We start from the raw sequence: 72,089 nt of genomic DNA, 5'->3' as shown, positions 1-72,089 counted from the left end.
AAGAGACACCAACTGAAATACTCAGTGGAGAGACTATTTCAGATCCAGAATAATAGAGCTGACATTAATTCAACTATTTGAAAACAACTACACATTAACCTGATTTCGAAAGTTAACAACTAAAACACTTCTAAGAAATGTGGTGCCCCATGAAAAACTTCTAGAATGCTTAATTAAAATTATCTCTGTTTCCATACACTGTTATAAAATAAAAGGTGGGTGGGCTGGGTGATGGGTGAGAAAGAAGGCATACAGTTTAAAATGTACTACTTTATACTACGAACAAAATCTTGGAAAAATAACTGTAGCATACATTTCTCAATATCAATGTGTCCAGTTACAACCTTGATTTTTGTTTATGATCCCAGTCTCTGCAGTGCCAGTGAATTTAAATATCTTCACATTTCAATCTTTATTTTATTTCCTACTATATAATGCTTATCTCCAAAAGCTCAAAAGAACATCATTAAATTTAAACTTAAAAAATCTATACAGGAAAAAATCCTGTTACTCAGAAAAAAATAAAGAGAAATGAATATTTTTACAGAATTAGATAATAGTTTTTAACCTATTCAGATGTAGCAATTTTGGTTTTCTTGTTGTTCTGGCAAATTGAGGAATATTTTTGTGTTTTCCTTCACATTAATGGTTTTCCAAGTCTATAGACTTAGATAAATACTATAAATGCTCACAAGGAAAATATACTTTCTAATTATTTAATTTCCTTTAGTATTATTAGGAGTATAGTTACTAGTTTATTCATTTTAGTGTTTAAATAAAGATTCCAGTAGCTACTTTAACAAAAGTGCTATTATCATCCATTATATCATCTATGATGCCAAATTAAGATCTTAATCATTCCAAATAATTCATACTACATGAGAAAGAATCAAGAAAACTTTGAAAAAAAACAATTTAAAAAACATTCAACTCCATAAGTTACAAAATACACATTCATCAATATTATAGGAAGGTGAAAATAAGTGGTAAACATGTATTAGTTTATTTTAAAGAAAGTTTCTCTCACTTTAATTATGGTATCAAAGCTGGATAGACAATGTGCTATTTGGAAGAGTCAAATGAAATAAAGACAAGTCAACACCCAACTAATCAATCAAGTATAATAACCACCTGCTCTTAGGAATAACATATCAATCAGGAGCCATCTTCAGACAGTCTGTCTTCATAAAATTAAGGCAACAGTCACACTACAAGCAAGTGTACGTATGATGGCATTAGAGGGACTTACTTTGGCTGGATGCAGAAATGAGGGGACATTGGGGGCAGAAAAAGAAGAAATCTGTAAACAATTTATAGGATTCAAATGAAGTATTTTATCTTCACTCATCTGTTGTTTCTGAAAGATCAAAAACTACTGAGCACAAAATATCAATGAATCAGCAATCTTCTAGAGATGAAAAGTTCACTCTCATCAGAATTTGGGAATTTGTAGTAAACCTCAAGGTAAAGTTTAATTGCAGCACTCTCATGTCTTAGAAGAGTAAAGCTTAATCAGAACTAGGTAGTATTACACTTAAAAGCATCCTGAAACCAACCAATATGGCAAGCAGTTCTCCACAGACCATTGCAAGGAAGCAGAAGTTGCAGATTCCATCTATCAATCACCATTAGCCCTATGAATACACCCCCTGCACTCCTCCTCTATTTATTTTATTCTAGCACCTAGCAGTTCATTCACAGACACATGAGACACTTGGTGGAAAAGAATAGAAATAGGACATTTTCAATAATGACCAAATTGGCGCCGGGGGGTTGGGAAAAGAAAAGAATGACTACAAAAATAAAAATAAAAGGTGAAAAAATGTAGAAGATAAGCAGAAAGGAAAGGGGAAGACGGTTTCAAATGTGCCAAGTAAAAAGAATTATGGAAATATTGCCCAGTCACTAGAAAATAAGGGTTGGGTGGGGAAGAGCATCTATGCTTCAAGAATACATCAAACTATTTCTTACCATCATGGGTATCTACTAATGTCCATTATGGGGAAATCTCAAAATTATGCAAAATAATTTCCACTACTGAGGTTTTCTAAACAGATATTTGGTAACATTAATGCTATAGACTCTTCAAAAATCATGATTCAAGATAGAAGAAAGCTCAGGCAATGACCAAACATTCAGGGGTAATCTTCCACGTACAGTGTCTAAGCCAACTCAATGTTGCAGGGTTCTTTCCAGAGCTTGCCCACCTCACCACTTCCCTTTAATTCTTCCTCTTTCATTTTAATGACATATTTTCTATAAGTTTGCCTTAGGATAAGTTATAGAGCCAAGTAGTTATGATTCATTAAACTAAAAGAATAGTTTAATTAACTACTTATGATTTTGGCTTTTATTCGAGATACTCTTTAGATTTATGAAAGTGACACTCTCCGTGAACTACAATTAACAACTATCTTTTAATTTTAATTAAAAAATGAAAAGAAGTCAGTTGAAATCACAATTAGTTCAGCATTCAAAAAAAAAATCAGAGAGAGAGGAATACATCAAACTATTTCCCAACATCTTGAGGAAGGAAGACACCATCAATAATGTTATGGTAAGACTGTTCAAAAGGGATACAAAATGCTTGGCATGGGGGAAATACATTACACATTAATATTAAAATCGAAATACTAACACATTGTTACTGATGCATTGAGATAGAAATGTGCCCTTCCAGCTTTTCATACAAGTGTTTAACAAGTACCAAAGTCTTCATTAAAAATAATTAGTGAATCCTTCTGACATAATAAGCATCATATAGAAAATATAATTGAGACCCCCACATTAATAGCAAAATATCTTCAAATACTAAGGTCAGCACTCAGAATATGAGGTCTCATCAGTGTACAGATAGAATAAATATTAAAAAAAATGGACTGAATCTTTACCAAGTTTCTGCATACAGGAGTTTGACATTTATGATTAACAACTTCTAAAAGGAGGGTGAGGAGAAAAGTGTATGGTTTGACAATAAGATACACAGTAATCAAGACTCCTCAGAACTAGGAATGCAGGTATTTGGACAGCCTAATCTTCATTCTATGGAATCAAACATTCACATGCAGATGTGCCTAATAAAGAATAAAATACAAAGATTCACATCACATCCCCAAATTTTGTTAAATTGAGTTTATGGGAAAGAGAAGGAGTGCCTGCAATTACTGTGCAAGGCCAGAGGATGGTACTGTACGTCACACTAGCGTCCCATAGAACATGGGATCAGAGTTGCAGCCTCAAGGAAATTTAATAGATGTTCAATGTGATCTGAAAATAGTTTTCTACAAGGAGAATCTCAAAACCATTCCTACACCCCATTTAACTAGAGATATGTAGAGCAATGCAGCTACAGCCTTTACTTCTGTCAAATATGAAAATAGCCACTTCGAATCAAAAAAAGGTTTGCATGTGCTTTCCATTTTTTCTCCTGGAGAAAAGAAGAGCTGCTGCTTTAAAACTAGAGATAAGATATATTTAGATTTGTTGTTGAATTTTGAGAAGATCAACAATTCACTGCTTCGAGAAAATATGAGGAAATTAAAAAGCACACAGAGAATTCTGCTATCATTAGTGCAAGCAAACACATCTTAGGCTAATCTGTGGCATTAATGTATTACAGCTTTGGTTTGTTTTGTAAGACAAGATATAAAAGGATACAAGGGGAGTATATAGTTATGAGGAACTCTACTAATAATTTCCCATAAAAACTAGAAACAGGGCCAGGTGCAGTGGCACATGCACCTATAATTCTAGCAGCTCTGGAGGCTGAGGCAGGAGGATAAGGAGTTCAAAGCCAGCCTCAGCAAAAGCAAGGCACTAAGCAATTCAGGGAGATCCTGTCTCTATTTAAAAATGCAAAATACAGCTGGGGATATGGCTCAGTGGTCGAGTGCCCCCGAGTTCAATTCTTGGGACCAAAAAAACCAGAAATAGCATTCCATTTATGATATTATAAAAAGATTCCTATTTCATTTCCAGCAATGAGAAACATTATTTTATTTGATCAGTAAGAGTTTAAGAATGTAGTACTTAGAGGCCTATTGAATGTTTTGATTGAATGCAGTGTCTCACGAAGATCTTTTGAATCAGTAATAATTGAGGTTAATATAATAAAAAGGGGAAATCAAACTAAGAAACCTTCCTACAAAATAAAAGCCAGAGAGAATCTGGAAACCATAAGGCCAGGGACATAGATAAACCATATGGACAAGTAAAATCAGCCAAATCTATTAGGTTGAATATGATTGCTCACATTTCAATATTTGTATTTTTCAAGATCCTAAATTTGCTTTTGTCAGTCACCCAGATCCTTAATTCTCTCACTTTCAAATTATATTTATATTTTGTCCTCTCAGATGAAAAACCCAACCTATTTTCAAGCAGTATCAAGATGATTCCCCCGTTGTTATTCCTGCAATATTTCTAAGTACTATGGAATGTGAAGAATGCACAAGGCAATGAATCATGTTTAACTGCCACTGAAACCCCAGGAAGAGGGACTAAAATTACAAAATGCATCATTATAAACAAGATGTACAAAGTAATCACAAAGAAAAAAGATTAGCTTGGATGTATAACTAGTTTTGTAATGTATTCAGTAAATATTTGTCTAATGAATGATCCAGGTTGGTAATGATACACACTTTTAAATATAGTATTATCAGTACACTGTGTGTGTGTGTTTGCACATGCATGCTGCTATGGATTGGACACAAGGCCTCATGCCTGCTAGGCAAGCATTCTACCACTGAACTGCATCCCCAGCCTGTCAGCATTTTTTTTAAACACAACCAAATATCATTGGCAACTGAAAAAAAAATCATGCTACCCCATTTATCCTCTGTGGTCTCCTCTTTTAAACTCTCAAGAAATTCCTAAAGGCCCAACATGCTACTGAGTAAATTAAAATACAACTATACTCTTAAAGGGAGAACAAAAGGGAAGGTATATTTTGGACACTTTAATCTTTAAAGTAAAAATCACAAAGCAATTTCCCTTCTGGCCACATCATAAATTCAAAAACTAAAATACTCTATGTGATTCTATTATTTCTCCATTAAATTCTACTGTAACTTTGGAATGTGTTTTACACATTGAATATATATAGAGAGAATAGATGAGTTTCAACCTAAGAATTAAAAAACAGAACAACTTAAAGTCAAGTCATAATGCTACATCCATTCTTTCTTTAATTAATCTATACTTTCTTCAGAAAAAAAAATAACAAACATCACTGATATTTCCCACCTTTCACTGTCTCAGTTGTATGGGACAGAAAGAGAAAAGGGGAGAGAGATTGGTGGCTTTTACAGGACACAAAGTTTGGCGTACATCTATCCTGATTTCACTGACTCACTTCATTTCCATTCTTGAACAGCATGTTGAATTTCTTTCTACCAAGGAAACTCAGTGAGTGTACTCAAGTCATAATACCTACACTAGCATTTATATTGACATTTGCATTAACCCGGCAATAGTTGGGGGAAAAGGTAAGCTATGTTCTAATGAACGTATTCAAAAAGAAGTGAAATAGCTTAAATATTTTTTGTAAAGAACTACATCATTGTTCCCAAGTCAAAAATACCAGAACTATGAAAACAAACAAGCAAACATAACAGTACACATGGGTAATATCTTTCTCTACAAAATCATAAATCTGTTCAAAAGCTCCTGTACCCACAACTAAAACATACTCCCTTCTCTAGATGTATATCAGGTTTCATGGACATTGCAGGGGTGAAACATGAAACTTTTTTTTTTATTCTATGATCAAATCTTTTGCAATGGGTCTGGTCACCGACTGCAAATTAGCAACATCCCATTAAGAAGCAGGTTGGCCTGAATGAGCAATAATCTACAGAACAGGCACACCAAAGTACACAATGGTGTCCTAAGTAAATCAGTAAATCTTTCTAATTGATGTTTTACAAGAGAAGAAAAGTCTGCTCATCTATGTGAGGGGCAATAGATGGATGTCCAAAATAACTAGAGATGGCTGAATTTATTTAGATGTATACAATAAACTACTTATCAAATACTTTGTCCTATATTCTGTTTCAGGTGTCCAAAATGGATTTCCTAAATTCTAATTTAACAGTTAAATTAATATGTAACCCATGAGATATTTCCACTGCTGTCTGATGTCTTCAAAAACAAAGGGGCCAAAATCAGTCCCTGGTTATAATAATGATTCTAGAGGGTAGGTTCAGTCTACCAGTAACTGATCAGAGCTACAGAGTCCTAAGCAATGGAGATTACCTAGAAGAATCCTGGGCACCAGGCTTATGAAGCAAAAAGACTTTTGAGATGATGCTCTTATGTAGAGAGAAGAGAGAAGAAGTCTTAGTATCTAATACATTTGGTTCTGCAGAGGAGTCTTATATCTAATACATTTGGTTCATACAGAGGGACAAGCAGTTCCGTTTCTGCCCCCTAAACCCCCCAGCAACAAGGCTTGCCCTGTCTCACTGGGAACATTTCTTGACATAGATACTCAAAAATGAATGTGTAAAAAAAAACAAAATAACAACAAACTGCAATACTGTGTAACTTGCTACATAAAAATGACTTTCTCTTTATAATATTCAGTAAAACAGTTCATAGTAAGTGCCACAGAGTTGGTAGTATAAGAGAAGATTTACAAATGCACTTCAATAGAAAGTTCTGGAGATTTGTGCATAAATTCTCTAAATGTCCTATGACATTGTGGTTACTAAAGCAAAACATACATGCATAAGACCATAAAATTCCATAAGAAAAATGCTACATGCCCACATGTGACTATGCAAGATATAGTTCCACGCTAGCTGGTTCATTTGAGATTCATTCACTGCACTTTCTCTGAAATAAAAAGTTAGAAATATTTCCACTCAGATTATTTTTTATTGCTCTCAAATGTTTGTGTTATGTTAGTTATGACAAAAACATTTAATAGAAAAGAGATTCAAAGTCTTTGGACCATTCTTCAACAAATAACTTTTGGAACAAATGATCTATTAGATTATTGTACACATTAAAATAAAAATAAAACTATTGCTAGAAGCAATGTCCACAAGACCCCCATGGAAAAGGTAGGGAAGGACCCAGTCTCTTCTACACGTTAATGGTGTCTCCATGAAACACTCTTAGCTTCCCCTCTGCCAGGGAACCTCTTACCCCTGTGAAAAAGGGGAAAGCCCTAGGAGCTGAAGAAGCTCTGAAGCAGACAGGTCTGAATTCAGTTGGCTCCGTGCCTCGACCATCTCATTAGAGAATAAGAATCATTGCAATAATGATCCCACAGGACAATTGTGGTGAGTACATTCAAAGTTGCATGTAGAGTGTGTCTGCAGAGTGACAGGCATCGAATACACAGGAATAACTGTTGTCATTAACTTGGCCCACTTGGCAGTGATCCATCATGACCTACAGAAACAAATACACTTTTCCATCTCATGTGGAAATGCATGTGTGTTTCAGGAAACAACATTTATCTTCACTGTGCCTGAAGCACTGTTTTCCAATTTTCAACTTCTTTTTGTGCATACTGGCCTCACCTCATTCAATGATACACTGAGTTATAAATAGGTAACAATCCATAGCTTAATAACAGTCATGAAACCACAGCACATTCTTAGTTCTGAAGAAGGAGCCGGTGATATTTACATTAATAATTGTAACTAATGATGTCAACTCAGCTCTACTTCCAATTCTGATCTTTCAATCCTTCACACATTTGTTATTACTCCTCATTTTAGTGTAATGGAGAAACCAGACATTGCCAATGAGTGCCACATAATCGAAAGTGTTACTAACATTTATTACAACAGCTGTATGTTGTTAATAATGTTTATAGAAATAGTCTTGAATAATTATGATTCCCTTTATAAAAATTAGCTAGACAAAAAATTTACATTAATATCAATTAAGGAAGAGACCAGAACAAAGGATGGAATGCCTGCATGGATACGCAAGAACACATGTGACCAGTTATTGCCAGAGAAAAAAAGTGACAGAAAAGGAGACCAAAAGATAACCATCAAAAGGAGGAGGGAGAGAAGAAAGAGAGAGGGGCTATGCTGAGGCAGAAGAAGCTGACACACATGGAGAAAACTAGAGAATGAAGAGTGTGGTGGTGGACATTGGGGATGAAGGGGAAAGCTCTTATGGGTTGCTGACCCTCTTTTTAGTAAAATGGTAAGTCATTGGTAAGTCATTTTCAGAGGCTTTAAAGCAAGACACTTATTTGGTAAATCTGTACTATAACAAAATACGTCATTCTCACACAGGAGCTTCTGGAGGAGACCTCATACCTGAACCATAAAGAGATGGTCCAAGATGATTATTCATACACCAGAAAAAACAGAAAATTGGAGATCAGGAAATTACCATCAAAAAAAAAAATCTTGCCACGAAAATCTGGTCCAGAATAAAAGCAGAGAGCTATACCCTATAAAGTGGGTACAGGCTAAATATCTGAATCACCTAAAAAAGGCAGAATCAGTGAACATGAAAGAACAGGAGTCTGATAATAAGGAATTCACCAGCCAGAGAAATGTATGATCCTGGAACACTGGAGATGGAGCAGTTTTCCAAGAGTTCTAATGCCAAGGTTAGAAGTACTAGTTGGGAGCTTAAAAAACTAGAATGAAAAAGAGCATCAAACTACATACTATGGTCCAAATCCAGTTGCGTGCCTATTTTTGCAAATCCCTCATTTGTAGAATAGAGCCACACCAATTCTTTCACATGGTTCCCTAGGGTTGCTTTTACCAACAGCAGAGTTGAAGGGCTGTGACAAAGAACACATAGCCTACACAACCAAAAACATCCACTACCTGGCCTCTTGCAGGGGAAGTTTGCTGACCCCTTGTCAATACACCAGGGGTATTAACCCATAAACCTTACCAAAGGCACTGATGTCACTGAATGTACCTGGAACATACTGCATAAGTATTTAGATTATTTGAATTATCTGCTTGAGTTTAAATTCCTCATTTGTCCATTTACTAGGTGTGTGAATTTGAATAGCGCATTTGAACTTCACTGTCCCAGTCTACCTCACTCCAGAATGGAAATAAGACACATTTTTATTGCATGGGATTGACAAAGGATGGCATTAAAACATTATCTGGCAGGTAGCAAACACTGTATATGTGCTGGCCACTATTTTAATAGGTGCACAGTAGTTAGTAACCAATGAATGCTGGATAAATATTAAGAGATAATCTGACTAAGGTGCTAATTTGTTGAAAACATGATGGTAGTTAATGCAAAACACTTGTCAACAAAGTAACCTTTAAAAAGGGATACTGCTTAATTGAAATAAATAATCAGAAGTGACATTAAACATAAAGATTATGTTATTCCACCTCATTTAAGTGAATCCTTGGAAACAAAGTATCACAGGACTTCTTAAGATCTTACTTGTATTAAAACAAGCAGAATGATTAAAGATCTAATTCAATAGAAATGGGCCATCATATCTGGAATTAAATAGAATATGTCTCTGACTTCATATCACACAATATATAAAATGTCTTATACAACTGAAAAACCATTTTGTAGTCCCCCCAAATATTTCTGCACAACTGGGTCAGGTCTTTTCTGCCAACCTTATTTACAGACACTACAGCTTGTCCATTACTGTTTTGCTTGATGGACCTGAACCAAGTATGCAAATTGCTCATCAGATCTTTGACTCAATGTTCATTTAAATGTGCTCAAAGCATAAGTTCTGTGAAACACTAAACACAAAAAGGGACACCATGATGTCAATTTGGAGGCTCAGTAAAACTGTGACAAGCCTAACTACTGTACTACAGGATTCTTAAGTCTAACAACTAAGCTAATCATTAGTGGAACAGATGGTTCCCAGATCAGCCTAATAGAAATTCAGATTATGCTAAAGCCTACCATTTTCCCAGCTAAAGTGATCTGCTGGGTCTCTGCCTGAATGCATTTAAATGACAAAAATGCATGTGATAATCTACCTGTCCAGGAGTCACAACCAGCAAATCTATAAGAGCTACATCAGGAAAAATAACTAGGTAGCAAGGAGGACTGTGTGAAGACCTCCATAGAGCCTGTCATTAGACCTACCAAAGAGCTCATACTGTTCAGTTCTATTGAACATGTTCAAAAATAGAATGTTTCCTTCCCTGACAGTTCCTCTCCTGCCAGCTTTAACAAGTGTTTCGCCCTATGATTTTCCCCAGGCCAACTCATTCAGTTTGTTCCAAACCTCAGTAGCACACATAACCACACACAGAATGCAGACCAGACTCTCCACCAAACATCTTTCCCACAGCCAAAGCCCATGTTACACCCTCTCATCTTTTCTCCTCCCCAAATGATGCTGTAAACCAAAGAGCTTGCTCATATTTCAATTCATGAATATCACCTGCACTTCCTTTTAACCTATAAGGTGTGGTTGATGTTTCAGATATTTTATGACTTCAGTTTTATTAGAAATGAATCAGGGAATGTTGCCCATATGCTGGTGTAATCTTAAGCTTAGACAGCTACCCAAGATCTGAGAAAGAAGGCAAGAAATATAATTCTACATTAGAAAGAGGAAAGGTGTCACACTACAGACAAGTACCTGATGTTAACACAATCTGATCTTCCATCCATGATCTAATTAATGTGATCACCAATGCTTTGTGGCAAATTCAAGTTGAAAATGAGAACATGCTTTTAGAAACCAAGCTCCCAAAAACCCAGCCCATGACTGATTTATATAAATCTATTCCAGGTAAATGTGCATCTGTTATGTCTATTTGTTTTTTGTATTTTAAATTTATGTACTCAGAGACCCTGACCACTGAATTGTAGGTCCCTGGTAGCATAGTGACTCAAATTGAAAATGAATGACCTACAACAAGAAAGCAAAGCCTTTCAAATATAGAATCTCTATGATTTTCATTTCTCATACCTTCCTAGCTGAGAAAATCATTTACTGAAATATCAGGGCTGACTCAAAAAAAAAAAAAAAAAAAGCTAAGTGAATATAAGAGTAAGACCCATTCCCAGGTTTCAAAAACCTGATATTTACAGAAAAGTTACATACTAACTATACTTCTTTCCATCCATTTCTCTATTTCTCAAGTACTTTATTTCTATTTCATTCCTCCAGATGAAATCAAATCTACAAAATGCTGGCATAGGTAGGGATATATCCCAAGATGTCTAACCAAGAAAAATCATCAAAATTTCATGAGGTATACAAGGAAAAATACATTAAAAACCTCTAAAATTTTAATCACCCTTGAACATCTACCTTAGGCATTTAAACTAAAAGCCTCAACTATTACGAACTAAATGTTGCAAGAGTAAACTGAAAAATAAACCTTCAAACCAGGCTTGTGCCTGAAATGAATCTCAAGAAATGCTTACTTAACAGAAGTCTTAGGCATAGGTTTAATTTTTCAATTTTGTAAGACTTGGAATGCAACGGCTTGGATTTTTCTGATTTAGTTTAACAGCCCAGCTTCAATCCCTAGGTTTTTGTTATTCACAAGTCTTCACATTCACAGAAGTTATAAAACAAGTTGGGCACATGGGCAAAGGGGCAACAGGGACAGTAGCCCACAGCCATTAACCCTTGCCGCTAACTCTCCTGTGCACATGGCATGCTCTCCAGAACTCCCAGTGCTGGGACTTCTCTCTGATGGGAAAATCAACAACACAAGCTCAAGGTTTCCCTACTCTATTGCCTTTACTTGGAAGAAAAGCAACACAAAAGGGAACCCTACAAACACAAAACCTTACCTTCTGTTATGAGATTCAAAAGACCCTCAGTCCACCTGCCTTTGAAAGGTGTCAGTATACCTGCCTCGTACAACAGCTAAAGACTCCAGAAAGCCCAGAATTATCCTAGATGTAAAAAAGAACTTCATATTTCAATAACCTGAAGAAAGTTTATTTTAGACATGAGAATTAACTAACCATTTTAGTACACCTGATACTTGAGATACTTTGTGTTTTCTCCATGTATAAGCTTTCATTTTTTTGTGTGCATGTGTGTGCAAATCAAATAATCAGTTGGCGTATGTCAGGCATGAGACTTTTTCAAATATAATTCACTACCAAAAAAACAAATGAGGAACTCAGCTCAAAAATCAATATCATTTCACAATACCTACAAAATAGGATCTTATATCCCCAAAGACACACTTCTTTAGATATGATTTTTCAACATCTAAGATTTCCAACAGTTTGTAGCAATAATTATTTTGTCTCTAATATTTGCAATAAAAATCACTCTCCTAATACTAAAATAAAATCTGATACAATAAATTTATATCCAAAAAGGATGTAGCTAATCAGTTTATTTGATATTTACTGGCAATTTGAATCAGATTAAATTCAATCTTTCATTAATTATAATTACTGAGCAAGTATGTGGCCATCACTGCACGGGGTACTAGAGATAAAAGCCAAAAAGGACCTTGAGGCTATATGTCATACTAATAAATACTGTTAAATTATTTCCAAACCCTGAGGGCAATGTTAGTACAATTATAACATGAAATTATAAGCTGACTAACTTAAAGGGAGCTGTGTATAGAATACTAAGAGTTTCCCTTTTAATTTTATCAGACAAGTTCTTACACAGTATCATGTGTGGTCATTTATTCCCTCACACTATCTCTGACTATAGACATGAGCTTATTAGCATATTGGGTTTGCCCTGTAAGACACAGAACCTTAATTTGAGAATACTGAAGAGTTCTGCAGTGGCGAGAGATGATCAAGAACAATCACAGAGATATGCATAAGTGGATTAAGACTCAAATTCTTCCACCTATCTACTTTGGTCTAAAACTTACACTGACAATGCAGCAGAAGAAATCCTTTGGGGGTAAAAATAACCTTAAGAATTCATGAAAGAAGAACAAAAGTTCTAAATACCAAGTGATATTTAATATTATTTTCTAGCATAGAGTTAATCCCATAAACGTCAAAGGATATTGCAAATAAATAGTTAAGAAGGACTGATGTTTACATGAAATGTCCCAGAAGTATTAATTCTGTGAAACTATACCATTTGTAACTATATTTCTCAGCATCCATAGAGAGTCTAATAGATTGCAGGTCTTCTTTTTTAATCTTGCAAATCTGATCAGCTGCCCTTACCTTATCATGGGATGCTGAGACAAGTAAGGCATGCAGATACCTATCTGCTCTCACTGCTCCCACTGCTCCCAAAGCTATTTACATGTGAACAAATACATGTTGATTATTCAGGATTAATACACACATATTAGTACAAAGGAACAAGGAGGCTAAGGAGAGAAGTGAAGACACTGGGAAGAGGAAGAAATGAGTGATTTCAGTTTTTGTCCCTTGATTCAGAGGCAGTAGGGAAATATACAAGTGGAAATACATTAAATGTGGTTGAAATGCTGGTTGGCTTTGACTGAGATCAGAATAGGTATGTGTTTTGAGGCAAAGAGTAGGGTTGGAGCATCCCATACTCATGGTTGGAAGAATTGTCCACAGTACCCAAAGTGATCTACAAACTAAATGCAATTCCTGTCAAAATACCAATAGAAACTCTCACAGAAATAGAAAAAAGCTATATGGAACCACAAAAGATCTGTTCAAGCAATCTGAGAAAAACGAACAAAGCTGTATCATTAGAATCTCTGACTTCAAAACATACTACAAAGTGATAGTAACTAAAATAGCAGATAAAAACAGACACACAGACCGATGGGATGAATTCAATTCCTTGTATTTTCAGCCAACTGATTTTTAATAAAGGCAGCAAGAACATCCAAGGACAATCTCTTTTATAAATGGTTCTGGGAAAATTGAATATTCATCCGCAGAGGAAAGAAACTAGACCCTAATTCGTACTGTATATAAAAATCAACTTTAAATGGATCAGACTTAAATGTATGACCTGAAAGTATTAAATGACTAGAAGCAAATATAGGGGAAAGACTAGGACTTTGGTCTAGTTAAGATTTTTTTGAATATGAACCCTAAAGCAACAAGTAAAATTAGACAAATTACATTAAAGTAAAAAAACTTCTGTGCAGCAAAGGAAACTATCAGAAAAGACAATCTACATAATGGGAGAAAATTATGTGCAAACTATTCATCCAACAAGATATAAGGAATATATAAGGAACTTAAACAACTCAACAGCAAATACCAAATAATCCAATTTAATAATGGTGTATGGCCTGAACAGACACTGGCCAACAAGTATAGGAGAAAATGCTCAACATCACTAATCTTCAAAATAATATCAAAAAGACACAAAATAAATAAATAAAAGACAAATCTTGGCCAGGAAGCGGAGAAAGGAGAACCCTCATACACTTTTGGTAGGAATGTAAATTAGTGTGATCATTATGGAAAACAGGATGGAAGTGCCTCAGAAAACTAACAATAGAATGAGCATGTGATCCAGTAATGCCACTGTTGGGGATAAATGTTGAAGAGACATCTGCACTTTCACATTTACAACAGCCAAGCTATGGCATCAATCTAGTGTCTATGGATGAGTGAATGGATAAAGAAAATGTGTTCTCTATACTCAGTGCACCATTATCAGCTGTAAAAATAAAAAAAAATTCTGTCATTTGCAGCAACATGGATGGAATGAGGCACTGTTAAGTAAAATAAGTCAGGCATGGAAGACAAACACCATGTTCTTATGTGAAAATTCAAAAAGTTGAACTCTTAAGAAGTAGAGGATAGAACAGTGATTAGCAGAACCTGGGAAAGGTTTGGGAGGAGGGAGGGATGCAGAGAAGCAGGTGTGGGTTCTGAGGTGCAGATGGAGGTGTAACTTCGAATTCTGTTACATTGTAGGATAACTATGGTTGATAATACTAATTGAATATCTCAAAGGAGTTAGCAGGGAGAACTGCATCTTCCAAATACAAAGAAATGTTATGCCTGAAGTGACAGACATACCAGTTACCCTGACCTGAGCACTACACGTTGTATGCATGAATAGACATACTGTAATACCCCATAAATGTGTAATTCTTGTGAAAAAAATTATATGTAAAATATGTACTAATAAGATACATAAGTATGAGATAGCAAGTGATATTTCCCTCAACATATTGCCTTCTACCTACTCCATTCCTTCTGCTTAGAGGTTACCTTTAACAATTCCTTAGGATATTAAAACATTTAAAAATACAAGTGAGATTCTTCTGCCTGCATTTATACTATTTATTCTGTTGTTGACATTTTTCCACGAGGGCATATGATTTTTTTTTCAATAATTCCTTGTATAATATGCCATAATTTTATGTTTCCTCCCACCACGTATTAGTGGAGATCATAATTACTTCATGAACCTGTATTTTGGAAGAAGTGCATTGTTTAGTTGGAGGAACAGCATGAACAAAACCAGACAGGGGTCCTGCCCTTAGGAAGATAGCAATCTAATAGGAGTGCTAAGTGAAGTAAGATAACTCGGATTGTGATTATAGCTATGTGGCCAATCAATCCAAGATGAGATAGAGTGGGGCAGGGGGCTGGTTTGTGCTGAGGCTTGATGAATAAACGGTTTTAAGAAAAACCAGAGAAGTAGCATCCCATATTATCGTTTTCCATATGAACATTCAATACTCACTGATTGCTTGCTCTATACCACCAGCTGTTACAGTGTGAATATTTAAGGATAAAAAAATTTTGGTCCCTGTTTTTTTCGCGCCTACATTTTAGAGTAATTAAGCATAAAACCCCTCAATGGTAACTGGGACATAATAATTGCTCCATAAACTTAAAGTTTTGTTGTTAAGGAATCGTTTGCAATATGGCAGATGAATTTACTCTATTCTTTAAGGTTTACTATCTGTTTCTTTTTTTTCCATGTGAATATCTTCTATAATTGCCTGCCTACAGTCTGGGTCATCATCTCATGCTTTTCCGTGCCCTGATGATTTGTGGTTCTCGCAGGTGTTGTAGCTGCAGCACCCAATTGTGTTACACGTGCACATCTCTACACGATGCTTCTCTATACATATACCAAATATATGTAATTATTACATTATATTACATTATACATGGTATATCCTATGATTACTGAGGCTTCCTGGTACTCTTAACCATGCCAAGAATTAAAGTAGTCAGAACTGTCTTGGAAAATCCTCATGGACCCATGATTTTACTAGCTATGGGGGAAGGGGTTCCCATATCAATATATGTTATGTTGCAGCCTTTCAGTTATTCAAAATGATATGCAATTAGGTAAATCACATCATATTCTTTTAGAGGCAAAAATAGAAAGTACAGCATCAATCTGTGACCGCATTAGACAACTTGTGAGTGGAAAAGATTCCTGCTGTATGAAACCAATACCCAGATTCATTGCAGGTGTCACACCTAATTTTTTCAGCATTATTCCTATGCTCATTCAGCATTGTTTCTCACTGCACCCTAAGAGGAAGCATCTCTTGCAGTAGTTGAAGCTTTTTTATTGCCACAGTGCAATGTGGACTTGAAATAACTAGTAAATACTAAGTATCTCAAATATGATGAAGGGCCATGATATGAAAGAAAAACATGTGAAACATGGATAAGAGCTGCTATAGTTTGAGAGACTATATTGAAAAACAGTCACCTAGAGGAAAAGAGAAAAAAATAAAATGGAATGGAAGAATATACAGTAAAAATTTAACTATCACTAGTGATGATGGCTTGAGGGTATAGAGCACAAAAATGGTTTGTGAAATGAGTTTTGCTTCTTTGTTTCACCAACAAAATTCTCTACAGCACTTAGCCACAACTAACAACATCAAGAGGGGTATTGAGAAAACTAAATTAGGATAAAAAAACCCAGTGATATCATGACTCTTTGAAAATCTATAGGTCTTTAATTCCATCCAATCACTAATTTGAATCCAAAATCAAAAGTATTTCAGAATACCTGCTGATTTCAAATGTGGCTCTTAGACCTTTGGGCTCCCCAGAGCTAATGGTAAATACCTCTCTACAGATTTCTAGGTGAGAGTGGTAAACAGGAGTATGAATGCATTTGTACTGTTGATTCTGAACCCAATTAACTCTGAGAAGAAAGTATGTAAATGAAAGAACTTGAGTTATTATTTTTCTAAAGGAAAAAAATACTCAAAATACCATGTATGCAAATATAGGTATAAAAGCAATGTAAAAAGCACAAAACAAAAAAATACATTATGTTACAAAGATTGATGTAAATAACAAATGGAAGGAATGAAGACTAATCATGTTACTTCAAATGCATGCATAATACTCAACTACTTTTTAGGATCAAGAAATGAAGCCATTTGAATTACAAAATGTAAGCATGCTAAGTCTTCAGATATAGTTTTGGAATCTTCTAATCCATAACATATGCTAAGAAGAGTCCCTTGTTTTAAGCTTGGAATTTTGTAATGATTTCTCAAGATGACCCAATCTCAGAATTTCATTCTTTTGAAACAGAGTCATCAAATTTCTAGTAAAGGAAATTAAAAGAAGCAGTAGATAGTAGAACTTTTATCTGTTTTATACATACAAATGAGAAATCAGGGGGCTGGGATTTGGCTCAGTGTTAGAGTGCTAGCATGCATAAAAGCCTGGGTTCAATCTACAGAACCATTAAAAAAATGAATGAAAACTTATATACTATGAACACATCATAACACCACTTTGGATCATAACCATGCTTTATGTTGAAATCAAATGTCACTTATGTGTGGGGTTCTAGTTAAGAGATACTGAACTCCTCTACTGAAAACAGTGTTAAAAAAGGATTCCAGTGTATCCCACTCACTGCTGGCAAATGCTTCTCCATGAAGAAAAAACAGAATGTGATCTAAATAAATATTCTCCAGTGAAAATATTGAATGATAAAAGTTTCTACCAACTAAACTGAAGCAATGACTATATTACATTTCTTTACACAGAAAATTTTAACTTTAAATTAAGTGGTAACTGTTGGCTTGAGAAATCTCTTTTCCTACCTTCATATTATCTGGATGGAGTCCCCCAGGGTGCTTGTCCATGTACTGACATAAATCAGTGTGCTAGAAGGAAAAAGGGAAAATGTATTACTATCCCTCTGGCTGTAACATGATGAATCAATATTTTTCAACTTCAAAGTCACCATTATCTTCTGAACAAAGCAAATACAAGACAAGTGGGTGGATTTTTAGTGCATCCACTCTATGCTCCCCACCCCCATTTTTAACCACAATTGAATCATTATCTTTACCTCTAAGTTTCATGTTAAACATGTCTATGAATTAAAAGGAATATGTGTCCATAATTTGTCAAGCATTTAATTTCCTCCTCATTAAATATATATCACTAAAATTTGACTAAAATAATAAAAATAAAAGCCAACTAATCAAATTATAATTTTAATTAACTCATATTCTCCAATTACAAATGAAGGTTATTATTATTTATTTCATATGAGACAAAAACATTCTAAATCTATTACTCTAGTAAAATTTATCACTGTACTTATTTAAATTTTTCATGACTATATTCACAAAAAATAAAGTTTCCACATCTCCTAAATATATGTGAGCAAATAAACTCTATAAATTACAGAAATACATTTAAAATTATAAAGCAAAGATATTCCAATATATACTAACAAGAATAACCCCAGATAACATTTTATGGTGTTAACCTATTAAATATGGCAAGTTCAATTTGACAATAATAATATTTTTTTCTTAATTTCTTTTCTGTTTATATTGTAAACTACACACAATTTTTCAAAAAAGTATGTAGCATTGTAACTCAAATGTTTTCTTATCTGCTACTATAAATTGAAATATTTAATTATCCTGTAAAAGCCAATGGACAGAAGCATTTGTATCTTATTATTAGGCTTGACTTACTGAGGAATTATGAGTTTTTTAATACATTCAAGACCTTGCTGTAGCCACCAAAACAATTAAAATTTTGTTACGGAGTTGTTATTGAATGCTCTATGGTAAGTGTTCAGGATACAGAGGATGCAGAGCAGAATTTGTCCTTCATTCATTTATCCTGTTACTTCTTGAGCTCTTGCTATGTTTTCGGCATCAAACTTAGTCACCATGACATGATGGAATAAAACAGATGTACAGGGGAAAAGAATAGACACACCAGGAAATAGTAAAGTGAGCTATGTATTATGTTAAGAACAGTGCTGCATAATGTTCTATTTGGCTTTGCTCTACAATTGGTAAACTTCTTTCATCCTTTGCTGCTCATGTCTTACTTATATATAACTTCTTCTAGAGGCCTTTCTGAAATCTTTGGACTATATTATGTTCCCCCTGCTATATGTAAGGCAAAGCCAAATAAAGCAGGACAGAATAAGTGCTAGTAGACACATTCTGACACATAACTGCCTATATGTAGGACCACATCCAAAGTTTATGTGTTGAAGGCTTGCTTGATCTCTGCTGGCAGTGCTATTGGGAGGTGATGGAAATTTTAAGAGTTGGGGCCTACTGGAAGGGAGTAGTTGACTGGGGGCATGGCTCTGAAAGGTTTTTTCTATCCCCAGTCTCTTCCTTTCTATCTCTTTCTCTTTGCTTTCTGGCTGCCATAAGGTGTGCAACTCTGTTCCACTATGTGCTTTCCACTGATTCACTGAAGGTCCAAGGTGACAGGGCCAAATGACCATGGACTAAACTGTGAGCCAAATTATACCTTTTCTTGTTTAAATTGATCTTCTCAGGAATTGTGACAAATGATGGAAAGTTGATTAACACAAATGGGAAAATATTTCTGCTCCTCTAGACATGAGATGAACTGTAGTAGAGACCTTCTCCAGAAATTAGTTCTTTGGAACTTTGATAAAAAGTTTTCCAAATATTTTAAATTTTAAAACCCATATTTCTTTAGATTCAGGGTATGAAAATGTGTGTGTGTGTGTGTGTGTGTGTGTGTGCGCGCGTGTACTTGTACACACACATAACAGATATATACACATGGCTGTCACTAGCTGTGTAGCCCTGGTCTACATAACCTCTGTATATAAGTACTATCTTCATCTGTGGAATGATAATAATCCTAGTATACCTACCCCATATGGTTTAGGGGGAAAGTAATGAGCAAATATCTATAATACTTTGAGAACTTTTCCTGGTACCTAGTAGATACTATAGATGATGATGATGATGTTCTAGGATGTATTTAGGAGTACAAACAGGGAAAAATATTTAAAAGGATAGCAATTTAATAAAACAAATATTAAATCTATATAGAGAGATCCCAGGACTGTACTTCACCTTGATGTGCATGTTTCTCCCACCTGCATGCCTAGACATCTCACTCACCCTTCTCAGCTCCTGCACTCCTCTCAAAGCGCATCCAGCAAACAAAACAGAACCTCAGATTGCTCTGGGTGATTAGGAGCAAGAATCTGAGAAATTTCAGATAGAAGACGGGACAGGAAGCAGTACAAGGCCATACTTTGTACCCCAATATCCATGTGTCACAAATTTCTTCTTTACCTACATTAAAAAAACTGTCTCTTTCCGCTAATTTCTTTATTGGTTCTTTTTAGTTATACATGACAGTAGAATCCATTTTGACATAATTATACAAGCATGAAATTATTCTAATTCTGACACCAGTATCTTTACTTCCCTTTCCCCACCCGCTACTCCCTTCCCTCTATTGATCTTTCTGCCATTTACCATAGTTATTTTTAAAAATTAATTTCTAATGGATGTACACTATGGTGAGATTCACTGTGTGTATCCATATGTGTACATATGCCCTCCTTCTTTTGAAATGCACAGTACTCTTTGGCTTTGCATTAGATGTGACCAAATTACAACTTTCATTACATCTTTCTTCTTCTTTCTTTCTTTTTTTTTATACCAGGTATTAAACCCAAGTGTGCTCAACAACTGAGCCATATCTCCAGCCCTTTCCATTTTCTTTCTAATTTTAAGATAGGGTCTCCCTAATTTGCTGAGGCTGGCTTTGAGCTTGCAATCCTCCTATCTCTGTCTCCTGAGCCATGGGGATTACAGGCATGTGCCACCATGCCTGGCTAACATCTCTTCTTTCTTGACAACTTCTTTCTTTAGTCCTGTTAATTGTATTATGTGACCTTTATGATTTACAGTAGTCTAGAAATGTAAAACCTAACAAAGCATGCCAGAAGGCACTTCTTAGTCATTTCAGTGTTAAAATCATTGTAGGTATAAGAGTTCTGAACAGAAGGCCCCTATGACATAACAAACAGATCACTCTCTTGGAATACCTTGATAATATTGGATCCATCTGGCTTGATCTCTGACTATTTCTTGTTTCTAATATCAAAAGGAGCATGCACAGGTAGACTAGCTCCTTGATAATACCTATGAGTGTCTGCCATGGCTCTGAGCTAAAATTCCTCCTCCCTTACCGCACTGTGCCTCTCCTCATCCACCCACACCACTCCTCTCATTCACTCCATCACTGTCACTGTTCTTCAGCATAATATCACTAGAAGCAGTAGAAGTGCTTGTGTCTGACAGGTTTGTGTCTGACAACTACCTAGAAATAGCACATCAGTACTCCATAGAGTGGGTGGTTTTGAAGGAAGCTATCAAGGGTGGCTAGACTTACAAACCAAGCAGAAGACAGAGGGAGTGCAGCCAGTAGCTCTAAGTCTCAATCCCTGCATGAGCACATTGTTGATTACCCACTGCGTAGCATTTTTTTGGTTATTTACAAATGTGCAGAAATGTTTCTAAGGGGGAGGGAATTTGAGGAGAGGATCTGAAATCAAAATCCCTTGGAGGATAAATGTTTACTGTAAAATAATTTGTAAGATTTAGAATTTGTTTCCTCATATTGATTTTTTTTGTCTGGATCAATTTCGAAGGCAGAAGAAAAATCTCCCTTTAAAAAAGGCAGGACATAGAAATAACATGGAGAATTGAGAAGTCTTTTTACTCATAAGCATTTTCACACAGTATAGTCCTGGTTAATTTTAATCATAGGCAGGAATGAGAATGACAATGACTGAACAAAGATATGTTCGTGGCTATATAAAACAAAATGATATAAATTGTGATGTTAATAATATAAAGTCCATGGAAAGGATTAATAATGTGGTTTTTATATGCAATTTAGTTTTTGCTAGTTTGAAGAAGACTGTTATAGCTATACAATATTTCAAGTAAGTCTGAGTGAAATCACATTAAATATATGGAAAAGAAAGAGAAATCAAAGCATATCACTGTAAAAAATCAATAAAATATAAAAGAAGACAGTATAATAGAAAAACAGGGACAAAAGATGTATGGTAGGCAGCAAATCTTTAAAAAAATGCTAGCAATGTATTTCTGTGGTACAATAAAAATTAAATATTTGGTATTTGTACCTGGTTCTTGACACATTGCTCCTACAATCTTTGAAATCTCCCGTGGTCTAAGTGCCTTCTCTATGCTCATAAGGACTGGTGACTGAATGCTACCTCTACATGCCTACAAGATGGGAGCTGGTTGCCAGAAAGATCAAGAAATCATTAGAGGCATGGAAATTTTCTCTGCATTACTTGAAGTCTGAGAAGGCAAGAAAGGATAAAGGTTGAACTTAATCTCCAAAGGCTAATGTCTTACTCTATCTACCTATCTCACAAAACATCCATAATATAGGTTGAAGAATAGTTTGTAGAATTATGAAATTTCTTAATTCCTGTAAAGAACATAAGATACTAAGAAATTATATTTGTACATTAACTATGTTAGCATATTCAAATAATAGTCATGTAAGGTTGTTGTTTGAGGAAAATTCCAAGCATCACCTGGCAATCCGTGCCTAGTCCGATATAAATAATGTTTGAATTAATAACTAAATCTTATGTAATCACTCTAGCAAAGCAACTCTTTCCTCTTGTATATATGTGTGTGTGAGTGTGTGTGTGTATGTTTGCATATATATACATGTATATGTGTGTGCACAGGTATTCAATTTGCTACAAGAACATGTACCTGCTTACTAAAAAGACACTGCAAATGAAGATCAACATTGCAGCATTAACAACCATAAAACTTAATAAACTCACCTAAGTTGTGTGTTGCAAATACCAAATAATTACAAACAGCCACTAGGGACTGATATCAGAAGCATATGCACAGGCTCTGTGTTGCCTGAGCTAAATAACTACAGTGTATTTTAATGTAGTATGTGCTATATGAAATCCAAACAAAGAGATCCCATTATAAGAGACTGATTTGGGGTGAGGGAGGATGATATGATATTCATCTCTGTATAGCCTCTTAAAACTGATTTACTGCAATGGCTTGTAGAAGTAACAGATGTTTATTTGAATGAATATTCATTTGTTCACATCAAGTCTCAGTAGACAACTCTTTCCTTTTAAGAGGTCTAATTTTCCTCTTATGCAGCGTTTACTATTGTGGTTTCCAATTGTCTATTTAGAGGATATAACATTAAGAATATATGTAAAGTGGAGTCTTGAAGGATAATGATGTAAAATATGAAGCAGAGATAAATATGCTAATTAGAAACAACAAAAATTTCAGATATAAACATCTTAGTGACTTACCTTACATTTTCTGACAGCATGGTGATCATTTCTCATCAACCAATCATGAATTCTCTGTCAAATTACCTTATTATCACACTGTTAGAGCTATAAAAAATTTATTTAAGAAAGAGTATTATCAGGCTTGTGATGTGCATCAGTGGTACAGCATTCAAAAAAAAAAAGAAAAGAAAAGAAAAAGAAAAGAAAAAAAGAAATAACATTACCAAAAGTGAAGTGACTTCTTTAAATAACCATACAAACCAAATAAAGAATTTTCTTGTGAAGAATCTTTAGAAATTATACAATTCTATATAAATAGAAATTATTATCACTTGGAAGCCTGTCTGCATTTCTGCCACTTGCTATACAAAATATTGCTTTGTCCCATGCATACTTTTCAAGAAAACAGCAATATCAGAACTATAGATAGTCCGTTTGTTTCATAAGTTCATGTATTAGGGCCAGTTTATCATACCTATAGTTATTTTGGCTCTGCAAAAGATTATTTTGGCAGAAGTTTTATTAGGGTCTCAAATTGTCTTTTAAGAAACTTGGCTAGGTTTATTGCCTAAGATTGCAAGTTATAAATTTCAAACCTTATTACTGCATACTCCCAATCCCTTTCCCCAAGTCACTAGTACTATGAGATTTTCAGGTGCAATGATTCAACATAAATTTGTTACAGAATTCCATAAACAAATAGGATAATTTTAGGAGCAGAGTTATAATGAGATAATGGTTTGGCTTTATTTTTTTAGTGCATGAAATGCCTAATATATTTGGCAGCATAACTTAATCTCCATAATCTATGGAATTATTAGAAGAACAGACATAACATGTACACTAAAATATGAAGCTAATTCAAAAGCTATTTGAGTCAGCCTTCTTTCCCAAACTCTCAGTCATCTATCTATTCACGGGAAAAGGTACATTATTCTATGCACTACTACATTAACAAACCTAGCCTTAATAGCAACTGGGACAAAGTGCCTTAATTTTTATTATTTCCTTAGGATGAGGGGGCTTTTGTTGTAGCTCAGTGGTAAAGCATTTACCTACCATGTGTGAGGCACTAGGTTCAATTCTCAGCTCTACATATAGTTTCTAGGATGAATTATGAGCATTGGAATTGCAGAGCCAACATGTTGCTTACTGTACAGGTTTGAAACATATTAAGTTCACAAAAATCATACAGCATATTCATTGAGTGTCTACTCAAATATTGCTTCTCTTTAGCCTTCCTTACTCCCTGTGGCAAAAATGAAACAATTAAGTGCTATGCACTAGGTCAACAGCTGATCAAACAAGGAGCCAACAAAGTCCCTGCCTCTTGATGAGCTTATAGATTTATTAATAAGACAGACATTAATTAGATAACAATACACAAATATGTTGTGACAAACGAACTTACATGATCTTTCTCCTGCACATCTCTTGAACTTTATATCTAACTCCATTATGACATTACCCTTAAACTTAATTGGTATATTTTTTCTTCTGTTAGACTTAGTTGCTTAAGGGCAGGGACAAACATTTGTGACTATAGTGTCTAAGTGGATCAGAGTTTCTGCAGTCAGACAATCTTAACGTACATCCTGTCTCCACACTTATTATGTATCTTTGGATAACTTTTTGGCCTCTTGTGCCTCGGTTTCTTAATATATAAAATGAATGGGGATAGTTATAATATTAACCCTATAGTGCTGCAAAAGGATTAAGTCCTAGGACATGTACAGAACTGAGAATGGTGCTTGACATATGGTAAGTGCTTAAGAACTATTAGCTATAATCATCTTTCCAGATCTAGTATAAACATTTTGTAATGTCTACTGCCTAGCTTAATAGATAAATGCATTTAACTATATCAATAATTCGGAGTTCTTTAACATAGTCAACAAATTGATAAATGACTGGTCTGAAAAATTAGTATGTGCTTTTGCCATGACATGAAATTGAACGTTTGATTATAATATAATCATTATTTTGCCATACTTTTTAAACAGCTTGTCCCATATGAGAAAATCCAGCATACTCTCTGAAGCCAGCAGCTGATCATGGATGGGAAGAACAACAGGAAAGCTCATTTTGAATGTCACTAGAGAGTCATGTTATGAAAGAGTGAAACAACTAGTAAAATAGGAAAGAGAATTCTTATACTTTTTTATATTTGATTTAGACACAGGGTCTCACTGAGTTGTTTTGGGCCTCAATAAGCTGAGGCTGGCTTTGAACTTAAGTTCCTCCTGCCTCAGCCTCCTGAGCCACTGGGATTACAGGCGTCCACCACTATGCCTGGCTCTTGTAGTTACTCTGCAAAAAGAAATGCCCAAGTCACCTCCACTTGTGTGTTTAAGGCAGCACAACAGGATCCGCAGTGTGAACGGGAGCCAGCTGAAGGCCTACCTTTCCTTGGAAGTGTTGGATCTGAGTTCGAATAATATCATGGAAATTTGGAGCGCCTGCTTTCCCCCTGGACTGTACATAAGAGAGCTGTAAGTGCTTCTGTGGCTGGGGCTGTCCCTCTGCTTCTAGGTCAACTGGAGGCCTCTCCATTGCCCAGGTCTGTACCCAGTCTGCATATTTCACTTCTGCTTTGGTCAGCTTTTTCACTACTGTGTGACTAAAAAAACCCGACCAGAAAATTGTAGAGGAGGAAAAGTTTATTTGGGGGCTGACAGTTTCAGAGATCTCCATTCATAGACAGCAGGCTCCATTCCTCAGGGCTCAAGGGGAGGCAGGAGGTCATGGAGGAAGAGTGTGGTGGAGGGAAGCAGCTCACATGGTGATCAGGAAGCAGAGAGAGACTCCACTCTCCAGAGACAAATAGAGACCCAAAGCCATGCCCCCATGTCCCCTCCTCCAGCCACACCCACCTGCCTCCAGCCACCACCCAGTTAATCCCATCAGGGGGTTCATTCACTGGTTGGGTTAAGGCTCTCACAACCCAATCATTTCTCCTCTGGACCTTCTTGCACCATCTCACACGTGAGTTTTGGGGGATACCTCACATCCAAACCATAACAATTTTTCAGCTCTGGGGATGGTACAAGACAGGAGGGATTGGCCTCTGATGCCCACTGATGGAACATTTCCAGTCCCTTAGTATTCGTCTGTGTTACACCCAAGGTGGACACCTTTGGCAGGGAGAGGTAGACTTCCTGTCCAGGGAGCTCACCCCTCAGATAAAAGAGTTCAAGACTCTGAGGTCTGTCCTGACAACAAAGCCTGCTTTTACTCCCATTTACTGGGCTGCTTCCCAGCAGAGCTTGGAGAGAAGGCTCAGGGGAGCTTAGAGGCCCACTCTGCAGGGAGAGCGCTTTGCATACTCTCCAGGCTCTTTCTTCCTAGCATCCCACAGTGATCACTCAGCTCATGGGATCTGTCTGGGAAGGCGGCTCCTGGTTCTGTGGGTTCTCAGCACTGTGCTGATGTGTCTCTTACCTGTGTTCGGGCCCCATCTTACCTGCGATGTGGATGGTAGACAGGAGTAAAAATGATAAAACCTGCAGCACCCATGGCCTGTGGGTAGGAAAGTGTTGCTCTGGGGAAGAATCTGGAGACATTTCCAAATCTGAGTGAGTTTACATTCGCTTTGTCATCACTGTTTCGGAGTCATTTTGGAGCTCATTTGCGAGTCCTGTTTAGAGGTGGTCATGACCCATCTCTTCAGGGAAGATGAACCTTGGCCCCTAGAATTTCCAAGTTATTCTCAGGCTGCATCAAGGTGCCGAAATCAGGAACAGGAGGCCTTGGCCTTTGTTAACCTCAAGTGGAGCCTGTCCTGAGGTGTCCAGCTGCCGCCCAACACTCTCTTACTCATAACCAAGAAACCACCAACCGTGAAATGGAATTGTGCTGACCTTCTGTCCCTGCAAGAAAGCAGGAGGGACTTTCTCTTTTGGCAGCTTGTGGCTGCTCTATCTTCTTCCCAGAGGCTGTTATTCTCTAATCTGGAATGTAAAGAACAAACAGTTTGTAGAGAATCCTCATGTGCCCTGTGCTGGGGCTCTGCCTGATAAAGAACCCAGAGGAGCCTTGTTCCTTCCCCCCAGGGTAGAAGATTCTCTGGGCTTTCTCCTTTTCACTTAGGCGCTGTTTTTGTTGTTTTTGTTGTTGTTGTTGTTGTTTTTGTTTTTTTTGTTGTTGTTGTTGTTGTTTTGTTTTTAAAAAAAAAACACCAAAATTTTGTCTAGGAAAAGCAGTAAGAAGGGTGTTGAGGGGTAACTTCTCATAGGAATACTGATTTATTTTATTCCCTTTATTTTTTCCCTTTTCTTTTCCACTGCTTGCTATGCTTTCACCAGTGTGACACACCTGTCTGTGTTATACATTGCAGTCTGTCTGCTCAGTACGGTCAAAGGAGATGGCCCTGAAAAAGTATTGCTTGTCTTTTTTTGGCGGTGGCGGGGGTACCGGGGATTGAACCAGGGACGCTTAACCACTGAGCCCCATCCCCAGCCCTATTTTGTATTTTATTTAGAGATAGGGTCTCACTGAGTTGCTTAGGGCCTCACTTTTGCTGAGGCTGGCTTTGAACTCTCAATCCTCCTGCCTCAGCCTCCTGAGCTACTGGGATTACAGGCATGGTATGGCTTGCTCTCTAAAGAACTTGGCTCAAGTCTCTTTAACTAGAGGGTTTCTTTTGGGTATTTAAAATCATTTAAAGGAATTGGCTTGTACCTACTTATTATGTAAGTCCAAAAATGAGACCCACTTCAGGATTAAAGACTGTTTCCCCAAATCATGGAATGGAATCTGACCTGGCCTCTGAGCTGACTTTGTGCTTTGTGTAGGGCTTTTCTTGTGGGCCTTGGGTGGCGGGCCAGGTGTGGCCTGAGGTTGGCAGGTTTGCAGGAGGGCTGGGGGTGGAGGTGTCTGACGGTCATCTCCCGCCCTCTTGGGCCCACTAGCCACAGGTGCTGTGTGCTCTGGGCTGAGTGGAGGTTGACCTTGGACAGTCTTGCCACCTGCAGTGCTTCCCCATCTGGGAGTCAGGGCAGGCTCTGAAGCCTCGTGATAACAGACATCTCCTCAGGAAACCTGTCCCTCTGGGTGTGTCTTAGCGTGTTTTCCCAGCTCGCATCCAGATGGGTCTGGTGTCTGTAACAGAACAGGAAGGCCTCCTATAACTGTGACATTTTCTCTCCTGACTCGTTCCAGCAACCTGGCCAGCAATCACATTGCGTCCCTGGAGTCAGGAGCATTCGATGGCCTATCATGGTCGCTGCTCTTTGCCTGAGCAAAAACAGGATCACCCAGCTTCCTATAAAAGCATTCAAGTTACCCAGGCTGACACAACTGTGAGTACAGAAACCAGCACTTTAATTAAGGTTATAGCCCAATTTTTATGGGGGCCAAACTTCCCCAAGGACCTAGCACCAAATGCAACCCCTACTTCCCCCCCACACCTTGCCCCCAGTAAAGTTCTGCATGAACTGTAATCAATGCCCCTATGACAACACCTAGTAAAAGCAGATTGGAGCTGGGTCTGGGGTCGGTGGACCACCTCATCTTGCAGGGATGAGGTCCACTGAGTATGGACGTGCAGGTTTATGCTAGTGTCCTCCTCGATGACATGAGGAATCCTGCTGGTTAGCTGGCATGGCTAGTGCTTAGGCTGCATGCATTCTGTTTATTTATCTCAGAGGTTTTAGTGTTGTTTTTAAAGGTACCCGTAAAATAAGTACCTCAGGCTTGATGGCATCCTCGACATTTCTTGAATTTGGCAGGAAGTTAGCATGGCTAAAGGCGGTAAGCAGGAGATGGCAATTTTTATCTCCTAAATCTTACAAGGTGGTTGATTTATGATGGTCTCTCGCTTTTTTTTTTTTTTTTTTTTTTGGTACCGGGGATTGAACTCAGGGGCACTCAACCACTGAGCTACCTCCCCAGCTGTATTTTGTATTTTATTTAGAGACAGAGTCTCATTGAGTTGCTTAGGGCCTTGCTGAGTTGCTGAGGCTGGCTCTGAACTCACAATCCTCCCACGCCACTGGGATTATAACCCTGTGCTACCATGCTTGGCTCTTGATTGATTGATTGGTTGATTGATTTTTGACTTCTTTTTATTATTGGAAGAATAAATGTCAGGAAAACAAGCCAGTAGTGGAAATTTGGTTTAAATTGACGAGAACAGTTGTTGAGGCTCAGTGGGGTGTGGATCCTGGCTGTCTGCGAGAAGGTCTCCATGATGCTGAGGAGGTTGGGTCACGAGATGCTCCAGAAATAGTTGGGGGAAACCAGGGCTTTCCCATTAGCTCCATGTGTCTTTCCCTGCCACTCCAGGCCACCCAGAGTCCTTTCAGTCCCCCGAGGCTCTCTAGTACTAGAGCTAGCAGCTGAATGTGTGTGCTTCATGGGCGGGTCCCCCGCTGCTCTTGCCCCATATATGGAGATCCCGTCAGGTGCCCTGACTGCAAATGTTTTTGCATTAGATACCCGCTGGCTTGCTGGCTGGGAAACTCGGCAGGGGTGTGTGTGTGTGTGTGTGTGTGTGTGTGTGTGTGTGTGTAATGTGCACAGGGAGGCTCTGACCCTGGGGGCTTCTTCTCTTCAGGGACCTCAATTGGAATCAGATTCGGTTGATCCAGGGCCTCACGTTCCAGGGCCTGGACAGCTTGGAGGTGCTGAAGCTCCAGAAAAACAACATCAGCAAGCTGATGGATGGCGCTTTCTGGGGGCTGTCCAATATGCATGTGCTGTAAATGTGGGCGGGCCGTGGCAGGGCTCCAGCCCAAGGGTGAGGCCATGGCCTCTGCACCCTGCCTCTGTGGGGAGTGGGGCAGCCTGTGTGTGTCCATTCAGCTGAGCACTAGGTGGAGAGCAGGCCACCTTTCCTTTTTCTTTCTGTTTTTTTTTTTTTTTGTTTTGGTACCAGGATTGAACTTGGGGAGGCACTCGACCCCTGAGCCCCATCCCCAGCCGTATTTTGTATTTTATTTAGAGACAGGGTCTCACTGAGTTGCTCAGCACCTCACTTTTCCTGAGGCTGGCTTTTAACTTGAGATCCTTCTGTCTCAGCCTCCTGAGCTGCCTTGATGACAGTCCTGTGCCATCGCACCCAGAAGGCCACCTGTCCTTTGAGTCTTCCTGTGGTCCCAACTCAGTGTCTCTGCAGACTCAACTATATCTGTTCGTGTTTCCACAGCAGAATAGGAACATCTCTTGGAGGGGGTTTTTGAATCAGGTCAGGTGTTGCAGGAAGGAGCCCCATTCCTGGGCTTCCTCCCACCCCCACTTCCTCGCTGCAGAACAGATCCTTCCCCACATCCTCTCCATTCCCACACTCCACAGGAAGCTCCTTCTCTCCCCATTTTGGGTTTGACAGTCTTCCTTGATGTGTAGGTGGACCCAAAATATAGTTCATCACAGGAGATTTATTTATGTCTTGTCAGCTCATCAAGGCACTTGGTGCAGATGTGCAGCTTTTATCAAGGGAACATTCTCTTCGGCCAGATGTGTCCAATAGCGGAGCTGAGGCCTGCCAGAAACAAAGGCAACATCAAAAAAAAAAAGCAGAGGAATGTAATCTGATGTCCTTCAACATTTAATTTGTTTACTTTTCATTAGAGGTCATGCCTCTGCGTGAATGAATCACATAGTACCATCATCCATCCCCTCTCTCCCCCTCCCTCCCCATCCCCATTTTTCTCCCAGAAGACAGTTGGGTCTCAGCATTTCCTCTTGGTTTTCCTCTTTTCAGGTTTGCGGGTGGTTACTTCCAAGTTGGCACATCTTCACCAGTATCTTTACCCACTTCTTTCCTTCACTACTTGTCTTTATAACTGAAACCAAGCCCAGAAGCTTAGGTCCAGGCCCCACAGTGTACTGTGCAGAAGCATCTCTGCTTTGCATGACCTGGATGCTAGTGGCTTCTCCTCCTTGCCACTTCAGCTGGGATGGAGCTCTGTGGTGCATATTCCAGAACACTCTTCCTTCCTCAAGTCTGTCATTTAGAATCTGAAGTTCTAAGTTGATGATGGTCTGAGGATTAAGAGAATTTTCAGAAGAAAACAGTGTGAGGCTCTACCATTTCATTTTTATGTGGAACGAATTTATACAAATTAGGGCTGGTCATGGTGGTGTGTGCCTGTAATCCCAGTGGCTCAGGAGGCTGAGGCAGGAGGATTGCAAGTTTGAGGCCAGCCTCAGCAACTTATCAAGATCCTAAGCAGCTCAGCGAGACCCTGTCTCTAAATCAAATATAAAAAAGGGTGGGGGTGTGGCTCAGTGGTTAAGCACCCCTGAGTTCAATCCCTGGTACCAAAAAAAGAGCAAAATGTGCATCGGTAACTTCCATGAGAGAAACCAGGTGTCTAGGCAGAGCTGTCATTGGTGAGGATTCTGAGAAGTGAGGGAATGGCACATGAATTCTCTTCATTCAGTGGGGTCATATCCTGAGATGCCCACTGTGAGCTGAGGATGTCATAAGTTGAAAATACACTTAATTCCTAGTCCCCAGGGCATCCTAGCTTGTAGCACAACACATGATAGAGTGTCAGTTGTTTCCTCTGGGTACCACAGGGCTGAGGGGGAGCCATCTCTCTGCCATTCCCAGCATTGATAAAGGATTGTACCAGTTAGGAAAGATCTAGATTTGGAATTCAAAGCGGAGTTTCTGCAGAATGTGTGTTAGTCTCACACCTTCATAGAGTGTGGACATCACAAGTTGGAATACTGTAAGTCAGGGACCTACTGTGCATACTTAATGAGCTTGTTGGGAGCCAGATCCTCACACTGCCCACAACCCCGACGTACATTCTCTATTCCCTCTCCATACAGCACCATGAGGTGGATTCTTCTGGATATTTCCATTTTGCAGGTGCTCAGACTCATTAAGCCATCAAAACAGCAAAATCAAGATTTAAATCTTATAGTCATGGAGCTGGGAGTAGTGGCACACACCTGTAATTCCACTGTCTCAGGAGGCTGAGGCAGGAGGATCGTGAGTTCAAAGCCAGCCTCAGCAACTTAGCAAAGCCCTAAGCAACTCAGTGAGACCCTGTCTCTAAATAAAAAAATATAAGTAGGGCTGGGGCTGGGGCTCAGTGGTTAAGCACTCCTGGGTTCAATCCTGGGTACCAGAAAAACAAAAATCATACAGTCATTGGACCCCAGAGCTAATGCCATGTCTCCTGACACAGTGGATTTTTTCAGTTGGATGAGGATAAGGGCTGCCTCCCTTTTCCCCTTCTCTCTCTGTTTCTCTCCTGGCTTTGCCCTTGCTGAGAACTCCTCTGCCCACTCATCTGCCTGGTTCACTTTGACTTAGCTGAAAGTAACTTATGGCTAACATCCCCTGTCCTTCCGAACTTTCTGAGTACATCTTGGCCTGCAGACCCTCCAGTGGGGTCTGCCTGTCTTCTCTCCGCCATGTGTATGCACACCAGGGCGTCTCCATGCTTCCCATGTGCTCTTACACCCTCAGTGTGACCGCCGTGTCTGATCGGAGCGCTGACCAGGCACACTCCGGGTATTGGGTAAAGGTTGGACCCCTTTGACCCCGGGCACTGTCATTGCAGACACCTCGATATGCACACCAGGGAGTCTCCATGCTTCCCATGTGCTCTTACACCCTCAGTGTGACCGCCGTGTCTGATCGGAGCGCTGACCAGGCACACTCCGGGTATTGGGTAAAGGTTGGACCCCTTTGACCCCGGGCACTGTCATTGCAGACACCTCGAGCACAACAGCCTGGTGGAAGTGAACAGCGGCTCCCTCTTTGGCCTCATGGCCCTGCACCAGCTGCACCTTGGCCACAACTCCATCTCACACATCCACGGCAATGGCTGGAACTTCTGTCAGAAGCTGCGTGAGTTGTAAGTGCCCTCGGCTTTGGTCTATGGAGGCAGATCCTCCAGAGCCCAGAGAGCAGTGGACTAAGAAGGGGTGTAGGCCTCGGGGGCAAAGGCAGCTCAGAGGCAGGCAGGCCGGTGGCCCTGTTCTGGCAGAAAGAAGGATAGATGTCCAGGCCAGCCAGGCCCAAAGCAGGAATGTCAGGTCTTTGAGCTCCAGGCCCTTCCCACCGCCTATTTTTGAAATAACAGAGGTGTAGCCTGTCGGTCCCCATGAAGAGCCTCTGTCCCCAGGGATTTCTTGGGTGTGGAAAAAGCTCCTGAAGTCAAGGGCTCTGTCTGGGAAGGGCAACCTAAAGAACCCTTCTCACTGTAGCTTCTTGCAGAGTGATGGTACCTTAGGCCTCTGGGCCATGGTGTGGCACACCTGTAATGCCAGTGACCTGGGAGGCCAAGGCAGGAGTATCACAAGTTTGAGGCCAGCCTCAGCAAATTAGTGGGACCTATTTCAAAAAAAAAAGAAGCTGGCAATGTGGCTCAGTGGTAGAGCACCCCTGGGTTCAAGCCCCAGTACGAGAGAGAGAGAGAGAGAGAGAGAGAGAGAGAGGGAGGGAGGGAGGGAGAGAGAGAGAAACAGTGTGTTTGAACCACACTGGGATCATGAACAGAGCAATGGTGACCCACTGACTGGAAGAATCTGTGTGTCCTCAGCGCTTGCACCTCAGTCAGCTTCCCCAGGGACCTGGCTCTTCCCTTTACCTGTCGTGCCTGGTGGAGGAGGTGGATGTGCATAGATGCTCACAGTGTCCCCCCACCCTCCATTCCTTTGGAAGATCCCTGGCAGGACACCCAGGCTGGGCCTGAGGGCACCTGAGCTCACTGTTACCCAAGATGAGAGCCACAGTGGTGACCCCTGGAGAGGGAACCTGGGTCCCCTCTCTGTCCTGCATGCACAGCCGGAGCTGCATAGCCAAAGGTCGGAGTACATGGCCATGTTCCCGTGTCTGCACCCATTTCTAGATCTCTGCTTGTGTTGGGGGAACAGGTCCTCACTAGGTGGAAATTTTCAGTTTCATAATGCTCTAGTTTTGTCCGGTTGGGTTTTCTTATTTTTCAGGAGAGTTTGGGAGGGTTTTCTCCTTTCCCACTTTTCATATGCTTGGCCTAGAAAAATCGTCACTTAATGTGAGCAAGCGTTATGGGTGCCAGGCACACTCACAGGGACCTGGAACTTCATGCTGCGCTTGCAGCCTGAGTCCTTAGCCGGTCCCTCACGTTGTGTGTCCCTTGCATCTCGGGCCCACAAGCATTCCTCTGCTGACCTGGCGTTTCAGTCTCTGTGGGTCAGTGGTCAGAGCATGTGCCATGCAACAGCCTGCCTCTCCCTCCCGCTCACTGCCCTTGGACTTAGGGTGTTAGATTCGCCCTCCTGGTGCTTTAGGGTGCTGCTTCCTCCCTCTTGTGGTATCGGATGGCACTCTCTTTGCTCAGGTGAGGACCGCATGAGGGAACTCCAGGGACATGTGGTTCTCTGTTGTCCTAGTCCGGGAGCCCTGGGGAAGCAGGGCAGGTCGAGTCCCACAGTCCTGACCCTGTCTAGTTCCTAGGGTGAGGAGCCACCGTCCTGTGACTCAGCAGAGGGTGTGTGACCTCCTGGGAGAAGATGTGCTCCAGACCCTTGATGGGGCTTTGAGCTCCCTGCTCCCCTTTCTGGCTGTGGACCGCTGTCTGCTGTGCCCTTTAGAGGGACCGGGGGTCACTGCAGCATGCCTTGACCAGTCCAAGAAGCTTGCCCCATTCTCAGGTCACCTCAGAGGCAGGCTGAGGGTTGCTTTCCCGCCCCTCCCCTAAGCCAAATTCCTTAATTGCAGGTGAGGATATAATTTTGATCTCCTGCCAGGTCTTGTGACTGACAGACACCATGACTTATTTCTCCAGCAGGGAAAGAAGGCTGCCTGCTGCCCCCTTTAAAAACCCTTTAATCTTCACTGATACTATTTTTCTTCTTCCTGACCCAGCCCAAACTTCCCATTTTTCAACCAGAGGTGACCCGTATGCCAAGTGACTAGCGCCAGGGTTGTGTCAGAAATGCAAGGGTGTCTGGGAGGAAGGTTGGAGTCTCACATGCAGGCTAAATGGATGATTTGGGGCATGTCCTGTCCTGCTCACAGGGAGGGTAGGTGACACTCAGGCCAGAGCCTCCAGCCTGAGGCTGAGGCCCTGCAGTGGTTGTCCCAGGCAGGAATGCATGGCGCCCTTTGCTGTCCAGTGCGTGGAGTGGCAGCATCTGACCCACAAGGGGCCTATCCAGGGTGTTGGGCCTCTGCCAAGAAAGGTCTGAATCAGGACCAGCCTGGACACCAGCAGGGAGGTTTTGTATTGCATGACCTTGTGCCATCCCCACAGTTTAACCACACTGGGACCTGCACAGCCATCCCTGTTGTTAGGCCAGGTGGATTACCTAGCTGCACGTCCACTGTGATATACTCCCTGCTCATGGAGACCCCATGGGTTGTTGTAAGCAAGTCTGTGAAGCCTGATAATGACCTGTGCCCCTCCACCTCCCCAGGATTCTGTCCTTCAACAACCTCACGTGGCTGGACAAGGAGAGCCTGGCCAAGCTGGGCAGTTTGAGCATCCTGCGCCTCAGCCACAACTCCATCAGCCACATCACCGAAGGCGCCTTCAAGGGACTCAAGAACCTGCGCATCTTGTATGGCATTCACTGTGGGGGTGACCAAGCGATGGGGTCCTGGGCAGGAGAGCAGAAGAGGGCAGAGCCGGCCCCCGAAGGCCTCTCTGGGAGTTCTCTGAACTCCACTCCCAATGGCTTTGGGTCGGAATTGGACCCCAAGCTGATGTGTTATGTGTGCATAGCTGATATTGAATGTCTTGTTCCCCTGAAATGGTGCCTGAGGGTATGACAACTTTAAAGTGTGGTGTCACGAAGCAGAAGCTGCACATTGTGCCTGTCAGGACGCTGGGTCCTGCCGTTGAAGTGAGTGTCCCCAGGTCAGCAACCACTGCCACACTGCCCCTGCAACCATTTTTTTTCTTTCTTTCAGTACCAGTGATGGAACTCAGGGGCACTCGACCACTGAGCCACGTCCCCAGCCCTATTTTCTCTTTTATTTAGAGACAGGGTCTCACAGAGTTGCTTAGTGCCTCGCTTTTTGCTGAGGCTGGCTTTGAACTCATGATCCTCCTGCCTCAGCCTCCTGAGCTCTGGGGATTACAAGCATGCAACACTGGGCCCAGCTTCATTTTTTTAAACCCTCTATGTCTTTTCTCAAAGCCATCGTAGAAAACTAGTTCAAAAACTAGTTCAAAAACTCCTTTGTTACACTTGGTGTCCAGTGTGCCTCATTTCCAAAAGAGGTGGAGTTGGGGACTCTGTATCTTTCCTTGTCCTCATTAGGGAGTCATTCAACCAGGTGGAGGTGACAATGCCATGTCCCTCTAAGTGTCCCATTAGGTAAGTCACCAGAAGTCACCGCAGATGCTTTTCTGGGATTGTTGGCCTCAGACAGTTTCCAAACCATCAGCAGAAAGCCCCCAGAGCGGGGTGTGTGATTTTCAGCAGACAGTGATGGTGGGCTCTTGAGGCCCCTGTCCTAGGCATGAGTTCCCGGTGGACAGGGGCTTGCTGCAGGCAACTGGGACAGGAAGTTCCTCTGAAGTTGTACCTGGTGGAGCTGGTTTTAAAGTGGGGGCAGTGGAGTCACTGCCTGGGGGAGCAAAGCACCCCAGGCCAAGCTATTCAAACTGAAGTCCTACAAGGCCAGGATAAGGAGGCCAGGCATTGAGACTTAGCAGGCCGGAGGAAGAGGAAAAGGTTGGCAGCAGGAGTGGGCACACAGAGCCACCGCCCCAGGCCTGGGTTCATTCAGTCTGAAGATAATAGGCAGAAACTGTGGGAAGGAGAAGCCCCTCCAGCAGCCGACTTTGCTCAAGCAAGGTCACAGTGAATGGTTCACCTTCAGTCAGAGCTCCCTTCCCTCTAGCACCATCCATTCCAGGTCTTCCTGGGAGCCAAGAGCATCTCTTTCTGTTCCTGGCCCTTGTGCAAGGGCTCAGGAGAGGGAAGGGCAGGCATGAGGGCCTGGTGGAAAGTTGGAGATGGCAGAGTGCATGCAGAATAGGGCCTGGCTTCCAGGTGCGATGTCCCGCCTGGGCACTTTGACCTGCCCTTGGATTCTGGGAAGCAGGCTGAGTCACTGGCCTTGGGATTTGCTCTGCTGGAGGAGCCTGGCCTGTAGAGTTGGCCCCATCTCTCCCACCCTGGCGAGTGAGTCACAAGTCTGACTCAGCACCCAGATGTCCTCCCTGGCTCAATGTCTAGCTCCCTGCAGGCCATGTAAGGAGATGGGCTCTGGGCCCCAGACTCACCGGCCAGCATGCAGGGCACAAGGCCAGGGTTCCTTTCTTTACTGCTCGATTTTTTTCTTCTACGTGCCTTGTTCCAGATTCTTGGTTGGGTCAAAAAAAGGGACTCTGGTTGAGTTAGAGAAGATAGGAACCTCAAGGAACTTGTCAACCGATCCTCCATGCCACTGCCAGGTGTCTACTCTGTGCAGGCAGATTACAAACTGGGCTTTCCTAAATGTGCTCTGTACTGCTTCCCAGCCCCAGGCCTAGCCAGGGAAAGCTGCTTGTTTGGGGTGTGCATCATCTGCATTGGAAGGCCGTGGGAGCCTAGACACGCTGCAGGCTGTACAGAGCGGGGCCTGCTTCACAGAGCCGGACTCCTCATGACTGTACAGGACACTGGGCTCCCTAGAGTGCACCTGGGTGCCTTGAGCTGTGAAGTAGAAACCCAGTGTAAAGCAGTTCTCCTGTCCCCAAAGAGAGTGGGAGGGGGAAATCCTGGGAACTGAATTAGAACAAACTATATCCCATGCTTTAAAAATGATGCCATATTCTGTTGTCATGTAGAACTAATGAAAAAAAGTAGGTTGAGGGTTGTGACTGAGAGGTTCATGCTCTGTCTTCTCCCCAGGGACCTGGACCATAATGAGATCTCAGGCACATTAGAGGACACCAGTGGTGCCTTCACAGGCCTCGACAGCCTTATCAAGCTGTGAGTATTTCTGAGTACCTGGCTCTCTGAGCGCTGGCATGCACTGGAACCCCCTTGGACAGCTCCCTTGTCCTGTGTCTGAGTCCTGCAGCAGAAAGTGGGCTCTACCCTGGTGTGGTGGTGCACGCTGGTGCATGCCTATAATCCCAGTGGCTCAGGAGGCTGAGGCAGGAGGATCAGGAGTTCAAAGCCAGCCTCAGCAACTTAGCGAGTCCCTAAGCAACTCATTGAGACCCTGTCTCTAAATAAAGTATTAAATAGGGCTGGGGATGTGGCTGAGTGGTTAAGTGCCCCTGGGTTCAATCCCCTGATACCAAAAAAAAAAAAAAAAAAAGAAAATAATTTGATTCCTGTGATTTGGATTTGAAATAATCCAGCTGGATTAGAAAATGGTGAAAGAGTAGAGGTAGAGGAGATAATGAGATTGGCACAATCTGATGACACCTATGGGTGTGTGGCAGCCACCTGGGATTCACGATACTCTTTTGTCTGCTGTCATGGTATGCGAAGGTTTATGCATTAGACGGGAAAGAGAAAAGTGGATCTTGGTGCACAGCTCTAGGTTGACCACTGTGCTTGGTGTTGAGTGACCACTTAAGGAGGGAACCGTGCTGCTTGGATCCCCTCCTCTGCTGGGTTTCCTCCCAGTGTCACTGGGAGCTCTGTGGCATGGCTGTGCTGGAAGATGTGGCCACCACACTGTGTTGCCCCATCTGGATGGGCTGGCCCCAGTCTGCAGGGCTCCCCTGGGCAGTGTGCAGCATGCCAGCACAGAGGAGCCATGTGGAGTCCCAGAGAGGTGGCCTGGACCTGCCTTTGGAGAGCTTGAGAGGCTGGTCTTGCTGGATCTGCCTCGGAATGGGGAGGTGAGCTACTCCTGAGGTCCTTCCTAGCTTACCACTGGCCAGGCCTAAATGAAGTTATTTTCTCACTAAGAGCAGCAGAGCCCTCTGTGACCACCAGGTGGACGTTGCCCTTCCTTGTTCCAGGTTTTGAGCTCAGGTAGTCCCTCAAGCCCAGCCATTGATAGTTCTTCAATCTGGCTCTTTCTGGTGCTGCTGGAGTGTTCCTTTCCCCCAGGTTTGTGGGATTGTCATACTCTCCCACTCCAGAGATCCTGTTCCAAAATGGCTCTGGTGTCACCTGCTGGGGACCTGCACAGGTAGTATATGAGGAGAGAAGGGAGAATTTCTGGACCCCAGGAGAGGCAGTTCATTGGCAATGTTAGTGACATGGGGAGGACAGGCGATGTAGGGGTCTGCCCTGTGCCTGGGGCATTCTTTGGGAGGCTGGGTGGGAGCAGAGGTCCATGTAAAGGGGGTGTCGGGGGAGATGCAGAGCCTCTGGGTTCCCATGAGGTAGGAGGTCCTGTAGCTGGTGGGCAGGGCCTTCATAGTGGGATTCATGGGGAAAGGGGTTTGTGCATGTCATTGCTAGTCCCAGGGACATGAGTGCCACTGCACCGTCCCCCTGTGCCTTGCCACCGTGGCTTAGGCAAGCACTGATCCAGCCTTTGGGAGCCTATGACTGACTGGCCAGGAGACTCATGAGAGGCCAGCCATCCCTTCCGTGGGATCCCTGACTGTGGGACAAGAACATCCCTCCAGCAGAGAGCTCCAGTTCCCCTTTGCCCACCCAGTGGCTGTTTGTTAGAACCACTGCAGTGTCTAGCTGGAGTGCCACCAGCCCCCACACGCCGGCAGGAAGAAGGTGAAGGCCTGTTTTAGTCCACACACAGCACGATGTGCCCTGTGAAATTGAGAATTCATTTTATTGTTATTGTCACCATTAGGAATAACAGCCTGGCCTCACTGTAAAAGGGGTCAACGTGACTAATATGGAGTGGATGAAATAAAGCCTGGCATTTCCCTGGATCTGGTTTACAGGTCTAGATGATCAGTGCCATGCGTTTTTACTAGGACCTGGGGTGCACGGTTCCTCAGCCTGCGGGGGATCTGAGCAAGTGGAGAGGTTGGCAGTGCCCTCAGCCTTGCTTGGAGTTTGGTGCCCCCCCTGAGTCGTTATTTGCTGCTAGTTCTGTGTTTACAGAGCCTAAGCCCAGCCACCAGGTTTTCTGTGTTTGGTTTATTTGTTTAAAAACAGAAATTTTGATTGTGAGGCTGTAGAACTGCTTTTTTGGGGTGAGATTGCTGGCACGTCCATGCACACACTACCTCAGAGAGGAGGACACTCACAGGGGTCTGTGGCCTGTTTGCTCTCTGTCCTCCAAAGGACACAGAAAACAGAGCTGACTTTGTCTGAGGCTGAATGTGGAGTGACTGCTGGGCCCTTGGCATGGAGGCCCCCAGGGGAGGAGTCTGTTTCTGATGAAATGGGGGACAGGGATCCCTGTGGCATGGCTGCCCCAGACATTGGCCTGTGGGCTGGTGGTGTCTGGGGAGCAGGTGGAGCAGCCTTCCCTGTCCGAGCTCTGGGTCCTGGCTTGGCCTGTACTCTCGAGGACACCTGCTGCTCCTGCCCTGTTGCAGTTAGGTTGAAGCTCAGACAGCTGGCAATGGCCTGACCCTGCCATTTTTTTTATTTTGGGGAGCTCACCTTCCCTTTCTTGGCATCCCTGAGGAGGACTTGGTGCTCACTGGCTTCTCTGGGGGGAGGTAGAACTGGCCTTTGTATTCCACATTTCTTACCTGGTTCTTGGTAGGACCCATGTCTGATGGGTTGACATCATATAAAATCTGGGGTCTTGCTCAAAAACCACAGCACAGGGCATCTTCTGCAGGCTGAGATGCCAGGATGCATCTCAGGTGCAAAGAGTTGTGGAGCCACCCTGACAAGCCACCCATTTTCCTATCCCCTTCTTGCCTCTTTTGGGAACCATTATCCCTGGAACACAGTTCTCAGAAGTGGGCAGCAGCTTTCAGATCCATGGTTTTCATTACCTTCTCTGTTTCTCCTCACTGAGAGACTACCCAGCCTGTCTCTTGTGATGCTATTGCCTGCCTCACCCCTAACCCCCTTCAGGGGCCCTTGGAGACAGAGGGCCAGGAGGGACAAGTATGTGTCCAATGGGTATTAGTTATGTAGGACAATAGAGTGTACTTTGACATATCATACATATGTCAGATCATCATGGAGTCTAACTTCCCATTCTTGTGGTTGGTCATGATGTGGAGTTTCCCTGGTCATGTGTTCATATATGAACACAGGAAAGTTCTGTCCCATTCATTCCACTGTCTTTCCCATTCCCATCCTCTCCCTTCCCCTCATTTCTCTTTTACTAATGCAATGGATTTCTATTATTCCCCCAACCACCCTTGTTGTGGGCTAGCATTCACAAATCAGAGTGAATATTTGACCTTTGTTTTTTGGGATGAACTCATTTCACTTAACACAACAGTCTCTGGTTTTATCCTTTTACCTGCAAATGACATAATTTCATTCTTTAAGGCTGAGTAATATCCCATTGTCTATGTACACTGTATTTTCTTTATCCATTCATCTGTTTAAGGGCACCTAGGTTGGTTCCATAGCTTAGCTATTGTGAATGGGGCTGCTATAAACATTGATGTGACCATGTCACTGTAGTATGCTGATTTTACATCCTTTGGATATAGACTAAGGAGTGGGATACCTGGATCAAATGATGGTTCCATTCCAAGTTTTCTGAGGAATCTCCAGACTGCTTTCCAGAGTGGTTGCACCAATTTGCAGTCCCACCAGGAATGTATGAGTGTGCCTTTTTCCCACATCCTCACCAACACTTATTGTTAGTTGTATTCTTAATGATCGCTATTCTGACCGAAGTGAGATGGAGTCTGTAGGGGGCCGTTGTAGGCCCTAAAGTGCATGCACCTTCAGCCTGCCATTGCTCCTGAATTCTAATAGAGGGAAAAGTCTTTCCTCTCATAAGGGGCAGGACTGTGTGTGTCCACCCTGGGATCTTAGTGCAGGTCAGCGTCCCCTGCCTCTCACTAGACAGGCTGACTGTGCGTTCTTTCTCCCCCCTTTTCCCCCACCCTGTCTCTTCCTGGATGTTTGGAATCTGCAGGACTCTGTTTGGGAACAAGATCAAGTCCGTGGCTAAGAGAGCGTTCTCGGGGCTGGAAGGACTGGAGCACCTGTGAGTATCTTGCCAGACCTTGCCTGACCCCCAGGCCTGCCAAGGGTGGCCATGGCAAAGTCAGCTAGGATTGAATGGCATCTTTGTAAACTGAGAAACAGACTGTTTAGAAGCAGCAGCTGCTTCAATGCTGGCCCTTATCTTGCCTGTGCCAGAGCAATCACAAAACACATGGCCAGTCGATGTGATCCCCATGAATGCAGCTGGTGTGTGGACAATACCTTCCTCCCTCCAGTGCCCTGTGTCACTGCTTCCCCCTCTCCTCCCTGGGCCCTGGTCTCCTCATCACCCCCACAAGGCCAGCCATCAGAGTGACACATACCCCACCCCACTGGGAGCTTCTCTGCCTGGCCCTGGGAGTAAGGGGACCAGCCAGCCCTGAGACCTTCACATCCTTCTGGGGTAGCTCCTTCGATTGGGTGGGCTTGAGTCTTTTTTTTTCTTTGCACCAAGTTTGACCCCGGTTCTTCTGGGAGAGCCTGTGGCAGTTGACTTGCTGAGCAGGCCTGCACCCGCCTCTACGCTGCCCCTCAGACAGGTTGGGTCCCCGTGTCACCGCATGTGCTGTATCAACACGTGTGAGAGCCACCTCCTGTGGAGTTATCACCTCTGGGTCACATGAAACCAAGGTTGTCACGGAAAACCTCCGAGTCTCCTGGCTCAGACTCAGGGCTGGCTGGAAGGGCACCTGGGGTTTCTTGGCACAAGTCCTTGTGTTGTGTTTCAGGGACCTGGGAGAGAATGCCATCAGGTCTGTGCAGCTGGACACCTTTATCACAATGAGGAATCTTAAGAAACTGTAAGTACTGAGGCTTCCTGGGACCCTTGTGAATATGAGGAAGAACTTCCAGAGTAACAAACCCTTGTAAATTGCTTTATGCTCACGTTTTTAATAGCTATGATCGTTTATGGGTAGATGCAAGTTAAGCTGTTTAAAAAAAATACTATGGAGAAGCTGGCTTGGTGATGCACGCCTATCATCCCAGCAGCTCAGGAGGCTGAGGCGGAAGGATTGCAAGTCCAAAGCCAGCCTCAGCAACTTATTGCGGCTCTAAGCAACTCAGTGAGACCCTGTCTCTAAATAAAAAAAAAATAAAATAAAAGGGCTGGGGATGTGGCTCAGTGCTTAAGTGCTCTGGGTTCAGACATTGCAGGATTATCAGGCCATAAAATGCCACCCGTCCCATCCCTCCCACAGCCTGGATTAACTTTGAAAATGATAAGCTAAGGGAAAGTGGTCAGTGACAAAGGACCGCAGATTCTATGACCCAGTCACAGGGAAGTCCCAGGACAGGGAGATCTGTAGAGGTAAGACGTGCCCTAGGAGGTGCTCCAGCCTGGGGAGAGATGGAGAGAGAAGGGGAGTAGCTACAAAGTGCTTCTTCATGAGGTGACAAAAATATCTTAAAATTGACTGTGGTCATGATGACACCTACTCGTGAATGCACCACAGACCATTAAGTTGTGAACTTGAAATGGGCTAGCTGTAGTATAGGTGAATTGTTGCTCAGTAAAGCTCTGTGTGTGTGTGTGTGTGTGTGTGTGTGTGTGTGTGTGTTATAAATATAATTTTTACATGTCATAAAAATGTGTCTCTTTAAAACATGAACTTTGGATTTAGTGTCTTCAAAATTTGTGTCCTCACTGATTTATAACATTTTCATCACTTCTGAAAGAAACCACAATCCCACGCCTTAGCAGGCATTCCCTCTTCTCCTGGCCACCAGCCGTGGTGGTCACTAGTCCACGGGTGTGTGTGACCTGCCTGCTCTGGACAGTTAATATGAGTGCTGGTGGACGGCATGTGGCCTGAGGAACTCTTCTTTTCTCACTTTGCTGGGTCTTCTCCCCCAGTGGGGGGATTGGATCTGGGGCCTGAGCTCCCCGCACCCCTGAGCAGTTTTGTTTTATATTTTTAATATTTTTTTTAGGTATAATTGGGCACAACACCTTTATTTTATTTGTTTATTTTTATTGTGGTGCTGAGGATCAAACCCAGTGCCTCACACATGCTACGTGAGCACTCTACCACTGAGTCCCAGCCCCAGCCCCAACCCCAACCCCTGAGCATAGTTTTAAAGCATCAGTTCCTTTTCTGTGACTGAGTGACATCCTGCTGTATGGCTACAGGTTTTGTTTCATCCATGCATCAAATGGCGGATATTTGATTGTGCTTTGGGGATTTTATGATTAATGTTGATGTGAACATTCATGCACTAGTTATGTGAATTCTCTTGGGATTGCACCTGGGAATGGAATCTTTGGGTCCTGTGGTAGCGCTAGGTGTGACCGAAGAACTGTCAAACTGTTTTTTCAAAGTGGCTTCAGGATTTTACACACCTGCTGGCAATGTACAGGATTATGATTTCTCCTCATGCTTGCGGACACTTGCTATCTTTTTTATTTCAGATTTTGCTAGTGGGAACACAGTAGAATTTCATGGTAGTCTTAACATTTCCACAATGACTTATGATGTTGAATAATTTTCTAGATGTTCATTGGATTGTGCATAGCTTCTTTGGAAAAATAGCTACTCAAGTCATTTATTCATTTCTCTATTTTGTTATGAGTTATCAATTCTGAATATTAGCACATTCAGATCTATATTTGTTATGAGTTGTCAGTTCTGAATATTAGAATATTCAGAATATTAGACCTCATCGGGTATATGATTTGTAAATACAATTTCCTAGTCTGTGAATTGTGGTGGTGGTTTTTCAGTTTCTAGACAGTTGTGCAAAAATTTTTTTAGAAATATTTTTAGAGCCAGTTGCAGTGGTGCATGCCTATAATTCCAGCAGCTTGGGAGGCTTAGTCAGGAGGATTGCAAGTTCAAAGCCACCCTCAGCAATTGCGAGGCACTAAATAAACAAACAAGAAAAGAATTCCATTTACAATAATTTTATTCTGGGGGGGGCAGGTACCAGGGATTGAACCCAGGGGTGCTTAACCACTGAGCCACATCCCCAGCCCTATTTTGTATTTTATTTAGAGACAGGGTCTCATTGACTTGCTTAGTGCCTCACCATTGCTGAGGCTGGCTTTAGTCCTGCCTCAGCCTCCCAAGATGCTGGGATTACAGGTGCATGCCACTGAGCCCAGCTAAGTATAATATTAACTGTGGATTTTTCAAAGATGACCTTTATGAGGATAAATAAGTTCCTTTCTTAACCCTAATTTTTTGAATATTTTTATTATGAAAATGTATTGGATTCTGTCTTGTGTGTAATATATTTGTGTGTGTTTCTGAGATGACTGTATAGGATCCCCCCCCTTTGTTTTATTGATAATGGCCTAGTACATTGATTTTTGAATGGTAAACCTTGTTTTCCTGGGATCAACCTAACTTGATTATAATATGTGATTCTTTTTAGGTGCTGTACATTTCAGTTTGCTGGGATTTTTGCTGAAGTTTTTGCATCTATACTTATAAAAGACATTGTTCTCTAGGTTATTGTTGTTGATGTGTGTGTGTGTGTGTGTGTGTGTGTGTGTGTGAGATGTTTTTCTTAGGTGTTTGTTGTTAGAATAATAGTTGTATAAAATTAGTTGGAAGATATTCTATTTACCTCTACTTGTCCAAAAAAAGAAAGAGGAAAAAAAAAATGCTTTGGAAGTTTTGGATTGGTTCTCTCTCTAAATGTTTGGTAGAATTCTCTTGAGTCTGGGTTTTTCTTTATAGGAATTTCTTAATTCTACATTTAAAAATTCTTAAATTCTAAAGTGTCTCCTTAGTGTTGAGCCAAAATTTGTTTTTTCTTGAGTCAGTTTTAGGAATTTATCATTTCAGCCAGGTGGTCTGGTGAGCTGGATAGAGTTGTTAGAGTGTTCCCTATTTTCCTCTGGCTGGAAGAAGGTCAGTAGTAGGGTGCCCTTTTTTGTGCCTTCTGTTTTTCCCTCCTGCCTACTAGTTGAGCTAAAGGTTTTTCAATTTTGTTGATATTTTCAAAGAATCAATTTTTGCTTTGCAGTGATTTTCTCATTTTCCTGTCCTCCTCCTTTCATTTCTGCTCAAATCATGATTAATTTCTTTTTCCTGCTTGTGATGGTGTAGTTTATTCTTCTTTTTCTGGGTTAAAAAACTGGATTATTAGTCCTAAACTTCTTTAATACAGACTTTTCCAGCAATAAGTCCATGAGCACCATTTTAGGCGTAGCTTCCGAGACTTGAAAACTAAACACATCGTTTTCATTCAACTCAGAGCATTCTCCAGCATCCCTGTGACTTCTTCTCTGCTCTGCGGAAGTGCACTGCTTAATTTCCACAAGTTGCTTTCCAAATACTCTCTTCACTGTGGATTTAAACGTTGTTCCATTGTCATCAAAAAAGATACTTTGTGTGATTTCCATCTTTTTAAACTTATTGGACCTATGTTTTGACCTAAAATATAGTCTTATCTTAGAGATTGTTCCGTGTACATTTCAAAAGAATATTCTGCTGTTGTTTGGTGGAGATTTCCATGGGTGTATATTAGAACTAGTTGGTTAATACTGTTGTTCAAGTCTTCTTTATCCTTGTTCATCTGCCTAGTTTTTCTGCCTAGCTTTTCATTGGAAATAAGAGTATTATTGTTACATTGTCTGTTCTTCTCTTCAGTTCTGACAGGTGGTGCTCTACATTTTGTAAAGCTCTGTTAGGTGCACATATTTATAATTTTTATGTCTTCCTGATGGATTGACCCATTTGCATGATAAAATATTTTGTCTCATATTGGGTGACTGTTTAATTGTCTTAGGATCTAAACTGCCTCTTGTAGGTAGTGTATACTGGGTCATAGTTTTTTTATCCATTATGGTTCTCCTTGCATTTTGATCAGAGTGTTTAATTTATTTACTGTTTTGTTTTGTTGGAGGAGGGGGTACCAGGGATTGAACTCAGGGGAACTCAACCACTGAGCCACATCCCCAGCCCTAATTCGTATTTTATTTAGAGACAGGGTCTTACTGAGTTGCTTAGGGCCTCACTTTTGCTGAGGCTGGCTTTCAACTCATGATCCTCCTGCCTCAGCCTCTTGAGCCGCTGGGATTACAGGCATGCACCACCACAGGTAATTATTGTGGGTAGGGTCTGGTAGCAGTAAATTCTCTCAGTTTGGATATTTTTTAAAATCTGGGAATGTTTTAATTTCATCTTTATTTTTGAAAGATAATTTTGCTGCACCTGAGATTTCCAGACTTTTTAAATACTTTGAATATTTCTCCCTCTTGACCTTCCTGGTTTTGGATAAGAAATCAGCTACAAATATTTTCAAGGATCCCCTGTACTTGATAAGTTGTTTTTCTTGTGCTGTTTTGAAAATGCTTTGTCTTTGGCATTTAACACTTGAATATGATGAACCTAGCCTTTTGAATGAATTTTGCTTAGAGTTGATTAAACTTTTCAGATATGTAGGTGCATGTTTTTCATCCAATTTATAAGTTTGGGTGCATCAGGGCTTCAAACATACTCTCCCTCCTCCTTGTGTCCTGTGCTTGGACTTGCATGATCTGTGTGTTGAGATGCTGGATGCCCTTGCACAGATCTCTGAAGTTCTGTGTATTTTCTTCATTCTCTTTGATTCTCAGACTGGATATCTCCGCTGACCTGTCTCAAGTTCACTGACTCATCTGCAAGTTCAGTTCTGCTACTGAGCCCTCTAGGATGGATTTTTAAAAATATTTTTAGTTGTAGATGGACACAATACCTTTATTTTACTTAGGTTTTTTTTATGTAGTCCTGGAGATTGAATCCAGGGTCTCACCCATCCTAGACAAGGGCTCTACTAGGGAGCTACAGCCCTAGTCCTAGGGTGGATTTTGTTTTGTTTTTATTTGGTTCTGAGGATTGAACCCAGGGCCTTGTGCATGCAAGCCAAGCACTCTACCAATGAGCTATATCCACCCTAGGGTGGATTTTTAATTTCAGTTACTATACTTGTAAATGCCATGGTTTGTATGTGGTTCATTTTTATAGTTTCTGTTCTCATGCTTTAATTCTCTTAGACTAGTTTTAGTTTTTCAAGTAGTTTTATAATAGCTGATGTTGTTTGAAACATTTTTTGAGAGAGAGAGAGAGAGAGAGAGAGAGAGAGAGAGAGAGAATTTTTAATATTTATTTTTCAGTTTTCGGCGGACACAACATCTTTGTTTGTATGTGGTGCTGAGGATCGAACCCGGGCCGCACGCATGCCCGGTGAGCGCACTACCACTTGAGCCACATCCCTAGCCCCTCTGATGTTGTTTAATGAATCCAAGATCTCAATTTCCTCAGGGACAGTTTGTATTGATGTTTTTTTTTTTTTTTTTTTTTTTTTTTTTTTTTACCGGTTTCATAATTTGTTGTTGAAAATTGGACATTTAAGATAAAATAATATGCTGGGTGCGGAAACACAGGCCCCATCCCAGCTGCTCAGGAGGCCCATGCAGTAGGATCTCGAGTTCAGAGTCAGCCTTAGCAACTTAGCGGAGGTCCTCAGCAACTCAGTGAGACCTTGTCTCTAAATAAAGTACAAAATAGGGCTGGGGAAGGGGCTCCATGTTCAAGTGACCCTGGGTTCGATCCCCAGTTCCAGAAAAAAAAAAAAGTAAAATGACATGGCAAGTCCAGAGTCAGATCTTCCCGTCCACCCCCAGGGCTTGCTAGCCCATCACCATTCCTTTAGGGCCTCTCCTAGATGAGTGTTGTGGAGCCTGCTCTGCACAACCCCTTGAGTTCCTGGTTGGCTTGCTAGTGTGTAGCCAATAGTTTGACACAGAAGTCCTTAAGTCACGCCCATCAGCAAATCCTGGGTCCTTCACCCAGGCCGGGTATGTATGTGCTGGCATGTGCTCTCACTTCCTGCTTGTGTGTGTCTGCCATCTCAGCCCAGGCAAGAAATGAGGGCTCCCCCGAGGTCTTTCCAGGGTGTGTGTCCACCCTGCACGTGGGCGTGCACTTCCTGATTCCCAGGACTCTGGTGGACCTCACAGGGCCTGCTGCTGCTATCTCCTCCACCTGACTTTCCTTCAGTTTCAGTGAACTTTCCTGTTCACCCCGACGGGCACAGTCACCTTGGACAGTGGCATGGTTACACAGTGGCCACTATTTTCATCAGATGCCTGGGGACAGGGCTTCCTGTGGTGAGCCTTCTTCATGAGTGGGGCTTTCTAGGTCTTGGCCCGATAGATCACACAGTGCCACTGCTCAGATAGGGCTTTTGGGGGAGCTCCACCTGCCCCCTCAATGGTTGCTAGCTGCTGAGTCTCAAGGCTGTCACAGAGTGGGGTGGAGGCAGGTAGGACTTGGGTAACTCATAACACCAGAGAGCTCCTATCTCTTTCCAAGAGGCCTCCATTTTCTTGAGTCCACACCCTGTGGATCATTGTGTTTGATTTTCCAGAAATTGGAACCGTTGATTTTGACCATTTTTTGCAGTACTTTTATCATTTTAAGGGAGTTCAGATTTCTGGGAGTCCCAACGTTCTGGAAGCCATTGTGCCAGAGTCCTTTGTGCAGCCACAACAAGTGGCACCTCTTGTGTAGCCGTGTCAACAGGTGCAGTGGGTGTGGGCCTCTAGGAAGCTTCTGGAGGGCTGGGTGACCAAGTGCTGGTGGCCCATTTCTAGTCCAGGGGCATGCTCATGGCCTCACCTGGGTGGGGCCTGGTGTCCCTGGCCTGGTTTTGTGTGAGCGTGACAGCAGCTGGTCCCTGTCTCCTCATGGTGGCCCTTCTCTCCCCAGTCTACTTCCCAAAGCCACAGATCATCACCCAGCCGGAGACGACAATAGCTGTGGTAGGCAAGGACATCTGGTTCACGTGCTCAGCAGCCAGCAGCAGCAGCTCCCCCATGACCTTTGCCTGGAAGAAGGACAATGAGGTTCTGGCCAGTGCCGACATGGAGAACTTCTCCCACGTGCGCACCCAGGACGGGGAAGTGATGGAGTACACCACCATCCTGTACCTCCGCAGGGTCACCTTTGGCCAGGAGGGCTGCTACCAGTGTGTCATCACCAACCACTTTGGCTCCACCTATTCTAACAAGGCCCAGCTCACGGTGAATGGTAGGTGCCCCCGTTGGTCTCTCCCAGGCACCCCGCCCTGCTAGCTGCCCACCTAGGAGAGGACGAAGGCAGACCTGTGATTAGACCGCACTGTACCCTGGGTTTGCCCAGGGCAGGTTCTGCAGGTTAAAGCACCCTCTCCTTGGACTTTGGGTGACTGTTGGGAGGCAGGGTGAGTGGCAGAGCTGAGCCTTAAACTTCTCTGGAACCACGCGATTCAGTTTCTAGGTCCCGTATCCCAGACCCTGGGGAAGCTGTGCCCTTGAGTGGGTGGCACAGCTGTGGAAGCACAGGCCAGCCTGGGCAGGGGCAGGTCCCCACCTCTCAAGACAGCAGAGAGCAAGACAAGTGTGGGGGAGGGTGGGATGAGATCCTGTACTCAGAAACCAGCTTGTCAGAGCTGCTCTCTTCAGGGCTGCTATTTTTGGAGGGGGATGGGAGGAGTGTGAGTGGGCATCTCCCTGAGAACCCGGGGAGATTTTTCTCATCATTAAAGTGCCAGTGACAGAGTTGGCTCGAAGTTCATCAGAAGTGCCAGCAGGCTGCGCTCAGTCAGCCCCGCAGACCACAAAACAAACTTGACCACACTCAGGTTGTCTTGGTGTATTCTTAGAGAGGCCACACTGCCACCTCAAGACTCAGGCAACTAAGTGACTCTCTGCCAGGGCATTTGTTATTTACACCAGGTAAATGAGGTCCCGGGGTGCTTACCCACATCCCAGCCCTTTCCTATATTTTATTTAGAGACAGGGTCGCACTGAGTTGCTTAGGGCCTCACTAAGTTGCTTAGGGCCTCACTAAGTTGCTTAGGGCCTCACTAAGTTGCTGAGACTGGCTTTGAACATGATCCTCCTGCCTCAGGCTCCTGAGCCACTGGGATGACAGGGGAGGGCCATGGTACCTGGCTGACCAGAGCAGCTTGGACAGGAAGTGTGGTGATGCCTGCCATGCAGCTGGACACTTACTCTGGTGTCCCACTGCTTGCTGAACCTGAGCCAGTGAGCCCAGTGCTTCTGCCTATGTGTGCTCAGCAGCATGGCCCTCACGCTGCCCTGGGGATGCATGGACCTTCCCTCTGTTATTGCAGCTTAGTGAGCAGGTATTTATGTTTCCCAGGCTCTGTCCTTGTGGCTTGTGAAGGCAGGTAAGCCTCAGGCCCCGACTCCAAGGGTCCCACCTATGAGGTGCATCTCCCCAGATGGAGTGGACAGGTGGAGGAAGTGCCAGGCCGTGGTGGGGAGAGGCTGGCACTTTCCCTGGGAAGCTTACTGCTCTTGATTGAGGTGGCTGTAGCAGTCCTGGGCTGGCGGTGGCACAGGGTGGGGAGGTATCGAGCAGTGGCCCTTTCACACTGGGGGTCTCTGCCCCAGAGGTGTTCCCTGCATTTGCAGACAGCTGTCCCAGACCTCTCCCTTTGTGTGTGTTTTCCAGTGCTGCCATCATTTACCAAAATGCCCCGAGACATTGCCATCCAGACTGGCACCATGGCTCCCCTTGAGTGTGTGGCCACCGGCCACCCCAACCCCCAGATTGCCTGGCAGAAAGATGGAGGCACATATTTCCCTGCGGCTCGGGAGTGTTGCATGCATGTCATGCCAGACGATGACGTGTTTTTCATCACTGATGTGAAAATAGATAACATGGGCATTTACAGCTGCACCGCCCAGAACTCAGCAGGCTCTGTGTCAGCGAATGCCACCCTGACTGTCTTAGGTTCGACCCTTGGTATACTCTTGGGGGTGTGTGTGTGCGTGCATGTGTAGGAGTCTGAAATGGCACTGAGGGTAGGGCCTGCGGAGTTGCTCTGTGAACCCTGGGGTTACGGGAAGGTGTTGCTACTGTTTGAAATTTGGGGCTGCTTTTAGGATTTTTTTCCTCTTTTTAAAAAAATTGTTTGGGGTCCTGTGGATTGAACCCAGGGCACTCAACCACTGAGCCTCATCCCCAGCCCTATTTTGTATTTAGAGACAGGGTCTCACTGAGTTGCTTAGGGCCTTGCTAAATTGCTGAGGCTGGTTTTGATCTTGCAATCCTCCTGCCTCAGCCTCCTGAGCTGCTGGGATTACAGGCGTGCCCCACCACCCTGGCTCCTATCTCTTTAAAAAGGCTAAAGGCCAGTGCAGGGCCAGAACCTTGAGCAACTGGTGACCAACGAGCATGCAGGAGGGGTGTGGTCTTAGTCAAGAACAGGGACATAACACAGTTTGGGAACAGGAACCTTTATGACCAGAGATCAGCCATCTTCTGAAAAGCTTGCCACGCTGATGGAAGCCCTCAGGTGGGATTATGCCATGTCTAGAGAACCAAGCAGACCACAGCACTGAGGCCCCAGAGTGAGTGTGCTGTCTCTTGATCTCTTGCAGAGACCCCGTCCTTGGTGGTACCCTTGGAAGACCTCGTGGTGTCTGTGGGGGAGACGGTGGCCCTCCAGTGCAGTGACTGGCAGCCCCTCCCCCCGCATCACCTGGCTCAAGGGGAACTGCCTCCTGAGCCTCACCGACAGGCACCACTTCACCTCCGGCAACCAGCTGCTGGTGGTCCAGAATGTGGTGGTGGAGGACGCGGGCCAGTACACCTGCGAGATGTCCAACACGCTGGGCACGGAGCGCGCTCACAGCCAGCTGAGCATCTTGCCCACGCCTGGCTGCAGGAAGGACCACCATGGCATCTTCACCATTACCGTAGTGTGTAGCATTGTTCTTATATCGCTGGTGTGGGTGTGCATCATCTACCAAACCAGGAAGAAGAGCGAGGAGTACAGTGTCACCAACACAGGTGAGCACAGTGGCCGTTCATTTCCAGGGCAGGAGAAGCCAGGTCCACACTCTTCAAGAGCTCTCATGCTCTGGGAACTCCAGGACCTCTGGGAATGTGGTTCTGGAGAACCGAAGCCTTGGTCCTGCGGACACTGGGTTCATACTCAGGGCAGAGCCAGAAATGGAACTGCGTTGGGGCTGGGGCTGGGGCTCAGTGGTAGTGCACTTGCCTGGCATGAGTGAGGCACTGGGTTTGATCCTCAGCACAGAATATAAATAGATAAACTAAAGGTCTATTGACAAGTAAAAAAAAAAAAAGAACTTCCTGCTGATGTCCTCCTCATAAATGGAGGTGGATTGTCCCTGAAGCATCACAGTGCTGTGGATTTATTAGTTCTGTCTCCCTTCCTGTCACTCTTCCCCGTCTTTTGTGGTCTCACATGCTTTTGACCTGGGCTCAGGTTCAGCTCGGGTCTGGGAGGGCCTCCTACCTGCACCAACTCCTGGTCTCTGCGCAGCCTCGATGGCTGTTGCCAGGGGATCCTGTTCGGGGCCTGACAGTGAATGCGCATCTGCATCTGTTGTCACCGCAATCCTGAATATTTCATTGTCTTATCTCCTTGCAGATGAAACTATTTTGCCACCAGATGTTCCAAGCTACCTCTCTTCTCAGGGGACCCTTTCTGACTGGTGAGAAACCTCAATCAGGACTGAGGGTGGCCATTGGGCCAACAAGCACATCGAGAGCAACAGTAAGGCCTCTGACACAGTGAGATGGAGCTCTCTCTAGGTGACTGTCCTCCGTAGGTGGAGATGGCCTCTAGTTCCCTATTCAGGTGTCTGGCATTAGGTGGGAGGGAGCATCAGGTGAACGAGGCAGCTGCTGGCCCAGGCCTCTGTTGTTCAGCTCAGTCCTGGTCTGTGCAAGCTCTGCAGAGGGTTCAACATCCTGTCTTTCCGGAAGGTCACCATCTGGGCTTAGCAATAAGCCTCCCAGTTGGGATAAGGTAGGATCACTGTCAGAAACAGCTGAAGGGAAACCCCAGGCCCTGAAACCAAACCCTGCTTCCACAGTTGGCCCTTGGTATCTGTGGGTTCAATTCTCTACACACTAGAAATATCCAGGGCGGAGAAGGCACATGCAGCCTTCTTTTCCTTGTCATTATTCCCCCAAAACACAGTCCAATAGCTGTGCACACAAAGGTACATTTTACTAGTCACGATGCTTAATCTAGGGTGACTTACATGGGACAGTGTATTCAGGTTATGTGCAAATGGTGTGTTATTATATACAAGGGACTTGAGCATCCCTGGATTTTGGGATCTGTGTGGGGGCTCTGGCACCATGAAGGTACCAAGGGCTGCGAGTGCAGCGGCAGTGCCCAGACCTGCTCTGTATTCCAGACTCACAGGGAAAGCTCTCTGTAGGGGGTGCTGTTTCAGTTGGTGGGAGATTGTGAGTGCTTGCTGAGCTGAAGGCCGGGCCTGAGAGAGCTGCTCCTCTAACATGGCTGCAGATGCTCAAAGACTGCTTGCTCGGAAAGTGGTACTAGAAAACAGGCCATTGCCAGCTTCGTGGAGGCACAGTAGTAACTCACACTGATAGAGAGACTACAGCAGCAGCCCCACCCGTCCTGCTCCTCAAACTCACTGAGACCTCCTCTGCAGTTTCTAACCTGGGGAGTCTGTTGCAGGTGTGTGTCTGAGAGATGCGGGCCTCTTCCCAGAGGTTACGTCCACAGCAGCATGTAGAGGCAGCCCAAGCTCTGCGTTAGATACAGTAAAGAGCCCTGGAAAGTGTCAGAAAAAGCAACTGGGACACCTGGTCCACCTAAGATGGGTAGGTGATGCTTCCACCAGGAAAAGCAGTGCCTTTTTGAAATCAAGATCTGGGTTGACCCACTCACTAAATGAAGAGGGGAGACACCTACATTTCCATCCAGCACTCTCTAAATTGGGTATTTAGTATATAAACAGGAAGCTCTGACCTGGTGCCCTTTTAATTCTAGAGGAGTGTGTCTCTTAGTTACTATTTATGGTACAGTAAACCTGAGCAATAATTTTCCAGAATAATAAGCAACATAGGGGGTTTTAGTATCTGTTCACCAGGGCTGTTTTGAGGTTAAATTTCTAATTGTTCAGAAAACTCTTAACCCTTTATGGTACCTAATTAAATTGTTGGGGTTTTTCTTTTTTCTATTTTTTTTTTTTTTTTTTGCCTCTGATCACAGTAGTGTGACTACATTCTCTAAGTACAAGATTAGCTTAATCTGGGGCATGTGAGCAAGAAGGACCCCATCTCCACTAACGGTGTGGCATGTGCCCAGCCTTTTCTGTGAAGGTCTTTGGGGAGGGGGCGTTTGCAGGCTGGGGGCAGAACCCCACTTGGGTGCAGGTGGGTGGCCTGTTCTGTGGGGGTGGCTCTGACCTGGCCCATCTCTCCTTCAGAACCCAGTGGCCCTCTCGTGTGCAGTGACTGCAATGCTGATGTGGACAGTTACTCCAAGGAGCAGGCCCCCCACCCTCAGCCCACATGCAGGGACAGCACACAGCCAAGTGCACTGTATGGCCAGGATCCCAGCCAGGGCGACCAAGGAGACTGTCCACATCATCCTCGCAGTGGGGCCGGGGACAGGTCCCTCTACCCCAGCAAACAATAGAATGCCGACATTCTTGAGGAAGCCGGTGGTGTCCCTAGATGGAAAAGGTGATCCCTTACTGTCCTCCTGGCCTCCCTGGCAGCTACACTAGATGCCATAGCTGGTCATGCTGGAACTTGGCTCTGACGGCCTTCTCTTTCCCCAGGGGTCTTTGCCTGTACTCTATAGTGAGGCTGTGTGACGCGGACCCCGCAGACCTTCAGCCCTGCCCTGTGTTCCCTTCAGGCAGCATGGAGCTCCCAGAGGCCTCCTTGGCCTTTCCTGCAGGTTGCTGTTTCCTTGGAGGGGGGTTAGGAATAGTTCTGGTGCCTTAGTGCATTGTGGGAATTTAGAGACATAAACCACATTTGTTTCCTGGGGTTCCTGGTGGGTTTGGAAGGACGGGGGGGTCCTTGGTTTTGTGTGCTCTTCGCAGTTACGTTTAGCCTGTGTTGGTGGCTCCTGCAATGTGTCTTTGCTGTGAGGGGCTTTTCCCTGGAGGCTTGCTTCTTTGAGGGGTGGAGTGAAGGTTGCTAATCCACCACAAGCCATGAGTTAGGACTGTAGGACTTTCTCCCTTCTCTGAAGCTCACTCTTTCTTAAAAGCAAATGTCATCTTGTCCATGTTGCCGGATTGTTAGCTGAGGCTTTTTATTAAGGCAAAGGCTGCTGGTGTTGGTACCTGTGGATTTTTCAATAGTGATGTTTTAATTCTGCCAATATAATATTACATTGGGGGTAAAAAAAGATCAAGTTCTCACATTCCAGGGCTAGCTCATGTCTACTGAGGAGCCTGAGCAGGCCCATCCATGCCCTCCCTTCACATAGACGGACTCGGTGTGGACTACATAAGATTTAGCCCTAGACCTGGGTGTGTTTGCACTTTTGAGACCTGTAGCTAACTGTCTTGTGAGTGCCAATGTGTAATTCACTGAAAATTACATTGAAACAAATAAGGTCCTTAAAAAAATCTCAAAGTACATTTCTTTAGCCAAAAAGCTGAAGGGAGATATTAGCCAAATGGCTACCTATGTCAGATGTTCCTGTCAGAGGTCATCATTGTTCCAGAGGTCATCATTGATCCATTGTTTTGTCCTCAAGAGTTAACTGATAAATGTTACTTCCACAAAATATGTGAATTTGCTGCTTCTGAGAGGCAATGTGAAAGAGGAAGTATTACTTTTATGTACAAATTTATTTATTTATAGAAATTTTGGTACAGTGTACATTGAAAACATGTAAAATATTGAAGTGTCTAACAAACGGCACTGAAGTGTCTTTAATAAATGTTTATTTATAAGTGTTGAGCAAATGGCAGGAATGAAAATTGGGATATATGGTGTCCTTAGGGAGACAACAAATGGCTTCTTTTGGCTAGAAAATGTATGTGCAAAGCAGGTTTGCAGGTTAGAATCATGCAACTTATTCAGTAAATATTTATTAAGCATTTGCTAGACACTTAAGCATAGGATACCATGGTAAGCATGATAGAAAAGTTCTCTTAGGGAACCTGTTAGTCTATTAGGGCAGGGATATTAGTTAAGAGCTATGATAAGGACCACATGGTAAGATCTAGATCAAGTTTCAAGATAAATTGTCTTTGAGGAAATACTGTTTAAGCTGAAACCTGATGGTTGAATACATATCAGCTAATCACTGCTTGGAAAACAGTCTACCTTCTCTAATCCTCTAATGTCCAAATCCTGTTAACCAAATTGTGCATTATGTGTTCAGTAGTCAATACAAATGAGTTACTGGTACTCTAAGCAATTGAAATTGGCATGAAAAAGAAGTATATTTTCCATTCCTGGTCTAGAAGATACCATGCCAAATATAGCATGACATTTCTTTATTTTTAAATGCAAAAAGATAATGATTTTAAACATCTTACAAACAGCAATTTGTTTCTTCACTCAAGCTTAACCAAATTTTGATAGAGTAAGTTCAGTTTTTAACATAATATATGTCACTTGGATGGTAAAATAGCATCCAATTATATGTTCAGTATCTGATGAGAGTCCAGAGGTAGGATGCTATATATTTTAAGTTGTGGGTTTCTGTAGCAAGATTTGCCAACTGGAGTATATAATGAAATATATAATGAGATAAGCCTAATGGATTTACAGGAAAAGTAGAATTGATGAAGAGGTGTAGGCTCAATAGAAAAAGATGAAAGGTCGGAGAAATGCTGATAGAGTGTGCAAAAAGGGAGATGCCCAAAAACTGAAGAGAAGATAATGAGTGACAAACATCACCAAAGAAAGTGGGTAAGGAATGAGGTACTGAAATATAAAGCATCAGAAAAGGGATAGTTTGGGGGATGGCAGGTTTTAGGGTATGGCCATGGGAGTAGATGGATGAAAGAAATGGAGAAAAGCAAGTAACTGTGATTGTATCTTGACATGGGTGGAAGATGGTGAGGTTTAGTGGTGCTGTCAAAGCTCTAAGTCATGTGTGAATATTTTCAAAAATCTGAAAATTACCCCAGTTGGGGATCAAATGGGAAGTAAATCTCAGTAACAGGGTATATGCAAGAATCTGATTTAATAATCTTAATAATCAGCCTACAATCCCCTATAGAAGGAGGAACAAGGAATTGCTTAGAAGTGATGGAATGCAGACAGGATGCAGCTCTGGCTTAATCAAAAAGAGGTGGCCATACTTCAGGCAAGGACTTGTGAACCTGGGGTGGACAGATTGAGTATGAGGTGGAGTTCAGTGGAATAAAATGGGAAGAAATAGCTAGGGGCTCAAAAGAACAAAGATTTGGAAACACAAGTCCTTGGTTGAGAATAATAGAAATGGAAAAGGAACTGCACAGGCTCAGGCTAATGAAAAAGGTGATTAAAGCCAGGGATAAAGGTCTTGATGGTAGTTGATTTTCAAACTCTTTCTAGAGCTTGAATGTTAAAATGTTTCCCTATTGATGCAGACAGGAGTACTCAGCTCTATAAGCCAGACAATAATCTCTGCCCAGTGGCTGACTTTCTGCCTTAAAAAATGAGGCCTCTTAGGAGGGAAGTAGGCATAGCCAGGTAAGAGTCATGGTGACACATTTAGAGTTCTTCTGTTTTCCTACAAACAGATTTGCACACAAAGGAGTGCTATCTTATGTAGGGACTGCCAGGTGGAATCACCTTGGGCATTAGCTGGATCAGTTGATGTTAATAGGTGTTTGTCAGCTTCCCAATGCTATAACCAAATAACTGAGATAATCTTCATTAATAAGGAAAGTTTCATTTGGCTCACAGTTTCAGATGGTTGCATGGCCCCATGGCTTTTGGGCCTGAGGTGAGGCAGTCCATCATGGTGGGAATATGCAGCACTCTTGCACGTTTGCCAGAGAGCCAAGAGAGACAAGAAAAGTCTGGGATATCAATATACCCTCCAAGGGCATTGCTCCAATGACCTAACTTCCCTCCAATAGGCCCCACCTCCTAAAGGGTCCACCATCTCCCTGAAACACTAAAGGCTGATAACCACAATTCTTTAAGACATAGGCTTTTGGTGAACATTTATCCAAGTGATAGCCATGGGTTTACTTGTGTTAGGATTCAGGGTTAATCCCATTCTTAGCATGGATCTGAGGTGAATTCAAAGTTGACCAGAAGTGGTAAATGGAGAGTTGGAAGAATGTAGAAAGAAAAGATAAGTTGTCTTGCAGTTTTTCCTGTACACAGGAAACTCAAATTCTATATAACCATGAGAAGCCACAATACTGAAATCAGATCCCTATCACTTTTGGCAAGAATTTATAAAAATTTTCAAAATCTAGCTCCCTTGAACTGCATGACCAGATAAAATTGAGGCAGCAGGTCAAAGAGTGGCACAGATCAATATAATTGTGGCTATGAACACATTGACAATCTAAGTCATTTAGGTGCAAGTCCTTAAAAATAATTGCAAAACTGTGTATGAATTTTAGAGACAGTCTATTTTACCTACTGAAGAAGAGCAAGTTTATTCTCTCCAATAGAGAGAGAAGTTTGAGGCAGACACAATTTACCTCTTTCACCTATCTACTTTGGACAAAAATCTGCAGAGACTGATGATGAATGCTGAGGATGGGAGCCTTGTGCTAACCAGATGAGGACACATGGATCTTTAATGTTTCCCACAGGTACAGAGGCAGGCTCTAAAGACAGGTATCCTGGATATATCCTCAGTGTCCAGAGTATCTTTCAGAGCATGGAGTCTTTCAGAGTACAACAAACCAAACAAACACCATCACTAAGTTCAAGAAAAGAAAAGAAGGGTAACCTGGAAAATGCTTAGATCACAAGTGACCTTTTAAAACCAATAAAAGATGAATGTGCTATATAAAGACTCAATAATAACAATGCAAACAGCAACCAAATGTTACCTTCCAGAGGACAATGGCATCATGACATTAATAATATACTAACAGGCTGGGAACATAGGTCAGCTTTTCTTTGTGTGGAGTGATTTTTCTCTTTGCTTTTAATGATATGAGGTAAGCTCATAATTTTTATGCTCAATGGTAGATTTTGCTCCCAAATTAGTTACATAACCTGATGCTCTATTCAGGTACCAGTGTTTTTCAACTAATATTTTAAGCAAAAGGAAAGTGAAATGACCTGTACACTTCCAAGTTTGTTATATTTTCCCATTTGGGGATATACTTCTATATCTCAGAACATATCTCCATTGTTAAACAGCACATGCCTAATTGCATTAATGAAGGTATGTATTTTATTATATATTTATAATTGTGGATTTCACTTCATTTACAGTAGCTATATATTAGTACTGAATTTATTTCCAAGTGGTTTCTCATCAGTCAAATGACTCCTTTAAAAATTTCAACTCATAACACAAGTATTGTAACATTCTAAATTTCCTAGACTCAGAGTATTGAGATAAAGAATCATCTTTGACCAAGTCTGTTGGAGGCCATGTATATAATATATAATTATATATAAATATATATTTATTCTAGTTATTAAGGCAGAGAGGACACTCTTTCAGAAACTCCTGTGTGGAATACCCCCACCCCCACCCCCACCCCCACAACAAGAATGCCTCGATCATGCTGTCCTAACTCACAGCCTTAGGATCAAAGAGCCTCCTGGAGATGGGCGTCGCCTGCCAAAAGCCAAATAACCTGTTTATTGTGGCATCCCTGCCACCTAAAGAAGCAAGCACCAAGAAAAGACTCCTCCCACATGGAAACCTTATACATACTGATACCCTTTGATCTGTACCACTATAAATAAAGCAGGCACAGGCTTCTTCTTTGTTAGAAGCTAGACCCTTCTAGTAGGCTCAACTGGCCATGCCCCTGCTTTACATATATTATTGCCTGTTTGTCTTTAATTTCTTGATATATTAGTTTTATAATTTTTATTGCACAGCCAGCCCATCACTCCTAGGGGTACCCACCCTCCTCGCCCACGCAGGACATGAGCAAGTCAAGTCTACACAAATTGCAAATAAAAGGAAGCCTAATAGAGGCTTCATTCAAACATCTGGGTTTAAGATATCAAAAGAAAATTGTAGAGGGCTGGGGTTGTGGCTCAGGGGTAGAGCATTCATCTAGCATAATTAAGCCCTGGGTTTGATCCTCAGCACAACATAAAATAAATAAAATAAAGGTATTGTATCCAACTACATCTAAACACCATTAAAAAAGAAAAATAAAGACAGAGAAAACAGTAGAAGTTGTAAATGAAGAACACCATTGCTGGCTCGTACAAAATTTTCCTTCAGTCCCATATTAATCTTTGTGGAATTCCACTAGGGAATATTAAGGACAAATTGAAAAAAGCAGAATCTGCAATGAAACCCAAAGGGTGGGATATAAGCTAAAGGAGATGTGAAGTCTAGAAAGGATTAGCTACTGAGCACCCAGAATGTGATAATGAGCAAAGTCCATCTGAATTCAGTAAGTTCATGTGCTACAAGCAGAGTGGAAGGCACCTTGGCTTTACATTTTCCTTTAATGTAGACTCTTAATGTACTGCATGATATATTGGCATGTTGGCCTATTTTAAAAATTAGACACCAAAGAATTTGAGTATTATTCTGTTAAAATTGGAGTGCACACAGAAAAGAGTGTTTGAGCAGGAGAAATAAGATGAAAATTTCAGGACTCTTTATCTGGCAATAAGGTATAGGCTCAACTTCAGGCCAACTTTGAACAGTTAAAGGCAATATTCAAAAGAGAAGGAGTGAAAGCCTGACTTGAATAAATTGAATGAATAAGTATATTAATGGAAAAATAAATTAATCTTTGAAGAAGAATTGGAATACATTAGCAGCTTGTTAGAAATGGGTTTCTGATTAGTTAATTAACTCTTTGGTAATTCTTAGAAATACATTCAATAATTATGAAATAAACTATAGAACACTTTTTAACCTAACTGCTGAATTTTCTACCTGGGGCCCAAAGTCAGTTTAATGACATTAAACTCGCCAGGAGGTGAGTATGCCTCATGCACAAGCATCAATCAAATAATAAAAATGTAGAGATTTTCAGAGAATAATAAGCAATAAAATGTGCATTATTAGCTCAGCCAAGTATGTATATAGTGTTTTCTTTGTTTCTTCTTTTCCCTGCCGCTACATATTTGGTTTGTGATTATTTGTGACATCTATTGGAATGCCTGGAGACAAGACCCAGCTTTCCCTTCAGATTGTCCAGCATTCTTGATACCTGCCTGTGGTATACAGGCTCTGGTCTTCAGAGCTGTGCAGTTTCCAACCAATCTCAGCAATAGGTTATCAAACTTAACACATCACATCTTTGCTGATTTCTGATGTGAGAAAATGTATCTTAATGACTTTCTAAAGCATAGACTCACTTCCATTACCATTTAATTTTTTTTAGAGAGAGAGAGAGAGAGAGGATTTTCTTTTTAATATTTATTTTTTAGTTTTCAGAAGACACAGCCTCTTTGTTTGTATGTGGTGCTGAGGATTGAACCCGGGCCGCACACATGCCAGGCGAGCGCACTACTACTTGAGTCACATCCCCAGCCCACCATTACCATTTTTTGAGACCTTTGCTCCCATTTAAAATCTTAAAGAGTTATCTGCCCCATCACCTCCATTCCCAATTCTTTGTCATGTATATATTCTTGTCCTACACTCAAACAGGACAATGTTGCCCTTATCTACAAAAATTTACCAAACATCATTTGGTTTGGGACTTGGAATGCTCATTTAAATCAATTAAAAACATTTCCTGTTTCCTAGTGAAGTGAAATTTAAATTCCAGGTCACTTGGGGAGGTAATTTAAGGAGCTGGCTGTCCCCCAGCACTGGGATCATGGCAGGAGACCTTAGATAGCTCCCTGCAGTTGTTTTGGCTCTTCTGTTGGATGGCCATGTCATTGATAGATGGTGCCTTGAAGGTTGTGTATGCACTGTGCTATTGTAAATGTCGTGGGCACTAATCCATGAGTGAGCTTCATTTTTGTTCTATTTATTTTGGAATGGACAAGACATTATTTTCTGTTTCTCGAAACGATACTGCCAGACCTCTGAAACTGATTGGAAAGTGAGATTTGGGCCTTTTATATCTGCATTGTGAGGAAGTATAACCACAGGGTTCCTAAGAGGTCACTTTACAAATTCATCCATTCATAAAAGGCATCACCTGATTCTGCCTAGCTTTATTTGACTTTTTGAACTGTAGAATATTTTGTTTCCTGGCCAAATGGAAAAATGAGACCAAAAGAAATGACCAAATAAAGATTTCTTAGTAGAAATCACTTTGGATTGAACTATGTTAGCAAATCGCCACCTGTCTCAGAGAAGAGACTGAATTCTTCTAATGGAACTTAGCTGGAGCAGCCTAAAGCTGTGACTTGAACAACAGTCTGTTTGTCTCCCTTATTCCTTCCCAAGGGTGGTCTGGCATGAACTGTGCTTTCAAGAGACATTAGTTTCTAGCATGCCAAAGCCCAGGTCCCTTCATTTAAAATGCTTTCTGAACACTATTTTACATAAGACCTTCTGAATAATTTGAAAAATGTTGGCTGTAGCAGAACTAGGCATGGTTTAATTTTACCATAAGATGCTTCAGAGCAGAGTGGAGAAAACTTCAGATCTGGCTCCATTGTTTGTAACAGGGATGCTTCCTCTTTTTTATTTTGGGGAGTGTGGGCCAGGCTATTCCAGAGGTTCTCCTGAATTCCTTCTTCCTTTATATTTCTATATTGAATGTTCTGTTTCTGCATCTATATTTTTGGTGAAAATTGTCAGAATCAAAATGCAGCCACTTGCTGGGTGCTGTGGTGCACACCTGCAATCCCAGAATTTTGGGAGGCTAAGGCAGGAGGATCACAAGTGCAAGGCCAGCCTCAACAACTTTACAAGGCCCTAAACAACTTAGTGAGACTCTGTATCAAAGTTAGAAAAAAAAAAAGTTAAGGGGGATGGGGATGTGGTTCAGTGGTTAATTACATCTGGGTTCAATCTCTGGTACTGTGATAGTAGGTGCAAATGTGACTCCATTTTGTTTTATGACTTCATCCTGTAAAACAACCATGCCAAGTAGAAGAGTAATGACTGGAGCAAGATGTTCTTTTCCTTTTGCTATAGAAACCTTTAAGAACACGGAACTACCTAATGGGGTATTTTGTTTCTGTACCTAGGGTAACAGGGCTCTGTTTCTGTAACTGGGGTGACTGGGCTAACTGTGATTTGTTAGGATTCCATCCGCTTGACTGCACTGTCCCGCTTCTGTTACCTGGCTTGCTTGCATTGGCTAGGCCCCCTGAACATCCCTTTTGCGGTTTTCAGGCTTATAAGGAGTGCTCTTGCAATTGTTCAGGGCTGATCAGGGGAACAGCTTTATGTTCTGGTCAGCCGCCACTGGTGTGCTTCAATAAAGGCTTGATTCGATTATACGTGAGTGTTCTGGAAGTCCGTTTATGAAACCCTGAGACAAAGCTTTAACTATAATAGTACAAAAAATAAAAAATAAAAAAGCCTCCCATGATAATTTCCTTAGCATTTCACAGCTTTCGCCAACCACGATATTGCAAAGCCACAGGCATTAATTTAGTCTTTTATTTTAAAACACCATATCTCACTTAACTACCAGCTAAAAATTTACTCCAAGATTCTGTGGCTTTTTATTGCCTTGCTTGTCAGCTATTTCTCATTAAATTTCTGTTGCCAGAGGAGTTAAATATCCTGGATACCAAACCATTTATCCTTCTCTCTGCACTCTACTTTCCACCAGCAGTGGAGTCTATAATTTTATTTAATTTCCCAGCAAGCAACTGCAGAGTTATTTCTGATTTTCTGCAGTTCACAAGTTTTTGATCATACCCAACTTTAAATCCTCTTTCTTTCTTTCTTCTTTTTTTTTTTGTTTTATGGATCCTAAGTTTATTCATTCTGTTGTGCTGTTACTTAGGCTACTATGAGCCAATAGCAGGACAAATCTTCAAACCAAATCCTTCTCCATTATGTAAATAAAATGAATAACATTGAATTCATTATCTCACCTTTTTGATACATCACCTATAAAATAAAACTTTGTAGATTGCTAAACCACACCATCAAATTCCTGTTCTGATCACCTGCCCATACTGATTACCAAACATCTCTTCTTACCCAACTCAACCCTTGCAGCAATTCTGCTCTTCCAGATATATGCATAAAAATGGTTTGAATAGAGTTCATGTCCATAAATAATTATATTTAGCATATACACAGAATTTTATGATTCCACCCTTACTTATGAATTAATTTGCTATAGTAGATTTAATAATTCCCATTACCAATATTTTATGCTTGGATGAAATAAAATTCAGAGAATAACATTTCAAATTGCCAAAACTAGATTCTGCCTCTGTAAATACATTCATTTTTTTAAGTTCTGAAACATGTATTTTCCCTAGTCTGCTTTGAAAAGCAAATGCAGATTTAACTTTTACCAATATACTCAATTTTAATTCCTTTACTTCAAATGACATTCAATTTTGGCAGATAAATATGACTTTCCAGTTATTTCAAAAAATTAATTTAATTACATGATTTCACAGCTGAAATCTATCGGAGTTCTTTGTTTTTCTAACCCAGGGAACATAAGTGCAGAGAGAGTTCAAATTACTTGTTAAGTTACACACTCTTGGGGCTGGGGATGTGGCTCAAGCGATAGCGCGCTCGACTGGCATGCGTGCAGCCCGGGTTCGATCCTCAGCACCACATACAAACAAAGATGTTGTGTCCTCCGAGAACTAAAAAATAAATATTAAAAAATTCTCTCTCTTTCTCCCTCCCCCACTCTCTCTCTCTCCCACTCTCTCTTTAAAAAAAAAAAGTTACACACTCTTATTAAAGTACATCTACTATGTTTCATAGGCTAAAACAGTATTTAGGTATCCAACTACCTTTTATTACTTATTCACACTTGGAGAAATTATTATCAAATATTATCTACATCATTCTTTATATGCTTCTTTTGAAATTATATTTGATAAATTCTTATCAAATATTATCTACATTATTCTTTATATGCTGCTTTTGAAATTATATTTATCTACACATTGTATTACATATATGATATTATTATTTTTGTTGTATCATGTATTGGATTTATATATTTGTGAATTGTAAAGACTCAGAACACAAGATCTACATTTTCAAAATTGTTCAAGACACTTCTAATACTAAAACTTATCATTAGACATAATTTAAATAAAGCATGTGTTTCTGAGATCAAACTATTTTCAAAATCACCAGATTATATTTATCATAAAATGTTGAAAAGACATGGAAATACCAAATCAAAAGTTTAAGATCACCCTCAATTCTTCCCTTCAAATAAAACCTTTATAAAACTTTGGTTTTACTCAATGTTTTGCCTAGTAAAGAGCAGCTTTTTGCACATACTAAGAATCAATGGACATTAGAAAATGAATGAATGATGGGTGTCAATCCATGTGAATTCTAAACGAAAATTAGATCAATGTATATGTATTTCTTTTTAACTTGTCCTTTTTTCACTTAAAATATCCCTAGCAATTACATATATTCAGTATCTTCATGCAACACAATTTTTATAGCTGAATCATGTTCAAGTCATTCAATTGAATGAGTTACCTCATTTTAAATCTATTAGAAGAGATTAACATTTTTTGAATTAGTATGACATACCTCTACTGGATCTTTAAAAGTCCAGGAGTCTTCACAATTGGAGATGATGTGTCCATCTGGCCCTATTGCCTCTTCACTTTGTCTGTTGACCCCAACCCTATTTCTTCCAGAGAAATTATGTACCATTTCCCAGGAGTGACACCACGCTCTCAATTTGTGGGCCCTAAAGCACCCTCCTCCTTAAACCAGGAATGCTAGTCCTACTCCTCATCTGAGAACACATGTGTAGCCTTCCAAATCCAAATCCAAGATTTTATTACTAAATCCTGTATCACAGTGATCCTCAGGAATCAGCATAAACCACACAGAACAAGAAGTTGAGTAGAGATGAGGAGAACTGAAGTTTTAGGTCAATTCAGGAGAAAGAAAAGAATATTTTGGTTTGAGTGAGCAGCCAACCCTCTAGACAGGGTTATTTTCCTGTTGTCCATGAACAAGAAAAAGCCATCTAAAGCAGCACATTCTTTTCTTCTCTTAAGGAAACAGTGGAATTCAATTCCTCTCTTCTGAGGCCCCGAGTGATTGGAGAATGGATTGGTAGAGAAGAAAACGATGCTGATCCACTAGCTGCTGGAATTCTGCAGCCCCCAATTTCAAGAAGTAAAAATGGCCAATGGGAAACTGAGGACAGTGGCTCTAGCCCTGCAGGAAGGTAAGCAGAGATGCCTTCCGGGATTCTATGACTGGTCACTAAAAGATGAATGGAAAATAAACCCAAGTGCAGGATTTTGATGAGATACCTCATAGTAATTTTATATAGAAAAACTGGTAAGCTTCGTGTGGGATAAAACATTTAGCTAGATTTAATTTTACCATGATATATGTGTGTGTGTGTGTGTGTGTGTGTGTGTGTGTGTTTGTGTATGCTTCAAAACATCACATCACACATAATAAGTACATAGTTTTACATGTCAACTTAGAGTGTCATTAGGCTTGCTCTTGGTTTGGGTGTTTTTCTTCACATCTGGGTGGTTACCATCATTTTGCTACTAAAACCAAAAGGGAAAATAGTTTCAAGGTTATAAGCTGTTAGTCAAGACCGACTATAACACTGGGCAGCAAGTGGCTGGCTGTTAAGACTTGGAGAGGGGATTCCTGAGGTATTAGAATGATGTAGTTCATCATCAGGAAGAAAAAAAAACCTTAAATGCATAATATAGTGTAAGAAGTAGAGTAAATGTGAAATATAAGTAAATAGAAATCTTGCTTTAGAACTATTTAGGTTTATAATTGAAAACTATCATTGAATATAATTATCCATAATATATTTATTTTTAAAACTATTCTAAACTTGCAAGTACATATAACTCTTACTCAGAGCCCTGATGCCCAAATGGTGGCAGATTTGCCTTAAGCATCCTTATTCTGGTACAAGTGAAGTAATGTTGAAATGTCCAGATCATATTTATTAGGTAGAGCATATTCAAGATTATCTTGTTTTTGTTGTTGTTGTTTTTGTAATATCATTTTGAGAGTGCAACTCAAAGCAAAATGAAAACTTCAAGGAAGTTGAGATGGAAAGCATTATGGGAGGCGTGGCTGACACCAAATTGAGAAAACATTTAAATATTCATAATTAAAATGTACCAGGAACTTGTAATAGGAACTTTCTATGTCATTAGCTGACCACCACCAAAACCTTGCTCCTATGCATAAATCAGCCACACTAAATTGGTATTGCCTCTGTTAAATTTAGCAGCAGCCCATAAATACTTTTTTCTCAAAGAGAAAACCATTTTCTACATGTAATAACTTTCAGAGTTTCTTTGCTTTGATTTATAACTTGGGTGGAGGGAAAGAAGTTCAAAATACTCATTAATGTGCTTCAGACATATATAAAATTGATTCTATTTCCATGAGAAATAACATTTAAATAATATAAATAGTTGAAGTGTCTTATGTAAGGAGGAGAAAAACATTTTTAAAAATCCATTTATCTTCTTCTGTGAAACGTCAGATCAATTTCACCTATCAATGAGGGTAATTTTATTTTTAATATAAGACTTATAACACCCACTAGACCTTTATCTTTATTCATTGGTAGATATTTAGTTCTTAAATGTAAAATAGAGAAATGTCAGCTTTCATTTTATTTTTATTTAATCATAATAATAATCATGGCTATCTTACTGCTTCTATTTTCTTCCTTGCTTCAGTGAGGAAGCTCTTATTCTCTTTGGAATGCTGAATAAAGGGGAATCCTAATTGAATCATTTTCTGCAATCCTAATTGAATACCTTCCTCAGAAAACTCATTATTATTAGTAGTAGTATTAGGGATTGAAACCAGGGGTGCTTATCCACTGAGGCTCATCCCCATTCTTCTTTTATTTATTTATTTTTTTTAAAATTTTGAGACAGGGTCTCCTGAAGTGGCTCAGGGCCTTATTAAGTTACTGAGGCTGGCTTTGAACTTTCAACCCTCCTGTCTCAGCCTCCTGAGTCATTGAGATTACAGGCATGCAATCTATGAAGAGCTTTCAAATATTTGTCTTGGAAAGTTGCTTTCACTTTTATTTTTCTTTGTGTTTAAGTTATGGGTTCAGACATACTTATGAATATAAGAAAGTTGTGAAGTTCTACCTTGATGTCCCATTAGAGCAGAAAAAAATATCTGAAATACATGTAGAGAACAGTGGTAAATTCTGTTAGAAACTACATTTCTCCCTTTTTTCTAATTCAAGACAGAATTCCTATGTTTTTGCTACTAGCTCACACAGAATTCAGCTTGATTTGGATGAATAAGAAAGTGATGTTGATAAATTTTTAATGGCTGTAGAGTCTGTACCTATAATATTAGTCTTTCCCCTTAAATAGTGATGAACATATACAATAATTTAGCCTTATTAAACATTAGCAGGCTGAATGATATTCTAGACTCCTCAAAGAAAATTTGATTTTCAAGCCTGACTTCATCCATTTTTCTTTCTCCCACTGGGGCTTGCATATGGTTGTTGTCAATAAGCTTCTGTTAAAGGAGTGATGGAGGTAAGGACTGTTACTAGACATCTGCAAGGTAAAACTTATTCACCAGCTTATTAACTTATTGTCTATCTTTAGTTGTTCCCCATATCCCTTGCACATTTTTTCCTACATCTATTGTTCATATTTTTCTCTGAATTGTTGTTATTACAATACTCCATATTTAGCAAGTAGCCAACTTTCCCTTTCATGCAGAATGATAGAAACATGACAGGCTGAATTGTCACTCTTAAAGAGAATTAAATAGATGTTATACTAAACCTTGAGAGTCTTATGGGTAGAAACTTACCTGAAATATTTTCCTAGAGAATTTTTTTAAATAATGTATGTCAATTAAACTTTTTTCCTTAGCCCCCCTCCCCCAAGTATGGCATTGTACAAAAAGGTTCAACAATTTTGGAATGTGTAACTGACACCTCTAACGGTTCAGTGCTGGTTAAAGTGAAGGCAGTTGCAAGGGTACTATGGAGAAACTAACAGAAAAGAACAGGAGACACTAATATGACATCCATGACCCCTAGCCAGTCTCTGGATGGGACTTAAGAGCTCTGTAAATCTCTTAAATTCCATGCAAAATTTTGTATTTTGTGTTGATGGACATTTTTCCACCTATTCTTTCTTTGACTTTCAAATTCATAATTGAGAGAGCTTTAAAAAAAGAAATTAAAAAACCCCTAAACAAGAGAAGAAAGGGTGTTTATAAAAGTGAGGGGGATGTGTTGGGGAATGCTTCAAGACTTCCTGTGTTTGTCAGATACCACCTATTACAGACAAGCTGTAGCTTATCTGGACAGTTAGTGGGAAAGCATATATACCTACTGCACATGAAGAGTTATAAAAAATAATCACATGTTAACAAAAATAAATGTAAACAAAAATTTTCATAATCTTATATAATTTTATTTTAAACCATCTTAATTAGACATTGGAATAGCTGTGTAATGAATTTCCTAAAATAACTTGTTAAATCTTAATGTTAATTTGTAAATAGGCTCATCAAGCCTTGAAAAATATAAATCCTGCATCCACAATTACAGATTCTATGAAAAACTGATAGTGCTATTTAATGAGGAAATTTAGAAAAGAAGACTTATCCCATTAGACAGAACCAAAGTATATCATCACATAGATGCAGCACCATTGGATTCACAGACCATCTGTTCTGCCATCTAAAGCTAATTAAATTTTTAAAAATTTGAGCAATTATGAAACAACTATAAGCCCAAAGTCTGAATCAAGAATGATTTGATGATAAAAACTGTGGCTATTGCAAATATCCTTAATTAGGAAGTACCCCAGTCAAAGTCTATAAGCCATTAAAGTGGTATTGAAAGAATGAATATGGTACATGGATATTCGTAGAATAAATTACCAAGGAGTAACTGACACCTGTCGCCTTCTATGAGACTAATGAATTCCTCTGATCTAAAGCAGAGTAGTGCTCGGTTTAACACTTTCAGAAAAAAAAAAAAAACTTGCAGTATACGCTGAACTATTAAATACCAATATATTTACCTCAAAAGTAGAAAAGCAAAAAGACATTTCTTTATGATATGTTAGATGCTTAGTTTTCGTTTCTAGTATAATCCTCAATGAAACCATATTGATTATTTGGTTTTCAATCAGATAACAAAATTGTGAAACTTCTGATAATAGAAACTCTATAGGTGGAGACGAGAACATTTTAGCCCAGGCGTGAATCAGGTTCACATACCTCTACCAATTGACATTTCCAAAAACCTGCTGATTTGGTAAAACAGGTGGAATTAGCTTCACTGGACAGATGAAGACATGGCAATTTCGATTTCATTGTTGATTCACGTTAGTTATTCAGGCTCTTAGGACCTTTCCTATTTAGGTATATCAGAAAACCAGCATCTTCCTATAGTTAATAATGAGAGATAATGATATTTACTTGGGGAATATCGTGGAAGATATATTTTACTGTAAGAATAATTTGCACTGTATCTTAGCCAATCAGGAGAGAGCAGAACCCTTGGTACCACAAATTCTAGAAGGGATAGTTATGCAGCTCTAGTCAAAGGGCAGAGTGTCTTCAATGTAGCTGATGTTTAGTTACAAATATATGAAACTGTGGTAAACTAATGGAAACAAGAAGACAA

General features: G+C 41.5%; 1 pseudogene; it reads left to right on the top strand.

Moving 5' to 3' along the window:
* Window positions 1-25,906: 25,906 nt before the first annotated feature.
* LOC143389054 (leucine-rich repeats and immunoglobulin-like domains protein 1) lies at window positions 25,907-56,038 on the top strand (annotated as a pseudogene).
* Window positions 56,039-72,089: the final 16,051 nt, after the last annotated feature.

The sequence above is a fragment of the Callospermophilus lateralis genome, unplaced genomic scaffold (assembly GCF_048772815.1).
Source record: "Callospermophilus lateralis isolate mCalLat2 unplaced genomic scaffold, mCalLat2.hap1 Scaffold_43, whole genome shotgun sequence".
Classification (NCBI taxonomy): domain Eukaryota; kingdom Metazoa; phylum Chordata; class Mammalia; order Rodentia; family Sciuridae; genus Callospermophilus; species Callospermophilus lateralis.
Note: the sequence above shows the minus strand (reverse complement) of the source record. Positions and strands in the feature narration are given on the sequence as shown.